Genomic DNA, 72089 nt, shown 5'->3' with positions numbered 1-72089 from the left:
CTACAAGTGCCATGACACGCATATTTTGTTTATTGTAGCAAAGCTAATAAACAACAAAAACGCCGTCTGAACTACTAATGGAAAGGGACAAATACTGTACTTACCAACACATGCTTGCGCAGATTTGAAGATTCATTTTTATAAGCAGAAAGTTCTGTCTGGCGGGGCAGGCACAGTTTACACAGCATTATATAGCTGTTGCCTCTTTTAGGTTGGAAGGCAAACTGCTTGCTGAGTTGTGGATGCGGGGTTTCTTCATCTTCTTTAATTTTAACTTGCGGAAAGTTCGGTGCTTCAGCTTGTTGGTCGTCCGCAGCTTGTTGGTAGTCCGCACTATCTCTCGTGACTCGACACCGGCGGCTTGCATCGACTCTAGCATCCTCTCTATGCAGCATCCACCAATGCAATGAGAATTGTCGTGCGCGATTCCCACCTTTTGGTTTCCTTTCTTGAACTATGTTTTTTTTTTACTCAGTAACGGATGTAATTTCCAATGTAGCGAAGTACTACTTCAGTCAAAATCTACTTAAGTAAAAGTAAAATTACCGATTTTAAAAACTACTTAAAAATTACAAAGTACACAAAAAAACTACTCAATTACAGTAACGTGAGTAAATGTAATTCGTTACTTTACACCTCTGGTACTAGGTGATGAGGAACAGGTGCAAACAATCAAGGCAGGGCAGACAATCACCAAAGGCAGGGCTCACACAAGGGCAGGGAGTGAGGTGTCTGAAACGAGAGGGGAGAGAGTGAACCAACAAAACACATCACTGAAATATACGATAGAATAAAGAAAACATAATTTAGGAGACAGGACGGGACTTAACAATATGTAAGACAACTATTCTGGTGAAGTGCTGCCTAACGGCCCTATTTAGTGATGGGTTTTGTAGCAAGCTACATGTCTTCCAGTCTGATGCCTATGCTGCTCTCTTGACCAATATTGACTTTCAAAAGCGCATAAACTCTTAAAATCCACTGTCAATCACATGGCTGATTCTGTTATCACAGAAAACTCTGCAGTGTCCAGCCAGAAGCAGATCAGGAGGGCCTGGTTAAGTGTACACTACATCTGGTGAGAATATTCCCATCATAATGGCAAGGTGATTTTAGTGAAATGCCTATGTGGATTTCGACAACACAACTAGTGACCTATGCTAGCTCCTTGGCCATGAAACAAGTACAAAATGTGTCAATAGATGCTGCCTCTCCAGGAACACCAAACGATATGTTCCTTGGATCACCTGTTCTGTGTGGGGGCTTCAACTGGATAAAACTAAGAAGATGGTTTTCCATATTACAAAGAGATTATGTGTATTGGTGAGGGCTCCCAAAAATGGGAGTACAAAAGAGGTCATATGTTTTTAAAGTAAAATGGGAGTACAACAGAGGTATGTTTTTAAAGTAAAAGATACTTGTGAGCTATGTTTATTTAGATGAAGGCACAAAGGTAAGACACTTTTGTTTATTACAGTTGTTTAAATTGTACTAAATGTGTACTGATAAAACATGTTAGACAAAAAATAACAAGATAATGAATAGGTTTAGGTTACAGTACACAATAATAATGAGCACAATAATGAAAATTTAAATAACTTAAGGTTGTACAGGAGTTCCAATTTTACACAGCCGACAAATCCACAAATGATAAAGAAGTGCCAGTTAGACCGTAACTGGATATAATGAGGTACTACCTCTGATTGGTTAAGAAATGTTCCCTTTCTGGATATAAAACTTACTCAGTCTTAGGGTCAGTAGCTAGGTTGTAAGCTGTGTTCATGAAAACTAAACCTATTCATTATCTTGTTATTTTTGTCTAACATGTTTTATCAGTACACATTTAGTACAATTTAAACAACTGTGATAAACAAAAGTGTCTTACCCTTCTGCCTTCATCTGAATAAACATAGCTCACGAGTATCTTTTACTTTAAAAACATCTGACCTCTGTTGTACTCCCATTTTACTTTAAAAACATATGACCTCTTTTGTACTAAAGAGCATATCACCATCACAACATATTTTTTGTTACCATGTGTTGATATGTCCCATCAGCACCGATTACTCAATTGGAAAATATCCAGTTTTCAGGTTTCTTGAGAATAGCCTCAAAACATGTTTACTCAACACACCTTAGGAGTGTATTTTCCAAAGAAGTTGCTGCACCCAGCATTTGCCTCTCTGATTGCCCGCAGATGTATCCTTCTACACTGGAAGTCACCCAAACCCCCAGCAGATAAGTCTTGGGAAACTGATCTAATGTCATTCCTTAAGCTGGAAAAAGATAAAATTCTCACTTAGAGGGTCGACTGGGAAATTCTACACTACATGGCAGCCTCTCCTCTCATATTTTGATAATGACTCCGACTACTTAGAGATAAAGTACCAGTACCAGTTGTACTGTTGCATACAGATACTTTGATTCATGTGATACATTGATAGAGAAAGGTGGACCAACTTGGGATGGGAGATTGAGTGGGTTTTTAAAGTTTGTATATGTTTTTTTTCTCTCTCTCTTTTGTTCTTTCTTCCTTTCTTTCTTGTCTATCTCTTTTTTTACATGTCTGTTTTAAACAAAAAAAGATGATCACACATTTAATTGTAAAATATCTATGCTATTTGATGTGATGTGTTTCAATAAACAAATGTATAAAAAAAATAAAAAAAGAAGTTGCTGCACCCTGGAGATCACAACGTTCCCACCAACCCTCTTCATACAAATACATCAATAAATAATAAAGCAAATGATTTACAATCACAAAAACAACAACAGTACTACTACTACCACTAGTACTACTACTACTACTGATAATAATACGAATATAAATCAAATGAAAATTACTCTGTGGTTTTTCACATGTGGCCTCCACCCCACTGATCAGGAAGCCGTGCCAGCGCATCAGCTTGATGAACAACCCTCGCCCCACCGTTGATGGTACATTCCTGCCTGGCACCTGTGTGTGATGTTCCTTGTCTTTACCTGACATTGGCACAGGTCTGACAGATATCATCATCGTCATGATTTGATTGCAACATCAAAGACATGTCAATACATATCTTTTTTTATTTTGATACATTAATGTCATTAATGAATTAGAGAAATATGCAGTGAACACTGACACATCAAAGGTATATCATAATCACATCTCTGTGTGTGTTTTTTGTATCATTGGCCTTTGTACATAATTAATCACATAGATTAAAGACAGAAAAAGCAGGTCTGTTGGGCTTCAACTGGAAGAGACTAATGAGATGGTTTTCCATATTACAGAGAGATTATGTGTATTGGCTGGTGTTTTTGTGAGACACTCTTAAAATATGTATATGAATTTCTGTTTGGGTAGTTCTATTGATGAGAGCTCCCAAAAATGGGAGTACAAAAGAGGTCATATGTTTTTAAAGTAAAATGGGAGTACAACAGAGGTATGTTTTTAAAGTAAAAGATACTTGTGAGCTATGTTTATTTAGATGAAGGCACAAAGGTAAGACACTTTTGTTTATTACAGTTGTTTAAATTGTACTAAATGTGTACTGATAAAACATGTTAGACAAAAAATAACAAGATAATGAATAGGTTTAGGTTACAGTACACAATAATAATGAGCACAATAATGAAAATTTAAATAACTTAAGGTTGTACAGGAGTTCCAATTTTACACAGCCGACAAATCCACAAATGATAAAGAAGTGCCAGTTTGACCGTAACTGGATATAATGAGGTACTACCTCTGATTGGTTAAGAAATGTTCCCTTTCTGGATATAAAACTTACTCAGTCTTAGGGTCAGTAGCTAGGTTGTAAGCTGTGTTCATGAAAACTAAACCTATTCATTATCTTGTTATTTTTTGTCTAACATGTTTTATCAGTACACATTTAGTACAATTTAAACAACTGTGATAAACAAAAGTGTCTTACCCTTCTGCCTTCATCTGAATAAACATAGCTCACGAGTATCTTTTACTTTAAAAACATCTGACCTCTGTTGTACTCCCATTTTACTTTAAAAACATATGACCTCTTTTGTACTAAAGAGCATATCGCCATCACAACATATTTTGTGTTACCATGTGTTGATATGTCCCATCAGCACCGATTACTCAATTGGAAAATATCCAGTTTTCAGGTTTCTTGAGAATAGCCTCAAAACATGTTTACTCAACACACCTTAGGAGTGTATTTTCCAAAGAAGTTACTGATAATAATACGAATATAAATCAAATGAAAATTACTCTGTGGTTTTTCACATGTGGCCTCCACCCCACTGATCAGGAAGCCGTGCCAGCGCATCAGCTTGATGAACAACCCTCGCCCCACCGTTGATGGTACATTCCTGCCTGGCACCTGTGTGTGATGTTCCTTGTCTTTACCTGACATTGGCACAGGTCTGACAGATATCATCAGCGTCATGATTTGATTGCAACATCAAAGACATGTCAACACATATCTTTTTTTATTTTGATACATTAATGTCATTAATGAATTAGAGAAATATGCAGTGAACACTGACACATCAAAGGTATATCATAATCACATCTCTGTGTGTGTTTTTTGTATCATTGGCCTTTGTACATAATTAATCACATAGATTAAAGACAGAAAAAGCAGGTCTGTTGGGCTTCAACTGGAAGAGACTAATGAGATGGTTTTCCAATTACAGAGAGATTATGTGTATTGGCTGGTGTTTTTGTGAGACACTCTTAAAATATGTATATGAATTTCTGTTTGGGTAGTTCTATTGATGAGAGCTCCCAAAAATGGGAGTACAAAAGAGGTCATATGTTTTTAAAGTAAAATGGGAGTACAACAGAGGTCAAATGTTTTTAAAGTAAAAGATACTCATGAGCTATGTTTATTATCGGTTTATTGCAAACAAGTTCAGATGAAGGCAGAAAGGTAAGACACTTTTGTTTAAAACAGTTGTTTAAATTGCGCTTAATGTGTACTGATAAAACATGTTAGACAAAACATATAATATATAAAAAGATAATGAATGGGTTTAGGTTACAGTACACTATAATAATGAACACAATAATGAAAATTAAAATAACTTTAGGTTTTAGGATTTTTTAAATCATTACAGATGTTGAAAATCAAAAAGATGCATCAAATGGTGACATTGTTTATTTGTTCATAATACACACACTGAGGACTTTAGCCCAAACCATAGAATTAGTCATTTACTAATTAGTAATAATAATTAGACATTTTAAAAGCAATTACAGCTATTTGAGAACATTGGAGTGGACAGTCAGATACAGTGCATTGCAAACATATTTAATCCCCTTGAAAATCATCACCGTTTTCTGGATTACAAAAGATACTTACACAATATTTGTATCCTGATCATGTATACTCTTACTATTTATATATACTATATAATATTGTATATACCATTTATATACCATTTCAAATGCATGTTTGTCTAGCACCATTACAAATAAATAAATAGAAAACCAAAATATACTGCTTGCATAAATATACAAATCCCTGTCTGTTTTGAGTTCCAATTTTACACAGACGACAAATCCAGAAATGATACAGAAGTGTCAGTTTGACCGTAACTAGACTTAATGAGGTACTACCTCTGATTGGTTAAGAAATGTTCCCTTTCTGGATATATGGACCAGATAGCGATGCGTAATAGGACAACCGCATAAAATGAGAGAATGAACAAGAATTGAGTAAAATAAAAAGATCCATTTCAAGAAAAGTGTGTCATTTTGAATGAATACATTTCTGGAAACAGTAAGGATACGTAGGGAGAGATGGACGGAGGCTAGCTAGCTAGCTAGCAGGAAAGCGGTAGAGCGTGAGTAGGGTGAGACAAAGGGTACATAAAACCTTTACCTCCCTTCCTTCCTTTCATTGAACGTCAACACACCCCACGCGTCCCCCCACCCCCCATTTGATAAACATGACAGAAACGAGGAAGGGATGCATAGAGGACGGAGAAGTCAAGGACACACATACAGTAAGAAATATGAGAAAAAAGATGTGCTTAAAGGCATGCGTTGTGTAATTTACTTACCTTAAAAACGTCATAATTTTTTGCTAAACGGTTTCCAATTAACACACCCACCTAGGGATACATACCTTATATTTCGTTTAAGCTATGTGGGGCTCGACACATAACAAGTTTCATGTGGATTGGTCAAGTCTAAGTATATGATATCACCGACCACAACCATAAAAAAATTTACCAAACACTATATGACCTCCAGCTCTAGCGCTGCAGCGGTCACAATAAGGCATCTGGGGGTCATAGCCAACATTTTTATGATCATTTCAACACTTTCAAAATCAAAAGAAACCAGCTATCTTGCCACCTTACTTTTATGTTAAATTGTTTCAACACCTGGTTACATAAAAGTCTACTTAGCCGTCATCAACCCACATGAAACTAAAGTGGGGTAGGCCTAAAGCACTTTTTGGGCAATAGCTCCATAGCTGTTTCGCTAAAATGTATTACATTTATATGGCAAGTTGGCCTCTAGGAGGCGCATGACCCTAGCTCATTACAACGGATTTGTGGAGTAGTGCCACCTAGTGAATAATGTTCAATATACAAATATAGCACTTCACTAGCCAGTATCTTGTGACGTAAAGGTTGACATTTTTGTATGCTTATACTTGGCTATATTTGCTCATATCTCTTGAAGTTCCATTTGGCTTAGTCAACAAAATGGTCGCCAACGGGCAGTCACAATTCAGCAGTCAATACATGCCTGGGATGTAAAGGTTCCAAGTTCTACTTGGACCCCGAAGATTGCTGCTTGCAGCTATATTTAAGATTATTATTATGATATCGAATATACCCTGTCCTGTTATAAATGTCAATACTCGACATATAATATTGTTTTCAAGCAGGTTCTTGCCTTCAACTAATAATTCTACATTTTATACATGTATTAATGTATACATGCATATTTCTCAAAACTTTGTAAGTAAATGGCAAGTCAATTCATGCAAAGAAGATCATATCATTCCTTATGTAAACATGAACTGTACATTTCATAAAATGCTCAAATTTCACCCAATATGTTATAAATTCACACTAATGCCTAATATTCACTAGACAGGTCACACAATCACAGAACATAACTCACAGCTACTGCTTTACACCCTCTCAAGGTACATCTGCCTTATCCACAAACTACAGTTCCTTAAATTAAACACTTTTCTTGGAATGGAAAAGATCTTCTGTTTTCACTTCATTCTTGCTCATTATATGGCCTGGGTTAGGGTATGACCCTATCGGTTCAGGGACCGAGTGCCAGGTTGCTGTACGATCTCAGTATAACCATTCGGTCCAGTGCAGAGGCTGGACGGCAATACACCGCTGTAAAATACATTATAACAGTTCTGCTGCAGTGTGTCCAACCCAGGTGATTAGCCAGGTACCTCAAGACTTCTATCACTGCTTTTTGGTTTGAAACTAATCTTAGTCATCTATTGCGGCAACAACTTTAACGAGTAATACTTGTCTTGTTAATACTATGATCACAATTTATTTGTCAGGTGCAGGTTACTAATTCAGTTACACATTGAAAGTAGTCTAAACTACTACTAGTCTACCTTTGTGTGGAAGAACACAGGGAAAGAACCAGAGACAGATGCTAGACGTAAGAACATCAGCAGTGTGGAATGTTGATAACCTACTGAAAACATATAATATGCAAGTACGATTTTTATCCAGAAAATGGTGATCGCTTTCAAGGGGGTTGAGCACTTTTACAAGTGACTGTACAAATGTACCCCAGACCTTAGGAGGGATCATATTTTTCAGACATGTATTTATGTGGGACACCTCAGAAGGGGTAAAACAGGCTAACAATTGGATCTAACCCCTAGTGGGGTTTATACTACCCTCCTTTCCATAAAACAATAAGGACATGAAATTGATATTATAGCTTTATACTGTATATATACTACTCACTACTGCAATGGCAGTTACAGATAAACAGTTGTATAAATTGTGACAGAACAGTATGCTTTTTTGTGTTTTGACTTTCATCAGTCAAACAATAGATCCCAAATCAGCATGCCTTACCACGGATGAGAAAGTAGAAGGAGTCATCTAGTTGTTTTTGAGGTTTTAACATTAAGCGGTTCTCAGTGGAGTGAATGAACCAATTCTCACAGTGTGCAGACTCAAAAATGCGCTCCTTGGACTGCTCTTCTTTCATGTAGAAGACAAAGGGAAAGCTCTCGTCGTCTTCCTTTGAGATGCATTTCAATTTGCTCTTTTCGTATGGCTAGGATGAAATATACAGATATGATTTCACAAGCAACAAGACTGCACAGTTGAAGATTGTGATTAGTCTCATTAAGGTATCATGACTGAATACATGGAGCTCGATCATTACTAACCACAAACATCCAAACAATCATTTGACATGAGGAAATACTGTGATTATGGCACCTACCATGACACTTACTGTCGCCTCCTGACAGTCTGGATGTCTGCAGCAGCGAAGGAACTTGTCAGTCCCGGAGAAGTTCAGGACAACAGGTACCCCTTTAAATCTACCATCCACATGGTCCGACTGGTAGTAGTAGATTGTAATTTTTGCTTACAAACAAAAAGCAAATTGTGCATATTTAAAATTATTTCGTTTTTCCATCTTCTTATACACTTTTTAATTAAATTAGTTTCATTCATGTTAAAGGTGCAGTTATAAAATGTTCAGAAAGTTTCTCAGTATTGTTAGTGCTTACCCAATTTTGGTTTTAATGTTGTCTGATTCCCTGAAGGATTGACAAACATGTGAGTCATCAGACTCTCCAAGGCCATGTTCTCTTGAACTTTATCATGTAGAAAATCAGGAATTTCCTTAGACACTGAAAAAAAGGGGAAAACATATGTTTTGCAATATCCCATATAAACAATGGACTTGAAGTCATGAAGAACGATGGCAACTGAGGGTTTTTCTCACCCTGCTGTAAACAGGATGGAAGAAGCTTAAGTGAAGAGGAAGTGGGACTAATTTCAAGTTTCCTCAAAGAGCGGAATATTTCCTTCAAGCGGAATATTTCCTTCAACTGTACAAGGGAGGTGTTTCTGAGGCTGAAGGTTATGAAGGACTTTAGTTTGAAATGTTCTGGTTTTATTCACATTTAAGTAATATTCCGGATTTAATTCTACCTCCTCTTATAATAATTACATTGTTCTCACTGACATTTCAATGGTCATATGCATGCAAAAATAAATCTGTTACAAGGAACATGAACAAAAAACAATAAGTAGCTCAAAGGATGAAACTGGGAAGTACTACGAGGTAAGAAACCTCTCAAATATATTTCGATTAAAATATAGGAAAGGCAGTAATCTTACCTAGGGAGACCTTTTTGGACATCATCACCACTTCATCTAAGTTGCAGTCGGTGCCACCACAGTCCTTGCAGGTCTTGCCATGCTCACAGCCACGCCCCCTCACTACAGACATGCTGGTGTCAAGCATCTCCACAAGCAGCAGGAAACCATCATCCTGGTCACCGTCATCATACACCTCGACCTCTTCACCTCCATGACACTCTTCATCTCTGGACATGTTTAAACAGAAGCTGAGGACAGTGTCCTCTTTTTTGAATGGAGAGAGGTCACCTGGTTTACACTGAATGTCCACAGGATGTTCAGGGCTGGATTGGTGTACTGTCTAGCAAGGGCAGCACAAACACCATCATCAATTTATGAATACAAGTCACCAACATACAGTAAAAATAGTATAGTCACTCTTCACGGCCTCTTTGGTTGCAAAAGAGAATTCAGTGCTGTTTGAACCCAATCAGACTATCTGGTCATCGAGCAATCTCAAATTAACCTTTATGAGTTTGGATGTCAGTAAAGCCAAGCGATGGGTTTCAGAACTAAACACATTCATGGATCCCAAACAAAGTGATGTGAAAGTGCATGGCAGTGTATTAAAGATGTGAACTTACCAGCATAGGACTGGCTTCTGACAACTTCTCTGCAAACATCTCTGGAGATAAATCTTGCAAATCCAAGCCATTAATCTTCAGAAGCGTATCTCCTCTTCTGTGGGTGCACAAATAGAGATGTTACTAACACTGCTGAAATAAATAATATAATAAATAAAACATGGCAACTTTTGACAAGTCTCGTCTGCTTTTGTTGTCAAAAGGTGACATACCACAGCACTGGCCTCTTTTCTCTTTGTGTTTAAGTTATATGTACTTAATGTATGTATATGTATATGTAAAGTGATACATACTGGATTTAACACAATGCATGTTGGTTAGAAATTGGGTGCGATTTTCGCCGGCACTGCAGATTGTCACCATGCCACACGACAACATGAGCCTCGTGGGAGACAGATGCTGCCGTTTTTTAAATTGTAGTTAATAGTGTTTCAACAGATGCACAGCGCACACTCAAGTTGGAGGATGCCCCCACCCAGATGAAAAAAGACCCTTCTTTACTATTTCAAGAAGAAAACTCAAAGTAAATCATTGAGCGTGGGTATGTATCTTCCATTGGTTATATGCCAATGTATCAAATTAGGTTGATATAAAAAAAAACGTTTACTGACGTGATTAAAGAGCAACCCAAGCTAGATAGCCCTTCCACCAATCTGACCATAAGAAAGAGTATCGCCAAAGCAACGGCTCAAAACACATACAAGGCCATAGAGATAAAAAAGAAAACAAAATTGTCACGCATGTAAACTCAATATGTCGGAAGAATATACGTCCCCAACCTACCAATGGCAAAGTGCCTTAAAAAATAAAGAAAAAACAAGTCCCATATTTAGCCCCTGATCTTTTCAATAGCTAGAAACGCGACATGTTCGTTCATAATATGACCATCTGCAGTGTAGGTATAGGGGACCATCCAAATAGTGTGACCAATTTCGTCAGTAATCATGTTCATTTTTCTTAATGAAAGCAAAGGGGTATTGAACGCATCTTCTGCAAACAACAAGGAACACAACCCGCGTGATCCCCTCTTAGTCAGTTGCAAACTACAACGGCAAGGAGAAACTGTCCGGGTTTGACCTTTGTCTTCTTCAAACTTTTCCCTGACTGAGATAGGCAGTTCACCAGGACCATCAAGTCAGCCAAAGTCGAACTCGAACGCAACCAATCAGTTATGGGTGCAATCAAGGGCGTAGGTTTGCTTATGGTCCATAGGGACGAGACACGACCAAAGTTTAGGAAAGACAATTTTCCCCACCAATATTTTGTTAATTTGAATGGCCTATTAGAAAAAATGATTTTGCACAAAATATTTGCAAACTCATTCGTATTATTATCTATACTATGTTCGTTGGCAGGTTGGCAGGTAACTTGGGCAGCGGGCCATTATTTTTCCTTGCCTCTAGGTGACGGGACAGATTCTGGGTTACTGCCTATTTAGATAGATAGGTGCCCTTTACGTGAACTCGCAACAACTAGCCCTACATGGAGAATGGATAGGTCTACTTGAGATAGACTCCAAGTAGTAGCCTAGGTCTAATTAGGAGGCTCAATGTTGAAAGAAGCCCATCATTGCTATTATTCACAATAGGCGAGGCTACATTGACGTGGGGGGGGGGGGGGCAAATATAGAGTTCATTCAAATAATGAAATTATTCACAGACCACCAATGGGCTCCTTCGCGTGGTTTTTTATCATTAGTTATTTTTAGCTACTTCTATTTCGAAATAGTTGGTTGACGCACCTCCTTACAATGTAATAATGTGTATTGCTTGGGGAAATAGCGTGCAGACAGAAGTTAGCAAAGAATTAGCTGGGAACGATGTCTTTGACAAGTCTTAGTCTGAAGAGGAAAGTTGACAAGCAAAACTGAGCCCATAAAGAGGAATGGAGAGAGACAGTTTTGCGTTCATCTTACCCGGTTTCACTAATGGAAAGCCCATGTGTTTCATATGCAACGAAGTTGTCACGGTTTGCAAAACATAAACCTATGTTTTTTTTATTACGCAAATATCTTGTTGCCACACTTCTGTCGGCCTGAAGTTCAGTTAAAGACGACTGATGAAATTAAGAATGCAAATCATGGTGCCCTGGTGTTCTCTCTCATTTCTGCTTAACATCAGCTTGCCTAATTCGGGGGGTTGCTGCCGGGCAGTGTCCCTACAAATGCTGAGACCAAACCTACGCCCTTGGGTGCAATTTAATGGAATCAATGGACATCAAAAGGAATACAAACTTTTTTTGTGTAGCTATAACAAACAAATCCAATAGTGAAGCAGGCATATACACATAGGGAAGTGAAAAAGCGATGGCAAGACAAAAAGGCAAACAAAATTGGAAAGTGGACTGAAACTCGCTTAATTTCACAGATTGTGACAAACGTAATGCGATGAAACTCACAGACAACATGAATGATGGCATCAGCATACAACGTTTAAACGTTCAGCGTGGGTCTCAGTCTCTGTCAAACGTTGTACACAGAAGTCGTTTTGTAAAGTAAATTTGTAACCTTTAGGTTTTGCGCAAGATTCTTGATCCATTTTGACAGTAAACAAGCAGTTATAATTTTCGATTTTAGAAGCTATTAGCCTATAACTTAATTATTAGCTCCATACAATGTATACTATTCCAATTATCTTATTAACTTTTATGAGGTCGGCAATTAACTTTTATGAGTTTTAGCAATGTTCAGTCTGTTCGTAGGCGACATACCTTCTATTGTTTTTAAGCGCACGCTGCGACGAAATGACGCCTAAATCGGGCACTGACGTGTTAGTAGGGTAGACTGAGTACAGTTGAGACACTTTTTGCTTTTTTCACTACTGCACAAAAACTAGACACTGAAAAGAAGTGACATTTTATATGCCGTTTCCTTTGATTGCATACTAAAATATTATCGATCAATAATATCCATAACTTATTTAATGTATTCATAATTTGCTCATAAACATGAAGTGCGATTTTGTCTCAACTGTACCCATGTCGTGTACAGTTGAGACAGTACCCTAGTACAGTTGAGACACCCATTTAAACCCATTGATTGGTGACTGACCAAGCTACTTTCTACTATGAGGTAGCATAGGCTATCACAATCAAGCTGTATCAACTGTACAGACAGTGTGTCTCAACCATACCCCGCTGACCACCACACGCTTTTCGCTAGATAATGTAATGACCTTGCGTGACATGATAGCATGGAATATTTAAATTTATAGTGCACAGAATAACGTTCGCAATGATGCAAGTTGCGTTTGTTGATGACGTATGGTTAATAACATATTCATTGTAGAAGGGACATGATAAAACCAAATCTTAGCTAGGTAAAAACAACTTTCGCCGATATCTCCGTACGGGAGATGGGTTAGGTGCTCAAATTTCCCGGGATCAAAGAGGACGTTAGTATGTATGTGCAAACTAAAAATCACGTCTCAGGATTGCTGCGCATTCAAGTTACATCTACCCCTCAGTCGTATGTATGACATGTATCCATTGCGAACAGATCTCCAACGCCAGCCCTGTGTTCTCTTACCTCATACAAAATCCGTTCTTGGCTTTTTGATCCTTTAGAAAAGTCTCGACTTCATAGTGATGTTTCCCATTCCCGATGGATGTGTGAAGGATGGTAACGCCACCGTTGACAGGTAAATCCTTCAAGAGAGTACAGAGAAACAAAAGAACACATAATTCTAATATAGGCCAAATATTCAGTAATTTAATAGAATGCAGGAATGTAAATCCTTGACTTTCACCTCCATGTTGCATCAGGGGCAGTGTGATGGAAAATGACTTCTGCTTCTAGACTCCTTCACTTTTACCAGACTAGACTCATTTTATCGGGAGGGGGTGGCCACATGCAAGAGGAAGCTGGGCTTGTGGAAGCAGAACCTAAAAAGAGGAAATGACTATACATCAGCATGGCAGATAATACAGTATTGTTTATAGAAGAGTGCTATATGAAGACTTAGAACCACACACAAAAACCTTTGGTTATAATGAGGATGATTAGGCACAGTTCTAGTTCCAGCAGTTGAAAACAAACATATTCAAAAGCAAAAACATCTTGCAGTAATCAAGTGTTTTTCCAATAACAGGTTGTGGCACTGCCACAAATTCCACAGGATTTAGATCACACACTCGCACATATACCCCAGTTTAGTAATAAAGTTTACGTTAAACTGTTGAGGTAGTTGTGAGGGGGTCTAGATAAAGTTCTTAAGGGAAACTTATTCTACTCATTTCTTAGACTTATCGGTAAATGGTGACATTGTCTGCTGTATTCACAGCGTGAATAAGGACATTTGGACAATAACTTGAACATGAGTGAATTGAAGTCAATGGACACCGTAAATGTAAGAAAGAAAAAAGTGAATGATAGCTTGTGTGTGTGAGTGTGTGTGTGAGTGTATGTGTGTGTGTGAGTGTAGGTGTGTGTGTGTGTGTGTGTGTGTGTGTGTGTGTGTGTGTGTGTGTGTGTGTGTGTGTGTGTGTGTGTGTGTGTGTGTGTGTGTGTGTGTGTGTGTGTGTGTGTGTGTGTGTGTGATTGTGGCTGTGGGTATGGGTGTGGGTGTGGGTGTGAGTGTGAGTGTGAGTGTGAGTGTGTTTGTGTGAGTGTGTGTGGGGTGGGTGTGGGTGTGGGTGTGGGTGTGAGTGTGTGTGTGTGTGTGTGTGTGTGTGTGTGTGTGTGTGTGTGAGTGTGTGTGGGTGTGGGTGTGGGTGTGGGTGTGTGAGTGGGTGTGGGTTTGTGTGTGTGTGTGTGTGTGAGAGAGTGTGTGCGTGTGTGTGTGGGTGTGGGTGTGGGTGTGAGTGTGTGGGTGTGGGTGTGTGTGTGGGTGTGAGTGTGTGTGTGTGTGGGTGTGGGTGTGAGTGTGTGGGTGTGGGTGTGGGTGTGGGTGTGGGTGTGAGTGTGGGTGTGTGTGTGAGTGTGTGTGTGTGTGTGTGAGTGATGAGCGTCTGACGCTACTTTGACTATTCAGGGGGTTCTGAATAGAGGAACTAGGTCATAGATGATGAGCACATACAATAAAACAAGACAGGGGAAACCCCTGAAATTTCCCTTAAAAATAAAAAAATAAACCTAAAAAGGCAGAAACACAATTTGAATACATCAGATAAGCGCAGGCCTTCACATAGAGAGATGATGTCACTGCCTTTTAAAACAAAGCTCCTCTGTTAAGAACAACAACAGAAGGCCAAAAGAGGAGCTCCTGGTCGTGAAGTTTTGAGAATTTCTCCAGTGTGTGCAGAGCATTGTTGGGCAAGTTACTTAATAAAAGTAATCAGGTAAAGTTACTGATTACGTTCTCTAAATTGTAATCAGATTACTTTACTGATTGCTTGCTCTATAAAGTAATCGGATTACTGATTACTTTCAGTTACTTTCCAAAAACAAAAAAAAGATCATCCCTTACCTGATTCATAGAAGTGCTGATCTAGGAACAGTTTTGCATCTTTGAATAGACACAAGACAATCTGATCCTATACCAGCACTCTAGGCACATCTTGACCCGATGACAAAAACAGGAAGGGTTAAAAAGCAGACTGTACATACTATAGCAATCTATTTTTACCATAATGTCCCAACCATTGCACCCAAGCCAAGTTAATAGAAATGTGAATATAACAAGCAATTTTGTAATGCACCAGTACACTATAGGATTAGTGACATATCAAACAGAGTCAATTATCTAGATTGTCATTTAATTTTCAAATATGAAATTACAAAAATGTAAAATACACACAAATTACCAAACAGGCTAAATCGTGGCTGACAATTGTGGCTGGGTCAAGCACGGCCCATGGTGGAGGAGTGTGACTGCTCTCCCAAAGAGAAAAGGCAGAGACTGATGGAAAGCCTTAGGCCCAGCGCTTGACATAGTAAAAGCAGCACAGCAAATAATTAACATTTGAATCAATTCACTTTTTAAACCTTAAATGCTATTTATTATATAATTAACTTATTTATTCTAACTTATATTTATATTTTAATGAATACAATTTAACAGGGTTACACAAACAATAACTTAAGTGCCAGCTCTGACTTCGTGGTGCAGTTACAACCTAATCTTAATGTTTAGCTTGTTTCGGAGGAGTTGGGGCAGTCTGTCCTTCAGTCGAGGCCGAGGCATGACCATCTCTCGCTACAAGTTTCACCTGTTCGTGTTAGCGAAACAGATGTTTGTAGAGGTTGCTTGTTGAGTCAAGTGCAGTTGAGAGGCGCTTGTCTCCAGGGCACAGCTTACATTTAACTGTAATGTTTTTTTCTTTCACGGATACAAAAAGAAAATAATGGGAGTATTTCCATCTTCCGAAACATCCATGGTCACTCTTTTCGCCTGCCATCATGTTTATTAGCCTTCTACTCGCGTGACCCCACATTCACCGCAGTTCCCACCAACGGTTTACAAAGTAACACCATGGAAACTGAGGTGAATATGGGGTCACGGCCGCGCGTGAGCATATCAATCGAATGAAAGGGAGCAGATAGGCACGTAAAAAGTAACTGAAGTAACTGCTTTTTTATTCGGTCAGTAACTGTAATCGGATTACCGAAAACTTAAAGGTAATCCTTTACATTACTGAGTTACTGGATAAAGTAATCTGATTACAGTAATCGGTTACTTTGTAATCAGTTACTCCCAACACTGGTGCAGAGTAAGTGGGCACATGCATTGGTGTGTGTATATGTACAGAGAGCACATAAGAATTATTTTGAAGCTGCAATAATCCAGTTCTCAAATGTGTTTTTTTAAAAGTTTTTTTTTTAGATAAAGAGCTTCATGACATACTGGGGGCTAGGACACTGACGGACTTTGTGCAGAATTTGGGCCTCGGTCAAATACTGGCATTTGGGCCTCGCTCAAATACTGGCATTTGGGCCTCGCTCACATACTGGCATTTACAACAGGGAGCAGCAAACTTCCAGCAGTCGGACTTCAGCCAAATCCTAAAATATCCTTTGTTCATGATGAGACCAAGCACTATGCTATTGCTCACACCTGTTCAAATGACACACAGGCCTGTTTCAGAGAATGAAAGTCTCAACTGCATTGCCTGCTTTTTGATCTATTTGACTTTATTTACCAGTGCTCCTCTAGTCAGGGTGAACATGCCAGAACATGGCAATCAAACTATGGTGAATATTCTTAGGAAGTATATCAGCAGCAATGGTCAGGACTGGAATGTAAAACTCCCCTAGTGCTAGTTGGGACTAGCCCTCAAGATGGGGTTCTTTTGACTCTCAAACTCTCGTTGGTGCCAGTGGTGCCCCCACCTGTACGGCAAATACGCCCACTGTGTACCCTAGCAGTGGCACATCCAAGTCTCATTCAAGTAATCAGCGAGTAGGCATAACAAATCATTATTACATTGCTGCCAATATTGAGTATACCTGATCAGTGTTAGTTTGACGGAATAAACTCTCGTCCTGTCTGTTTTTGCTGCAATATTCTCATCCTCTGCCAAGCAAAGTACTCCTATTGCCTTCATCAACTTGGCTGTTTCATGAGTACCATAGACTTAGTAGTGTAACTGTGATACATTAGTAGTACATTACCAGCTAAGGCTGTAGCGCAGGCTGGAGCACTGCTGAGTAGAGTAGAAGACAAAGATAGGTAGACATAGTCCTACCAGAGAGACTCAGGAAGGAGAAATTCATTTGACAATTTAATCCACAGAGGTGGACATAGATATAACAAAAGTTAAGCTCAGTAAAGAACAAAACAAGTCTTTGGCGTAGGCCCTTTCCTCAGTCAAGGATCAAATGTGTGGTCAGCCTTACAGATCCTGAGATTGAGATGACAGGGACAGAGTCTACTTTGGAAACTGGGGGACCAAACTAGTGTTAATAGAAAAGAGGAAAGGGAATATCAAACATAATGACACTCTGAAAGCAATATACGGTGTACGTTAATTAGGTCTTTTGAAAGATAGCTGTAAAAAGCTTATTGGTCAGAAGTTATGAATAAATGAATGATATAGCATTAGAGTCTTCATGATAGTACTATGCTAAAGCATAAATAAAAACCACAACGTTTGAGATCTACAGCTGTACAAACGAAGTGCATCTGAGACTGAATGAGCTGTTGAAAGAATAATATTAATACCAAAGGCTCCAAAATGTTCGCCCTGGACGTAAGGTCCATATACATTTATACACCAAGTGTGAACAAAAGTCCAGGTAGGGGTGGGAGGTAGCTGAAAGTATGTGTTCCTCATTCTGTTTCTCTATTCTGCCCCAGTCTCAAAGGCTGCATCTTGTGTGTTTGTGTGCGTGTGTGTGTGTGGGGGGGGGGGGGGGGGGGGTTGTGTGGGTTTGTTTGTGCATTTGCTCTTCCTCCCTCAATGCTTTCAGTTTTCAGTCCCATTGATAATTCACTTTTTTCTTGTGCTGAAGTTTTATCTGGCCCTTTCATTCACATGTGCTTCTGCTTTGCCTCTGAATTTGATTATTCACCAGGTTCCTCCCTACTTATCTTGTTCCTCTATTTTGATCTTCATGATGGTTGTAAATCTATTATCATTATAATGACAAACGACTTTGCCACTAAAGTGACAACTTTTTCACTATGTGTGTAAGATTTATTAGATCACATGCCATGTTATTTACAGCAACATGGCTGTCAGTTTAGGCCCAATGCAGACGGAGTCTAGTTTGCCTGAACCCGGAGAACCCCGCCCCCGGATAGCCCTATCGTGCAGACGAACGCACTGTATCCGCACACTGTATCCGCACTCCCTCGAATCGGGGGTCCAAAGTGAGTAAACTCGAAATCCGGTTGCGGTTGGTGTTTGTCTGCACACTATCCGCATACCTAATCGGATTGCCCCACGTGATCGCATCATTAGACCAGCCAGAACAACGGACACAACAGGCATTATTTAATAACTGAATGGGTTGCCATGGCGCAGTGAGTTTGGCAGCCAGTTATAACAGCTCTCCAGTTTAAAAAAAAAATAATTCTTCCTATTACCTTGCTCCTTTTCCAAGTGAATTTCCCTAACGGGATCAATACAAATGTATCTATCTATCTGTTGTTAGGAAAGGGATGACATTAACAAGCCACACTTTAATCTATCACTGTTTAATCTATTTGCATCAGACCATTTTTCAAAAACCAGTTTTTAAAAGTGTCAGCAATAGCCTATATGAGCAAATCTAACGTGAAAAGATTTTTTATTATAGACGGAAGTTTCAAAACAGATGAATGTTACGTTAGCTTTAGTCCTGTCAGACAACGATAGCGATAGCTACTAGCTAGCGTTAACGTTACTTCAGAGGTAGCCTACAGTACGTGAAGGACAAAGCCCTCAACAATAGCCTACATTTGTTGTTAGTAATAAAACCATGAAATTGGAAGCAATTGTAAACCATGAAACATCCAGGATCCACAGCACTTGCATAGCAGCGTTCAGTGAGCAACTATTCATGAGTACCACGTGACGTCACTGCGTTTAAGCGCCGCCATCTTTGTGTCCGAAAGTCTAGCTGAGCGTCGGTCACAACACAGACAATAGTCGGTCACAACCCGCAGAAAGTTAAAATGCCCTGCTTATGTTGTGCTGATGGATGCGACAATAGTCGCGAAAATTACCCAAAGAAACAATTCAATTGTATACCAAAAGATTTAGATCGGCGGAATAAATGGTTGGCTGCAAATTAGAAGAGACAACTGGCAGCCAACATCTAACTTCAGATTGTGCAGTCAACACTTTGTATCTTCCTGCACCACTATCCACGGACATGTTGATTTTGTGTTCAGAGCCTGGGAATGACTGACATGTTAAGTGAAATGCAGCACGTTGATACAATCGTGAATAATTGCTGTGTCTTATCAGAGCTAAACTCTCCTGAGCAAGCTAGAGTGCTAATAGTTAGCGAGCTGTTTAGCCCTTCACTAAAGGCTTTAGCTACACCTAGCTAGCCCACATTGGCACTCTTAACCACCACTAAAATAAATCGGTTGATAATCGCTGTTTGAATTACTAAGATGTCATGTGATGACATACATATTTTTTGTCTCCAGATGCCATATCTTGGTGTCGTTCACCCATCCTGCAACTGCATATTGATGTACTTTTGACAGCCTTCAGGCTATCTCCGGTGTATGGGGATGGATTGTGTACAAGATAAATATATATGTCGGGAAAGGACAGTTGGGGCAGACGTTTCGCAGACTTTAAGGGACAAAATAAAGTTGCCGATAATAAATGTGGATCGCAGCCAATAATCAATGTTTTTTCTAAATATCGTTGTCTTTCTGCTTTATTCAGATGTGCTGTGTTCGTAGTCATGACTCTGTTCGTTGGCTAACTATGAAAGCTAACTAACTAACCACTAGAATTAGACAATACTACTTTTAAAAAGTCTAAATTTTAAGAACCTATCAATAGAAAACAATACCATTATTATATTTATATTATTATTATTATTATATTATTACTATATATTAATATGTATGACTAACTAGCTACTATTGGGTACAAATACAATGGGAATAACGGTAGAGTTGGACACAAAGATGGCGGCAGGCTTCACGGAAGTGACGTCTTTGGTACTCATGAATAGGCAAATGAGCTCGAGCGACTTCCGGTTACGATTTTTTCAAAATAAAAGTCCCTTATTAGCCCCGTGTTTTCTTAAACTATCAGAGATATTAATTTCATAGTAACATCAAAATGGGTTAAAACCGATTCACTGATGTTACAAAAGTATGGTTTTCTTGTTTTAATATAATGAACAATGACTAAACAGACAATATTGTATTAACCCATTGAAGTCCACGCTCCCTGTGCAGGGATATGGTGGTTTTTATGGGGAATTGCTTTTAAAGCTCAGCCAGTTTTTGTCGGAGAGACACAGAAATTAAACCCCCAGAAACCTTGAACCCTTTTCTTTTCAAATTTACACAGTTTGAAACAAAAATCTAAATAAGCACTTTGTAAGGAGAATAGGACTAGTCTCTTGCACTTTTCAGTCTCTGAGTGAGGTTTCAGCTCCTAACGACCCGCCCATTAGCAAATGACAGCTATTCATATGATAAGGGTATGGTAATTCAGTGATCTCTATTGGGCCATGGTGTGTCAAGAAATCTTGTGGGGGGTACGGGCCACAAAGACATTCCAGGGCCATTAAGTAAGGGCCATTGTTCTTGTCTGAGGTGTCCCAGGTTTGTTTACACCTAACTCATCAATATGCATTTGTAGGGACACTAGTTTTGAAAAGGTACAGGTCACTCTAAAATTATAAATATATAGTAGTGAAACCACACACACTTTCTAAATGCTAAACTCACCTTTGTAAAACTAACACTTATGTTTACAAAATTCAGAGTTCAAAAGCCTTGCTCCAAAATCTTTACAATGTATTTTTGTACAAAGTCTGAGCACCTCTGAAAGTATGTTTTTGGAAGGGTTTGTTTAGATTTGATTTAAATTAAATATTTTTTTACTACATTCCTTTCATTCCCATGTTATTATTCCTGAGGTATTCTAGAATATAATCATACATGCCACTTTTGCCTCAATGTTTTTAGTTAGGTGAAATAAACACAAATATCAAGGCATGGCAGACTACCTAAGAGAGTGAAAAACAGGCTCGGACTCAGTAGTGTTAAGAAAAAGTAAAACACACCCCAATATGCTGATAAAAGGATTATGCCTTCATTAAAGTTGGTTGAACTTGTTCAGAATATTGGGGTAAAATATGTTTAGAAGTCATTATTCTGGTCATTCACTGTGAAAAAACACTTGACGTCCCTGAATCGTCCCTGAATGCTCCACAATACTTTAAACATAGGTGATCAGACAGGCGAAAATGCATTATGTTCAATGGCAGGGCCATGTGACACGTACGTTTAAAGTATTGTGGAGCATTCAGGGACGTAAATCTCAACTACTTCAAACATTTTATTTAATGTTTGGAGTGTCCTGAACATATTCCACCCCCCTTTCATTGAGACACAATCTTTTGTTTCATCAGCATAGAGTGATACGTGTCACATGGCCCTGCCATTGAATAAATGCATTTTCGCCTGTGTGTAGGCCTATGTTTAAAGTATTGTTGAGCATTCAGGGACGTAATTCTCCACTACTTCACACATTTTATTTAATGTTTGGAATGTCCTGAACATATTCCACCCCCCTTTCATTGAGACACAATATTTAGTTTCATCAGCAAACTGTCATAGGTATCACATGGCCCTACCATTGAAGACAATGCATTTTCGCCTGTGTTTAGGCCTATGTTTAAAGTATTGTGGAGCATTCAGGGACGTGAATCTCAACTACTTCACACATTTAATTTATTGTTTGGAGTGTCCTGAACATATTCCACCCCCCTTTCATTGAGACACAATCTTTAGTTTTTTCAGCAAAGAGTGATACATGTCACATGGCCCAGCCATTGAAGATAATGCATTTTCGCCTGTCTGATCACCTATGTTTAAAGTATTGTGGAGCATTCAGGGACGTAAATCTCAACTACTTCACACATTTTATTTAATGTTTGGAGTGTCCTGAATATATTCCACCCCCCTTTCATTGAGACACAATCATTAGTTTCATCAGCAAAGAGTGATACATGTCACATGGCCCAGCCATTGAAGATAATGCATTTTCGCCTGTCTGATCACCTATGTTTAAAGTATTGTGGAGCATTCAGGGACGTAAATCTCAACTACTTCACACATTTTATTTAATGTTTGGAGTGTCCTGAATATATTCCACCCCCCTTTCATTGAGACACAATCATTAGTTTCATCAGCAAAGAGTGATACATGTCACATGGCCCTACCATTGAAGATAATGCATTTTCGCCTGTCTGATCACCTATGTTTAAAGTATTGTGGAGCATTCAGGGACGTAAATCTCATCTACTTCACACATTTTATTTAATGTTTGGAATGTCCTAAACATATTCCACCCCCCTTTCATTGAGACACAATCTTTAGTTTTTTCAGCAAAGAGTGATACATGTCACATGGCCCTGCCATTGAAGATAATGCATTTTCGCCTGTCTGATCACCTATGTTTAAAGTATTGTGGAGCATTCAGGGACGTAAATCTCAACTACTTCACACATTTTATTTAATGTTTGGAATGTCCTAAACATATTCCACCCCCCTTTCATTGAGACACAATCTTTAGTTTCATCAGCAAAGTTTGATACGTGTCACATGGCAATACCCTGGCATTGGAGATAATCCCTTTTCACCTGTGCAATCTGTGTGTCAAGTGTTTTTTCACAGTGAATGGCCAGATTAATTACTGCTAAACATTTTTTACCCTTTCTTTACAGTGTTCTGAACATGTTCAACCAACTTTAATGAAGACATAATCCTTTTATCAGCAGATTGTTGTGTGTTTTACTGTTTCTTACTACAATATTTGCAATTGTAACAGTGAAGATTTGGTTTCTTCCACTTGCATCCTTTTTGTGCTATTTAATCACACTGAGCATGTGCATAAGTCATGTTGTTGGGGAAATAGTGGCCTCTAGGGGTTAGGCATGTTGTACAGAGTGGCTCTCCTCAGAGTTCGGGGATATAGAGTCACGGTGAGTTGTGCATAAAGAGAGCTCCTACATTATTATTTTAGAATACAATGACTGAATGTATTAAATCCATACTGATTATAGAGAGGTGTTCCACATTATATCCTCATGTAAATAGTGTGTTTGGTTTAGGAATTATGCACCTCTGAATGTATATTTTAATCGATGTTCAAAATCACACGTGTGAATAGCTAATGTTTAATCTCCCTCTTAGATTAGCACACTGTAAGGTGTCCCATGCTGCTGTGCTAAGGAGTCCCGTGATATTGTTTGTGCCAGGTACATGTTTTGTGTTTTATTGTATATATTTCAATTAGATATATTACTTTGTAATTAAACTTGAATTAACGATGTATGAGAGTTCGGGGATATAGAGTCACGATTAGCACACTGTAAGGTGTCCCATGCTGCTGTGCTAAGGAGTCCCGTGATATTGTTTGTGCCAGGTGAATAAACTGGAGAACTTCACCCACGTCTCCCGGCTTTCTCTATGAAAAAACTACACAATGCAGACAAATTCAGAGGGGTTACATTGGTGCCGTGACCCGACACTTCATCACGTCAGCGCTTGCTGATCTCCGTGGGACATCGCATTGATTTGGGTCGTCCGACATCGCTGGAGTCCAACGCTAGCTGGTTTGTGATCACTTAGCAGGCAGCGCAGTTAAACTAACGCGACATAGTAGGCTACTAGCAAGCTAGAAACTTTGATGCAGACGGTGCAGCTAGCACTTTCTCTATTTCGCTCACATTGTCTCGGATCTGATGGAAACGTAATGTTAAAGTTTATTTTGCATTGAACTTTCAACTGTCAATTTTAATTTGATGTTTCAAGTGGAGTTTGATTATATTTTTTTTTTGGCCACAGTATTTTTGTTTTATCTTTACTTGTATTTAGTGATGGATAATACCTAGGTGTTGGGAGGGCGAGGGGTTTAATGGGTGTTGGGAGAGCCACTGATTTTGTGGGTGCAGGGAGGGCAATTTTTACTCCTGGGATAAGTCGTGGGAGGGCTCAGCCACGTTATCCGGGGCAGTTACCTGTGCCACCTGGCCCCATAGATGTGCTTGGTGCAGATACTACGCACATGGGTGCATGTGGAGGTAGTGAATTATTCTCCAACAGTTACCCAGCTCCCCTAACATCCACCCCTATAAGTTCATCTTCTGAGACAGAGAACACACTGAAGCACTTAGGTGTTTTGATCACTGAGTTAGGCAAACACATTGGTGACACTGTCACAGCCCGTTAAATGTCTGACAGAGATTATGTAGGCACACAAGCATTCCCTCCTGACACTTATAATGGCGGCAGCCGCCAGCCCCAGAGCACTACGGTAGACATGTCTCAGCTTAATGTAGTGCTGAAGTCAGAAGTCAAAGACCCGCCCATGTTCCGTGGCGATGGCACAGACAAGTACACAGTGAGTGAATGGGTAGATCTCATGGACACTTTTCTTAAAAAGAAGAAAGTTGGAGTTACAGACAAAGCGGATAAAATTCTAAGTAAATTGATGGGCAGGGCCAAGGATGTGGTCAAGATAGCACTCAGAAGCGACCCCTCTCGTGATTCAAATCAACATCCTGAAGTTATCTATGCCATTCTCAAACAGCACTTCAGTGACATTTCATATTCTTGCATGCCGCTTGCAGATTTTTACAGCACACTACCTAAACATAGGGAGAGTGCTTTTGATTACTGGGTCCGCTTAAACAAAGCAGCAGATGTCGCTGACGAGTGCTTGAGGCGCCAGGGCAAGAGAATGGAGGATGTGAACAAAGAGGTAGCAATGATGTTTGTGCGCCACTGCCCTCATCAGTCCCTTGCCATGGTGTTCAAGAGTAAACTTGTTGAACAGTGGACGGCCAAAGAGGTCCAGGAAAGGATTGATGAGTATCAGTGTGAAATGAAGACCAGGCGCACTGAGGTCAGTTCCTTGCCCAGGCAGAATGCAGCGTTCATGCTTAACAGTGAAGAGAGTCACAGTGAATACAGTCTAGATTGTGCATTGCAGTCCTGTAAACAAACAATAGAACAGCCCCGCCGTCTTGATGAGTCTGTACCCACTTCACAGAGTAGTGTGGACAGGATGACTGACATGCTCAGTAAAGTTCTTGAAAGTGTCAATGCCCTGCGTGCTACTAATTCATTCAGTGCTCCACAACACACTAGGAGGGGCCGTGACAGATGCCGCATATGTAGTGAGGGCTCTCACTCCACCCTCGAACACTGCCGAACCCACCGTCTGTGCTTTGCCTGTCACCAGCCTGGTCACATGAGACAGTCCTGTCCCTCTGCTCCCCAGCCGCCCCCCTCCAATGTGCCGTCCCCCTAGTTAAACTAGATAGCCTGCATTCGGAGAGGGGAAGTGTAGGCATTTCTGATGCATCCCTCAAACACACTGTTGACTTGAAGGTCAAGTTTGAATCAATTAAGCAGTCTTTGCCTAGCACCGCCACAGTCATCATGCAGAATACATCGCGTCTACTTACAAGTGATAGTTTGTTTTATACCCCCGTTGTTATCAATGAATCAATTACTGTGAGAGCCATGCTTGATAGTGGATCTATGGCGTGCACCATTAGTGAAAACATTGAGAGAAAATTAACTGATGCCGGCTCATTGGATTGTGATGTGAAGCCTAACACTGACATTGTTTTGGTGGGCTGTGGAGGGAAACTTGTCTATCCAAAGAGAGTATGTGACCTCCGCCTTAAACCTGTATGGATGTGCCGTCATTGTGCCCACACTAGTAGTGCCCCGGACAGATTGATGATTTGATTATTGGCACGAATGTGATTAAATTCTTGACCCATAAGCTCAAGAAAGCGATGAGTACTGGAAAGTAGTCTCCACACAGGGCAGCTCTGGTGTCGGAGGTGACCGAGATGACTTTGTTGCCATGCTGGCTGGCGTCCGCCAGTGGCAGGGTGAAGTCCCCCCCGACAAGATAGGCACAGTAAAGCTCCACCAAGCCGTTACTCTTCTGCCAGGCCATGGGCATTTGGTCTGGGGCAAACTGCCAGCAAACTCACGTGGCCCACCCGGCTCTACAGTCATAGTTGAGCCGACCACATCACGGTCAGTCCCGAGAAACATCCTTGTGGGGCGTGTTGTGACTCCTTTATGGGGTGATGGCTGGGTGCCTCTGAAAATAATGAATCCAACAGAAAAGCCTGTTTTTCTTAGAAGAAATGCAAAGGTGGCAGACGTCCATTCCTGCTTAGCTTTGGAAGACATGCAAGACGGTGAGCTGTCCCACCTTGTGTCCAATGGCCAGCGCGTTGACAGCAACACACAGTTTCCAGGTGCCAGATTCTCTGACACGTTGAAACAGCATGGCCTCAATGATCTGGATATTGACTCTTGTGAAGTGTCTGACAGTTGGAAAGCTGAAATGTGCAAACTCGCAGTTACTTATTCTGAAATTTTTTCCAAGCACAGCTTAGACTGTGGTGAGGTGAAAGATTTTGTACACCGTATCCATTTGATGGACGACAAGCCATTTAGATTGCCATACAGACGAGTCGCTCCTGCAGATTACCAGAAGCTTCGTGTTGTCTTGAATGAGATGGAAGAAAGAGGATTATTAGGAAATCTACAAGTGAATATGCGTCCCCACTGGTTCTTGTGTGGAAGAAAAATGGCGATCTGAGGCTGTGTACAGATTTTCGGTGGCTGAACGCCCGCACAGTCAAAGACGCGCATCCACTGCCCCACCAAGAAGACTGTCTTGCTGCTTTAGGGGGCAATGTGTTTTTTAGCACAATGGACCTCACCTCTGGTTTTTATAATGTTCCTCTCCATGAAGACGATAAAAAGTACACTGCTTTTTCCTCTCCTGTCGGACTCCATGAGTACAATAGACTCCCTCAGGGTCTCTCAAACAGCCCTGCAAGTTTCATGAGAATGATGTTGAAAATCTTCGGTGACCAGAATTTCATGAGCTTGCTTTGCTATCTTGATGACCTCATGATATTTGCCCCAAGTGAAGAACTTGCTTTGGAACGGATTGAAATGATTTTCCAGAGGCTGCGTTTACACAATCTGAAGCTTGCCCCTAAAAAATGTTTCCTCCTCAGGCGCTCTGTGCGTTTTCTTGGGCATGTCATAAACAATCAAGGTATCTCTACTGACCCGTCCAAGGTGGAGGCAGTCACTAGTGTAACCAGAGCAAATCTTATGAGAGCAGATGGGCTGACTCCTGATGCCAAAAAGATACAGTCATTTTTAGGGCTAGTTATGTGGTATCAGCGTTTCATTTAGAATTGCTCCACCTTAGCTAAGCCACTTTTCAACCTCGTTGCTGGGAGCAAACAGTTTAGGGTAACCAGAGGAGGCAAGAGGAAAAAAGTCCCTGTGTTAAGTCAACTGACTGCTGCTGACTGGACACCCGACTGTGAACAGGCCTTGCAGAAACTTAAAGATGCCCTTCTCGGAAATGTCATACTGGCACACCCTGATTTTTCAAGACCTTTTATTCTATCCACTGATGCCTCCACTGATGGCTTAGGTGCCGTTTTGTCACAGGTTGTGCCAGGGGAAGATCGGGCCCGCCCCATAGCCTTTGCGAGCAAGACTTTGAATAGGGCTCAGCAACTATCCAGCCCACCGCCTTGAATTTTTTGCTTTGAAATGGGCAGTTTGTGAAAAATGTTGTCACTGGTTGAAGGGCCACAGATTCACGGCATGGACTGATAATAATCCACTTACTCATATTTTGACAAAGCCCAAATTGGACGCTTGCGAGCAACGTTGGGTGGCCAAGCTTGCAGCCTATGAGTTTGATGTCAAGTACGTCCCTGGACCCAAAAACGTAGTTGCTGATGCCCTGAGTCGGACCCCTTTTGTTGCCAGTAAAGTGAGTCACCGCCTTATTCACGAGCCTTACTCTGCCCTTCTGTCCGCCTCAGAACATCTGCCTGGCCCAGAACTGCAAGACCTATTCCGCCAGTCCACTACCTGTCAGGCCACTCAACATGCCAGTTTGTCCAAGGGGCCAAAAGATCAGCTGTCTGCCAGTATGTCAGCACATGAAGTTGCTGCAGCTATCAGTCGACACACTGAATGGGTAACGACCACTAGAGTGAGAGCTGTTCCCCTAGCCTGTCATCTCCAGAGTCTAGCTGACATAGGTCAGAGTGCTTTGCCTTCTTTTTCGGCCCGTGAGCTCCAGGACAGACAGCGTGATGATGCTGACCTTGGCCGTGTCATTTTCTACGTTGGGCGGAAACGACGGCCTTCCAGGCGTGAGCGGGCACAGGAGAACTGGAGCACACTGAAACTTTTAAAGCAGTGGGAGAAGTTGTCTTTAAAAGAAGAAATCTTATTCAGAGTGTCTAAAGATCTAGCCACTGGTAAGAAGAGATTTCAGTACGTTGTGCCTCAGTCTCTACGGTCAGATGTCTTGAGAGGCTGCCATGAGGATGCTGGTCACCAGGGTCAGCTTCGAACAATGCACCTGGTCATGCACGCATTCACTCTGACCAGGGTGTAAACTTTGAGAGTGATTTGATCGCCGCACTCCTCCAGATCTCGGGTGTGAGAAAATCCCACACGACTGCCTACCACCCTATGGGCAATGGCCTTGTCGAGCGGTTTAACCGTACCCTCGGTAACATGATCAGGGTGCTCCCGCCCAGAGAGAAACAGTCTTGGCCCCAGATGTTGCACACTTTGACCTTTATGTACAACAGCACTATTCACGAAACGACCGGCTTTGCCCCATTCTACCTCATGTTTGGCCGCATCCCACGGCTTCCTGTGGATGTGATGTTCAAGTCTGTGCTGAGGGAAGACGGTGATGCCCCTTACCCAAAGTTTGTTGACTCACTACAGAAGGATCTCCGTGAGGCGATGCTGCTCGTTGAAAAGAATACAAGCAGAGAGCAGAGACACCAAGCTCGAGTCTACAACCGGCGAGTGAAAGGTGGCCAGATTGTGTGCGGCGACAGAGTGCTGCTTGCTAACAAGGGCGAGAGAGGCCGGAAGAAGTTGGCAGACAAATGGGAGAACGTAATTTACACTGTAACGGACTTTGACCCAAAGACTCACATCTTCAAAATACTCAACCCAGTGACAGGACAGACTAAAGTAGTCCACCGTAACATGCTCCTGTGTGTCAATTTTCTCCCTGTCATGCCCGAAACTGAAGATGAGAGTGTCTCTTTGGTCTCTACCTGCAGTGTTGAATGCGATGATTACACCGATGAGTGTGTCGACAGGACTGTCCGCACTAGTGAATGGGTGTCCCAAATCTCTGTCGAGGAGCCAGATCACTCACTTGAAGGCCCTGACAACGATGCCCACTCGCAGGATGACGAAATGACTGAGTTGACAGCCGACCATGAGTCTGTGTCCTACAGTGAGGTAGTTGCCGGTCTTGTGCAGGATCGAGAGACCTGTGCTACTGATGCTGATACTGCCCATGATGTAGACAGTCTGAGCCCTACTGCACCAAACACCCACACTGAGCCCTTAGGTCCTCTTGATCCCACACAGGCCCAGCACCTTTCTGACACTCCTACACGTAGGTCCAGGGTAGGTCGTATCATTAGGCCTGTAAATAGGCTAATTTACAACATGTCAGCCCAGACCAGTTTAAAAGCACAAAGGCTCAGGAAATGGGCTGGTTCAGTTCTTAGTGTCAGAACGATTGGTTAGGGTAGACTCTTCCTACTTCCTATCCTTTGTTTTGTTTATTTTTTGATTTTGATACTGTGGCCTGTTATTTTTGTGGTTTTGATATGGTGCACTATGTGTGCATGTCAGTGAATTGGATGTGTGAAGTGTAAATGGCACTTTATAGGTCTTCATTGTAGAGTTTGTGAATAGCGCGACTCTAAGTGAGTTCTTAAATGAACAGCCTTTTGGTTGACAGAGGTATACAAGGGGATACCTATTTCAATTCATGAATGTATTGTAAATGTATTGTAAATAATGGCCTGAAGAGGTGGTGTTATGGAATGTTTTAGACATACTGTTGGTACCTGGGCATGTTTTTCATGTTTTTTTGTTACAAGCTTTGAATGTTATTAGGGATTGTCCTACGCAGGGGTGTGGATGGTTTGTTTTTATGTGCAAGTGGAATTAAGAGGGGGAGAATGTAACAGTGAAGATTTGGTTTCTTCCACTTGCATCCTTTTTGTGCTATTTAATCACACTGAGCATGTGCATAAGTCATGTTGTTGGGGAAATAGTGGCCTCTAGGGGTTAGGCATGTTGTACAGAGTGGCTCTCCTCAGAGTTCGGGGATATAGAGTCACGGTGAGTTGTGCATAAAGAGAGCTCCTACATTATTATTTTAGAATACAATGACTGAATGTATTAAATCCATACTGATTATAGAGAGGTGTTCCACATTATATCCTCATGTAAATAGTGTGTTTGGTTTAGGAATTATGCACCTCTGAATGTATATTTTAATCGATGTTCAAAATCACACGTGTGAATTAGGGCTGGGCGGTATGACGGTATATACCGTGCAACGGTAGAAATGTGTCTACCGGGAGAGATTTGGCCATACCGTTTCAACCGCGGTATACTCTTATTTTGAAATCCAATCGATTTATTTTTTAGATAATGACCTCCGAACTATACAGCATCCCTCTTATTATACAGTAACTCGCCAAAACGACAGACATTCCTCCAAAAATACCTCTTTAACGATTTTGTTGCCGTTTTGTGATTTCTGCTGAGAAAAAATTGTTCTTCAGGCAAATAGAACTTTCAGGTGTTGCATAGCAACCCATTACTTCCAGTTACGTTAAATGACCGGACTACTTGCGGAATGATATGAAAGATGGTCAGCGGTCATTACATTTTCGCAGCAGTGAAAATAAAGAAATTACAGACCTGCGAACGTTGGGGTGGCCCATTCAAATCAACGGAACTTTTTTGAACATTCTGAAGAGCCGTATAATACGAGACCCAGTACCATTTTTAAGCACATAACCTGCAAGGACTGTCATGCCTACTTGTTGAGTAATCCTCGACTGTTGGGAAAGATTCAATATACTGAAAAATATGGACTAAAAAGTGTGTAGTGTAGGCATTTATTTGCAGATTCTGTTCAGTATTTCAAAGTGAATGAGCTGTGAGAGCACAAGAACAGTGAGCGTCTAGCAGCGATTATCATAGACATACAGTATACATGTATGCATGTCAACGGCGATGACGGCCAAACCAACGAGCTTCTAAGTAACATGGAGACAAAACTTTTTTTGATACTCCACGTAGATCATAAACCCTTGAATATAAAAACGACTCAGTGAAATCGTTTGAGAAATATAAACGCTATATTGCTTTTTATCCAGAAAAACCGCAGCTCCATCATTTATTTGCGTCTGTTTACAGGCCAGTCATCACCTCGTCATCACGTTAGCACGTCGCAGCAACGGGCTGAGGCGGTCAATGGAGCGTCTATGTATATATGTATGTCTATGTGTAATGGCCAACTTCTTAATTTTCTTATTTTAATATGTGGCCATATAAAGAAAATATCTCATCATTATTGCGTTAACATATGGACACACATTGAAAAGAAAGTTTTAACACTTGAGTTATCTTTTGAAAGTACATTAAAGAACCACTGAAACATAAGCACTGGACTAAATGCCACAGAAAGATTTTTCCTTTTTCTTTACATACACTTTGCTTTAATTTTACTATTTAAAGATTCAATGGATACTGGCCACTATTGCTTAGGCCAATAGCCTATTGAGGCAGTATTGTTTCTGCACCTTAGTGTTCTTAAGGGTCAATAAATAAATGTCTGTGGACACATTTCGCCACCACTGAAGTGTCCTCTGTTTCAAAAACCCAAATCTGGTCACCCTACGTATAATAAACCGTGATATATACCGTAATCGTGATATCAAATTACAAATACCGTGATAGAAGATTTTGGTCATATCGCCCACCCCTAGTGTGAATAGCTAATGTTTAATCTCCCTCTTAGATTAGCACACTGTAAGGTGTCCCATGCTGCTGTGCTAAGGAGTCCCGTGATATTGTTTGTGCCAGGTACATGTTTTGTGTTTTATTGTATATATTTCAATTAGATATATTACTTTGTAATTAAACTTGAATTAACGATGTATGAGAGTTCGGGGATATAGAGTCACGATTAGCACACTGTAAGGTGTCCCATGCTGCTGTACTAAGGAGTCCCGTGATATTGTTTGTGCCAGGTGAATAAACTGGAGAACTTCACCCACGTCTCCCGGCTTTCTCTATGAAAAAACTACACAACGCAGACAAATTCAGAGGGGTTACACAATGATGCCTGTTTAGTCAGTGTTCCCTATATTTAAACAAGAAAATCATACTTTTGTAACATCAGTGAATCGTTTTTAATCCTGTACGCTTAAAATTAACTCACTATATCTTACCTTTTTTTAAAGCAAGTTAATATAATGCACAGTTAACAAAATACCATTATAAAGTCTGATCTAGCGAGTAGACAGATTAGGACTTTATAATGACAAATAGGCTACTATAACTTTCAAACACGCTTTTAACTATTTTCCCGATCATTTGGACAAATGGAACAATAAAACTCGTTGCATAAAAAAGGTTTTTATATTACCCAGTCGATTAACAGGGTTGTTTGTTGTAAAAAACCTTTCATTTGATACAACAAACTCATTTTACTTCCTCGTTTCGTTTTACTTCCTGGGGTTATTGTGGGTTATCGTTGCTAGCAGAACGGAACTCACTTGCATTGTGGTCTCTCGTGCTCAAGCTCAGCATCTCCATAAAGCACAGGCATTTAAACAACTCAGACATGTCATGTTGCACATTGCTTTGTTGCACTGTTCTAAACTCTTTATTATCAATAACAAATATAATTATTTTTCGCTTAACCTACAGTCTGCTCTTACCACTGATTTTATAAACCACCATAATGTGTTACTGTGCAGATTAAATGTAGTCTACGCGGCTAAGCTAAAAGTTGCTAGTTGGAACTCAACTACTGTCATATGTTACTTTGATAGCATGCTGTCGGTAGGAAAACTGTATGATCAGGGAAAGTGTATTAAAACCGGATGTCGTCACTTTAAGCCGGTCTCTGGTTGGATAAAGCTTTTCAGCAGAAATGGACAAGGACCTTTGATTTATTCTGTAGGAACCATGCCAATGCCTGACTTTTAATATTGTGTGACGTTGTTGAAGTTCAAGTTCAACATTAATAGCGATTGAATTACCCTTGTGTCGTGTAATCGCTAGCGGTAAATAAACGTTAATAACTTGAATGACTGATTAAGGATATATGTTACACATCACAAACACATGTAATCGATGGGTTTTGGGGGAAATGAGGTAATTGGTTAGCTTAAATTGCAGTATCTTAGGCGAGCTAATTGACCTGGCTAGCTATAGCGGAATTAACAGTGCTAGCTTTGTGTTTGGTCATATAGCTTCGTAAAAGTTTGGTTAACAAGTCACTTGTGTGTTTAGTTGTATGACTTCGTAAAAGTTCGGTTAACAAGTCAATTGAGCATTAAGCCACCTGACTATAATGGGTCTATTCATATCAGCATGCTAACGTTAGACTTATTAGCAGCGAGGCTAGCTAGCTACTATGTGTTCCAATGGATTGTTGGTCTAAGCGTTAGCTTCAGTTAAGACCTACGTGTACCACATGAACAACTAAACGAGTCAATGTAGACATAAAAAGTTGTGTAGATAGCTTTATTCACATAAGCCGTATAACTTCACAAAAATAATAATAATTTAAAGAAAACCGATCGTTTGCATGCCAGGCGATCAACACAACTTCTCAACTAAAAAGTAAAGGTCCTTGTCCATTTCTGCTGAAAAGCTTTATCCAACCAGAGACCGGCTTAAAGTGACGACATCCGGTTTTAATACACTTTCCCTGATCATACAGTTTTCCTACCGACACATGCTCCTGTCTTCTTCTCCGTTTTCTTCAGTTGTCTGTAGCACCAAAGCGCCACCAACAGGCGTGGGGGATGTACTACAGCTGAGTCAATCGGATTCGCTGGGTTCATGTGCACGCGATTTAAAAAGTTGATATGTGTGAAAAATGAACCCGGGTTCAGGCAAACTAGGCTTCGTCTGCATGGGGTCTTAGTGAGAGGATATTGGCAAGTGGAGTTAGATGAAAATGACAAGGCGCCAACTGCTTTCAATACCGGCAGTGCTTTGTATCATATAAACACAGGGGTAGACACAGAAAAAAAAACAATGCACAATGACAAGACAGACCTTGAAACATAAACGTAGTATTCCTCAGTGTTTTAAACAACAAACAAATAACTAGGGATTAAATAAGCACTTTCTAAGTATATAAAAAACACTTTATCAAAGTGGTCTGGCCCAGACTGTGTTTCTGTGTTACCGGTGGACACTTCTTGCGTCGGACTGACCAGCCACTAGATGTCACAAACTTTCCAACTTTTCCCAGTGACCCACAGTTGGTGCATCAACTGTGTCCACTTAAATAAATGGTTGTAAACTGTGTTGTAGTTCGGGTAATCAGTTGTACGTTTGTTTGTGTGTGTGTGTTTGTGTGTGTTAGCAGTCGCAAACATGGGGCAGGAGTGTGCGGCTCGTGTGCAGTCGCACCACAACCGCCACAGTCAGTAAAGTGCCAGATCTATCAAACAAAGATAATAATATTATAAATGCCATTCTCAAACCATCTACAGAAAACTGTAATACTGTAACTGTAATATCTGCATTGTTCCAAATTAGTGTTTTATGAGGTGAGAAGTTGTGAATGAAACACAGTTTGCATGCTAGAAGACACTGTTGGTGAAATTTAGACAACATGACCGGTCATTTGGTAGAGGCATAGTTACATTTTAAAACAAAAGAAAGACCACCAATCTGGTAAAATATATGATTGGGGATACTGCTCGGTACACTGGTATAGCATTTCCTCACATTCTACTTATTAGTTTATTACTTAATGATTATATACAATATTTACCAATACAAATTCTATTGCTAAACTTACGAAATGTAGTGGTAGACCGCAATTCCAACAATAGCTGGGAACCCAGGATTCTGTTCTGTTTGATGTGATGTGAGAGGTTACACACTGAAACAGATCACGAGAAGGTGGAAAAACTAGAAAAATGATAAGTTACAATTATATCATTACTAGTGTTTACACCCACAAAATATTCTAGTGTAAGCACTCTATCTGGTCCACACACACAAAAAGCCAAAACACAATCGCTGCAAATGTTCACACTGCAGTCACAAAGTATTTTAATGAAACACTGCCCCAACAGTGTCGAACCCACAATTACTTAAATTGATTCAACTATAATAATGTATATGCAACCCTACAATGCAAGTGCACTTACATATGCATTATAGTTTAAGTATCACACACAGAGAAAAACACTGGGGTTAATCTACACGTAGCAATCATGTTCACAGGCAACAAGCTTTACTGACTGCATTTAAAATCTGACTGCTTATTCACATCATGCCGGTGCAATTGCTTGGCAACTTAACAGAACCTTCACAACAGACCCACAATTCCATCACTTAAGGTAAGGGTTACAGAGCTTTTCATGAGTTAGCTTAGCCTTGGCTGGTTATTTCTGTTTCTGTCTGCTGTGTTTTCCTGTTTTATTTACGTCATGCACTGCAGGTGGAGCTATCTCTTCACCCTCCCTCCCTCCCGCCCACACACACACACACGCACACAAAATAGATAGAAGCTGAAGGTATTTGTTGTAAGGAGGACACTTTTGAACAGGCAGTGTTTGAGGTAACATGGAACAGAAGGTAAGGTATATCTGACTTCGTCTCTGTACACTTTTGAGTTATCTAGAAGCTCTCTGTACTGTTATACTACCATTGTGTGATGTTGTTTATACGGGTTCTCTGATCTGATTGTTGTTGTTTGTCTGTGTTTTTAAGAACACACCAGTGACCGGTGGCGTAGGCATACTTCATAGAGTCAAAGATGGGAAGCATCACTATGAAGTGGACACCGTTTTTAAGGACGGGAAAGACAAAACAAGATTTTTCATGAGGTTTACATTCCATTGTTCACAATACTCTTGCATACCTCATTCTGCAAACATTCTTACTGTATTTTTTCTAGATTATATTTACTGTATTTGCTGATGCTGTCATGCACATCACATGAAAACAGTGTGACAATATACGTATGTAAAATGTTTACGTGATTGAAATGTCTCAGTCGCAGTGCATTAATGGCATCTTGAATGCTGCTCACCTAGAACAGGAGATCAACTCTTGAAGATGAATGGATTCGACATGGAGGATTTATCCCCAGAGATGTTTGCAGACCTGTTGTCTAAAGGCAGTCCTATGCTGGTGAGTTCAGTTCTCAAACTATCTAACTAACACTCACCATCTCACAGGTCACCTTCACATGTTACAATCCAGACTATACCTGGTAACCTGACTTGCTAAAATAAGGTGTTATGTTCTGGGACTGTAATTAATACACTTTCTTTAAAACAAGACAGGTGGCTTTACTCTGGCTATATATTAAGTTCCTTCTATCATCACAGGCAGTCCACCACCCTGGGGTAAGGGGTGACCCTGAGGAGGCTCCAGAGAAAACAGGGGGCTTCTGTCCGTTCTACAAAGAGGAGACTGTCCTGACGATCTCCATGAACATGGTGACTGACCCAAACCTGCAGGTCTGTTGTCAGGAAGATGAAGATCTCCAGGGAGATGAAGATCTCCAGGGAGATGATGACTGTGAGCTGGAGACTGTTCTGCTAGTCAAGATGGTGGGCACTACGGTGGCTGTGGTGAGAGGCCGGGGCTGTCTAGACGGGGAGACCTGCAAGGACTGTGGCACCACAGACTGCACTCTTGACGACATTGTGTTCGTGTCAGAAAGGGTTGAAGGTGAGAATATTTGCATTGCTAGTTTAACAAGTCCTGGTTTAGATGAACTAACAAACATATTTTGTTGTCTTTTTTTAATATATTTACGACTACCTCTTGTTGCGTTTGGAGTCATGAAGGATTTGTGAATAAATTTTTTTCAGTGTCTAAAATTTCGATTTTGATTTCCAAATAGACAACAAGCAAAAAAACATTGCTATCCATGACTACAGAAGTCAAATGTTTCTAACTCACAAGGCAAACACGGCCTGTTTGAAGGAAACACGAGGTAGGTACCAACCATATTAACAATGTGTTTTCAGGATTTGTGGACATTTCTTGATATATTTTCATCTGATAAATGTAATTACATATCATATCCATAATTTGCTTTGCCTTCTCAGCAAAAATGTCAATTTACTATTACGAGTCAGATCAAGTGGATGGTATAGGTGAAAGTAAAGGAATGCCAGTTGTCTTGAAGTTTACGGATTCTGACAAGTTCCTAAAATGTTCCAGAACTGGCGATGATGTGACTTTGAGTGTCATGGTGAGTCATATAATCAAAAACATACATCTGCAAATGACAGAATAATGTTCTTTTTGTTATGTAATAGGCAGTTTTCTTACTTCAGGGAATTATTATACAATTATATTATGCCTGTATGAACCCCTTGTAACAGCTGACATTAGCTTACAAAAACATATATAAAGGATTCCAACCCTTCATAAACATTGATTTAAATAGTTTTATTTTTTACTGTGATGCTGAAACAACACCTGTAAAAGCCTGTGTTTACATGATGTTTACATTTTCACTTTAGCTCAGATCTGGCATATTATCACTATTATGTCATGGTCAGTGATCAGCTGTCACAGGAAAGGATCATGACAACCTTATATCGACAAAATGTGCTGTCAGCTGACAGATTTATGTCTTCTTTGCATCAAAGTTTACAAATTAAGCCTTAATTAATTATGACCTCTAATGCTAATAAAAATAAGCCTTTGTGAATGTTTTTTATACTGTATACGGTACACTGGTTTGAGGACTCATACCATATATCTATGACCCATAACGACTTGCAGCCTCAGTATTACTGTATGAAATTCTTTCCCCACAGTCATGCCAGAAAGACCTGAAGTTTATCCCTAAGAACGATAAGGAGAAATTGTCATTTGTCTTCTACATGAAGAAAGACCAGAGCAAAGGGCATCTTTTAGAGTCCGCAAGCTGTGAGGGCTGGTTTCTTCGTGCTCTCTCATCCAAAGTGGTTGTAAAAAAACGTGACCCAAAACAAGAGGATTCACTGTACTTTTTCATCCGTAGCATTTCTGAATCTAAGTAATTGAAAAAAGACGCACAACCATTTAATATAAAAACAAGGTTATAGGCCATTTGCATGTAACTGTCATTGTATACATTTATACTATCATCTCACTTTAAACAATACATTTTCTTTTAGGAATTAAGTCACCTGTCGGAAACAGGAATAAACTTCATACCGTGTTGAAAGCATGGTCTTTTATTTATATCTGACATTAATAATGTTACATAGTGTTACATAATCATTTCAAATAGCACATCTTCTGAGATAGCACACCTTCAAGCATATAAACATATTACTTAATTTCTCCATGACTCCATTGTTTCAATTATATCAGTAATGTTAGACTGTGCATCTGATCAAATAAAAACAAATAAACGAGTATATTACTGTCTTTTCATCTTCTCTTGTCCTTGTCTGTCTTTGTCTTAAGTTTCTCCCATTAATTGTGTTTCGATTCAGTCTAGAATGACCACTACACAAACTGGTCATCAATTAAGTCACATTACTGTTTGTTGATCATGGCTGTCTCTCTCAAATCCTTTATTTGAGATTCCATCGGCATGTTCATCTGTATTGTCATAGGGGTTAGTAACTGGGTTTTCCTCTTCTGCCCGCTTAGATTTCCTAGATGAAACAGATAACACATACATGCCATTTCAATTTTGTAATTTGTACATTTGATGCTTTATTTGCATATTTGAAAGATGCTAGACTGACTGCTTAGAGTTAATCTGCAGTATATCATTACTCTTGATGTTATGTGATGTGCTGTAACAGTGTGTATGTATATGAGAAGTCTTTATCATCTTTGGTCCACTGAATTGAACTAAACCTGAACGCTTACAACAGCATAAGTCTTTGGGTGTGAGATGTTATACTCAGTTACCAACCACTGACGCTCAGAATGTATGCAAATGACCATCCATGCTTTGTTAGAAAGATACGTTCTCAGTAGATCTGAGTTTCGATATTATGTAAGTAACAATGCACAAGAGACTGGTCTATTGAACAGGAACCACTGCAACATGTGAACAGTTTCTCCAGAATAACAGCAGTATGACTATTATATCTGACCAAAACCTGCTCAATTTCGTTGTGTTAATATAGCCCCATGTTTCACTGTGGTAAATTGTGAAAAGCACAAAAAGTACAACACTTACCTTCGCCTGTCCACAATGCCCATGGTGATGAGGTAAATGCCCAGTAGGACCGACACACCCATGACCACCCCAAACACCACCAGCCAGACCGTAAAAGGCTGCTCTGCTGGAGGGGCCAGTGTGGCCAGGAGACCCTCAAACTCAAGGGTGTCATCGCTAAGCTGGAAGGCGCTGTTGAAGCGACCTCTGGACAGGCTGGAAGAGAAGACCAGGGGGACATCACATGACATGAATAAGTATCAGGGAAGATCACACCATTATATAAACCCAGGCTCGATGGACATTTGGAGATTTGCAAATCCTTTTACTAATGCAACATAGTGTGTCGTTTTGAAAAACCTTTTTAAGGGTTGTATAACATCTTCAAATTCATTGATGGTTTAGGGATAGGGATGGCCTGTGGTCATGTGAAGGGGAGATGTACACACCCGTCCTTCCCTCCAGTGGCCCAGGCTATTCACTTACAAGTTTGGTGCTCTGAGTCAGAAACCCCATACAAATGTAAGAACAGCTTTCGCAGCGTATGCCAAAATATATACCAAATATACTGTCAGCCCTGCTAAAAACATCACAGACATTTGAGTGTTTATAATAGGACATCACTGCCTGGTTCATCTCCTCCCAAGCTACAGGCAGAAACTTAAATCTGCAAAGCCTGTGGTGAAAACGGTGAGGAAATGGACCAACGAGTCAAAGCTGGAGCTACAGGCCTGCTTTGACTGCACTGACTGGAGTGTTTTTGAGGCTGCATCTACATCACTAGACGAACTCACTGACACTGTGACGTCATACATTAGTTTCTGTGAAGACATGTGTGTACCCACCAAAACGTACTGCATCTTTAAAAATAATAAACCGTGGTTCACAGCAAAGCTCAAGCAGCTTCGTGAAGCCAAAGAGGAGGCCTTCATGAGTGGGGACAGGATCCTGTACAACCAGGCCAGATCAGAGTAGCAAAGAGAAGCTACTCTGAAAAGCTGAAAAACAAGTTTTCAGCTAACAACCCTGCGTCACTGTGGAGAGGCCTGCAGGACATCACCAACTACAGGAAATCCTCCCCCAACCCCATGGAGAACCCTCAACTGGCTGACGACCTGAATGTGTTTTACTGCAGGTTTGATCACCCCACATTCACACCCCTCACCCGCTCCAACTCAGACTTCACACAATCATCTGCACCCCCTGTTATCACCTCCCCTGACTCCCCACCGGCATTGACGGTCTGTGAAGAGGATGTGTACCAGCTCTTTCAGAGACAGAAGACAAGGAAGGCAGCAGGCCCAGACGGTGTGTCACCCTCCTGCCTGAAAGCCTGCGCTGATCAGCTGGCCCCCATCTTCACACGGATCTTCAACAGATCTCTGGAGCTGTGTGAAGTCCCCTCCTGCTTCAAACGCTCCACCATCATCCCGGTTCCCAAGAAATCCTCCATCACTGGGCTGAATGACTACAGGCCCGTCGCAACACCTCGACTCCCCAGGGACCTATGCAAGGATGCTGTTCGTGGACTTCAGCTCGGCGTTCAACACCACCATTCCAGAAGTCCTCCTCACCAAACTCACCCAGCTCACTGTGCCTGCCTCCACCTGTCAGTGGATCACAAACTTCCTGATAGACAGGAAGCAGCAGGTGAGGCTGGGTGAAACAACATCCAGCACCCGGTCAGTCAGCACTGGTGCACCTCAGGGATGCGTGCTCTCCCCACTGCTCTTCTCCCTCTACACAAACGACTGCACCTCAGGAGACCCATCTGTTAAATCTGTTAAATTTGCAGACGACACATCAGTCATCGGCCTCATCCGTGAGGATGATAAGTCTGCATATAGGCGGGAAGTTGAACAGCTGGTCCTGTGGTGCGGTCGCAACAACCTAGAGCTGAACACGCTTAAAACCGTGGAGATGACAGTGGACTTCAGGAGGAGCCCCCCAGCACTGCCCCCCCTCATCATACACAACAGTACTGTGTTGGCTGTGGAATCCTTCAGGTTTCTGGGATCCACAATCTCCCGGAATCTGAAGTGGGAACCCAACATCAACACCATCATCAAGAAGACCCAGCAGAGGATGTACTTCCTGCGCCAGCTTAGGAAGTAAAACCTGCCTCAGGATCTGCTGATCATGTTCTACACCGCAGTCATAGAGTCTGTTCTGTGCACTTCAATCACTGTCTGGTTTGGATCGGCCACCAACTGGACAAGAACAGACTCCAACGGACAGTCAGGTCTGCAGAAAAGATCATCGGTGCCAACCTGCCCACTATGCAAGACCTGTACACCTCCAGAGTCAGGAAACGGGCAGGAAAAATCACTGCAGACCCCTCACACCCCGGACATAAATTATTCAAACTCCTCCCCTCTGGTAGACGCTACAGATCACTGTTCGCCAAAACCTCCAGACACAAAAACAGTTTCTTCCCCCTCGCCGTCTCACTACTGAACAACTAACCCACTGTAGCATATATATTTATATTTATATATTTATCCCTGCACTTCCTGCACTCTCCACTTCTTCTTTGCACTACTGTTGTGCAACATTTCACAGCTACTGTATATAGCTATTCCGTCTTGTACATACTTTCTTAAACTCCTTAGTCCTATGCACTGTTGCACTGTTTGTTGTATTGTATTGTATTGTATTGTGTTGTATATTTTGTGTAAGCACACTGAGAGTCACTTTACCAAGTCAAATTCCTTGTTTGTGCAAACTTACTTGGCCAATAAAACCTGATTCTGATTCTGATTCTGATTCTGACACCTAAATACTTTTCTGTACTGATAGTATTTCTTCATCTGCAATACTTTTGTGTTTGTTTATTTTGAATGAACATGTCCTCGTATTTCTGTTTTTAAAGACCTAGGCATCATTCCTATAGTTATTGTATAGTCTCAGACAGCTCCTTTGAGTGACCGTTCTCGAGAAACAAAATCCAATTCAAGTGTTATGGTTGATTTACCTACAAAGCCCCTAACACTGATCTCCACTGGCCTTGTGTGTGCTTGCCAACTTTGTTCACTCGCTTCAACAACAAGTTTTGCAAACTTTAGCTTCTTCCTTTCTTGCCCCATTTCCCAGTACTGTTTGTACATGTCTGGTGTCCTTTTCTCCCCCTCTCGCACAAAATAAATTCTACTGTCCCTGTCATTAATCAGCAAACCTCTATCCATTTATTCTCAAATAAACACGCAAATTCATTTTATGTGATTAGCATCCATAGCCAGCTGATCTCTTCAGCTGACCAACCTTGTCTCGACAATTGACATCATGCCAGTTCATCCATTGCCCTGGCTTTGCTTTAGAAGCCGCTGCCGATTGCTTAGTTTCCTCTTCTTGCTTGCGAACAAAGCAAGTTACCGTCTGCCTCCTCTACTGCAATGTAGCCTTACCCCATGCTTTCCAACTGTCAAGTAGCCCAAACCCTGCTCTTCCACTCTGTACCTGCCCAATGATATCCCCATGCTGTCATGCTTCTTGTGCATGTTGACCCCTTTCTCTAGGATTCTAGGAAAGCCCAAAAGCTGCTGGGAGATATATAAGTGGGGTGGGGCTTGATATATATGCACTGGGGCACAGCATAACTAGCCAGTGGAGTCAAATCAATTGAACCATTTTGTATGGTTAAGGAGAAGACTGCAGCAACTCACACACCCACCAAGCGCGATCATAAAAGGTTTTGGCGCTGTGTTGACATCACCGTTGGTGTGTACAATGTGTCAAAACGGTGGCCCTTCAACTTGAACTTCATCTTGGTGATGAGAAAGAAGTCACAGGAAGCCAAACCCAGTGAGTAAGGGTGGGGAGCGACAATCGCGTTGACAAGCGCTGGAGCATATAAGGCATAACTAGGTAGCCATAATAGCCCATTAGGTAGCCATAATAGCCCATGGTAGTTAACAAGGCCACCCTTTATTAACTGAATTTGCACACAGGAAAATCTAGACATCACAAAGACCCAGAAAGTGGTGATTCTAATCAGAATTGACATGTGCTTAGACTTAATCACTTACAAATGTGAAGTTGTCTGTTGTCTTTCTACCCAATGGGCATGCTAAACTAAATATGCTGAGTGCAGCAAAGACATAACAAGAGATTTTCAAGATATTAAAGCAAGCCAGTAGGCCTATGTCTGAGCCGCGTGATAAAATGAGTTCGTAGAGGTTGTATCATTTCATGGCTCACAGCTATCATTTCATCAACACAGCTATAGATTCCAATGTACTTAATATTATACAATTATTAACAGTGACATTTTGACATACATTTATCTGGTGCAAAAAAGCTCCTTGTCCTTTACATCATAAGCAAAAGCCAGTTTTCTGTTATTCTCTCTGTATGTATCTCTGTAAGTCAAGTGCAAGATCTCAAAGTAATACCCTACAATGCAAAGGTTTGGAATTACTGAGAAATGTTCTTGTTTTTGAAAGAAACAAATAATCATGCAAATAACCTCAAATCATTCAGAAATATAGTGCAGACATTGTTAGTGCTCTAAGTTATTATTACAGCTGGAAACAGCTGATTTTGAATGGACTGTCTACATGGGCATTCAAGACCCATCTTGTCTCCATCACTACAATGTTTCAATGGCACATTATTTTAGCTAACCCTAAATTATCATGTTTAAAAAGCAAACTCAGATAGACTCACAGATAGTACAGATAGTACTTTAGTCTCTAGTCTTGTTGGGAAATGAATGCTGTGAGTTTTGTCTCTTCCTTCCAGCTTTAGATATGAACGAACGAACACACAGACACACACACATACACACACGTACTGTATACATTCAAACAAATGTTCCATTCCTAGAAACTCTTGTAGGAGTAGGGTCATGTAGGGTCAGGTGCTCAGCAACACACACACACTTGCGCGCACACACAGACACAACTCACAAGTCTTTTTTGGCCCATTTTTTTTAAACCTTTCTTGTCTTCTTTCCCGTCCTTTATTCTCTCATCTACCTCGTCTGTTTTTCATTTTTAAACCACCACCCCTTCGGCCTTCTCTCTCTCCATCCTATCGTGTCCTATTCCCCACCTTTCTTCATATATTGTCGGGTTAAGCACTTTGTGCTTCTTAGCTTGATAAGTACCATATAAGTTAAACTATTATTTATTTATTTGTAATTCCACAGAAGTGGCTGAGCCCAATGTTTGGGCCCGAGCTGTTTGCGCCCCAGCCCTCTGACAGTATTTCCCCAGTGGAGGTGGCACCATTAGCATCCAGACCCCTTTGAGCTCCCCCAAGTCTGAAGATACCACCCCTGTACTGACATGCAATTGCGACTCCTCACCACCAGAGGGCAGCCTGGCCAGATCAGCCTCCATGATCATCGAGCCCTGTGGAAGTGGGTATCTGACAGTAAAATAAATGCAAAATACCTACAGCAACAAGTCAATTTAGGACAAGAAAAACAATATTACAGATGCTAGATCATTAGCTTTAGCTAGTTAGCGCCAAGGGAGCTATCCCTGGAGTAATTGATGTATGTCTTAGGTATGACACCTGAAGATCTACCCCTTTGACTTTTACACATTATTATTGTCTCTTTATAACATGGTACAGTTTGTCAAAATAGAACAGAAGCAGGTTATCACACACGCATTGAAAACATATAGAAAAGGTTGATAGCTGTCTTCAAGAACATTTGTGCACATATATTTAGGATAAATTATACAGTTTGAACATACTCTACTTAAAGCTTATATTTTAATATTTTCAGTCAAAAAAGCAGAAGTGGACATCAAGCAACAACAACTGCTCCATATAAAATACATAGGCTTTACATAGCCGACATGTCGGAGCTGCAGCTAAAGGAAGTCAGGGAGGTTGTCCGCAAAGCAAGGGCAAGCTCTGCACCAGGACCGAGTGGCACTTCATACAAAGTGTATAAGAACTGTCCCAAACTCCTGCTGCGTCTGTGGAAATTCCTGCGAGTCTTCTGGAGAAGAGGGAGGATCCCTGAACAATGGAGAGTGGCTGAAGGGGTATGGATCCCGTAGGAGGAAAACTCCACTCAGCTAGACCAGTTCCGCATCATCTCCCTGCTGTATGTGGAGGCAAAGGTTTTCTTCAGTGCTGTTTCCAAACGGCTGTGTACCTACCTGGCAAAGAACACCTACATCGATACATCTGTCCAGAAAGGTGGCATTCCAGGAATGTCAGGATGTCTGGAGCATACTGGTGTGGTGACACAGCTCATTCGGGAGGCCAGAGAGAACAAGGGCAACCTGTCAGTGTTGTGGCTTGACCTGGCAAATGCATTCGGTTCCATTCCACACAAGCTGGTTCAGCTCACCTTGAGAAAACATCATGTACCCAGCAGGTGTAGAGACCTCATCGCTGATTATTACAGAAATTTCAGGATGAGGGTCTCTTCAGGAGCAATAACATCCAGTTGTAACAAGGTGGAGATCGGTATCATCACAGGGTGTACTATCTCTGTGACATTGTTCTCCCTAGCCATGAACATGCTCACTAAGTCTGCTGAGCCAGAGTGCAGAGGGCCCCGCACGAATTCCGGACAACGGCAACCACCCATCAGGGCATTCATGGATGACCTCACAGTCATGACAGAATCAGTCCCAGGCTGCCGGTGGATTCTGAAGGGACTTGAAAAGCTGGTGGAGTGGGCCCGGATACGTTTCAAACCCACCAAATCCAGATCAATGGTGCTGAGGAAAGGGAAGGTGGAGGACAAGTTCCGGTTTAACATCACAGGCACAGCCATTCCAACTATCACAGAGAAGCCAGTCAAGAGCCTGGGCAAGGTTTTTGACTGCTCTCTGAGAGACACAACATCTATCCAGTCGACCTGCACTGAGTTGGATGGCTGGCTGAAATGCGTGGACAAGTCAGGCCTACCTGGGAAGTTTAAAGCCTGGGTCTACCAACATGGCATTCTTCCCAGGATCCTGTGGCCCCTCCTTGTCTACGCGGTCCCTATCTCAACAGTTGAGATCTTGGAGAGGAAAGTCAGCAAACACCTCCGGAGATGGCTTGGATTACCAAGGAGCTTGAGCAGCATTGCACTCTACGGGAACACCAACAAACTGCGACTGCCTTTCAAATCCTTGGAGGAGGAATTTAAGGTAACTAGAGCCAGATAAGTGGTTCAGTACAGGGACTCAAGTGATCCGAAGGTGGCTAACGCAGGGATCGAAGTGAGGACTGGCAGGAAATGGAGGGCAGAGGAAGCGGTTCAAGAGGCAGATGCAAGGCTGCGTCACAGGAGCCTGGTGGGAGTGGTCACACGAGGTCGAGCAGGGCTAGGATCCTTTCCAACTCCCCAAATGAACACCAGGGGGAAGGAAGGGCGACGACTTGTTCAGGAGGAGGTGAGAGCAGCAGTGGAGGAGACGAGAACCGTAGGCAGTGGGAATGAAGCAACAGGGAGCTTGGACGAGGTGGGAGAATGCGGTTGAAAGGAAAGTGACCTGGGCTGAGCTTTGGAAAGCCGAGCCTCACCGCATCAAATTCCTCATCCAGGCAGTGTATGACGTGCTTCCAAGCCCGTCAAATATGCACATATGGGGCATAGCAGAGACACCAGCATGCCCACTATGTTCCAAGCGAGGAACCCTGGAACACATCCTCAGTTGCTGTACTAGGGCACTTGGAGATGGTCGGTACAGGTGGAGGCATGACCAAGTCCTCAAGACCATTGTTGAAGCCATCAGCGCAGGACTGGCGTGGGCAAAGCAGTTCCGACCCTCCAAGAAAACCATCACATTTGTCAGAGCTGGGGACAAGCCAACTCCTGCCAGAAGAACATCATCTGCAGGCATCCTGACGTCTGCAAGAGACTGGCAGTTGTTGGTGGACCTTGAACATCAGCTGAAGTTCCCCACCCATATTGTAGTCACCACCCTGCGACCAGACATTGTCCTTGTGTCTGAGTCCACCAAGCAAGCAGTGCTGCTGGAGCTGACAGTCCCGTGGGAAGATCGCTTGGAAGAAGCCTTTGAGAGGAAGCTCGCCAAGTACGCAGGACTGGTCAGTGACTGCCAGTAGGCTGGCTGGAGAGCAAGGTGTTTCCCTGTGGAGGTTGGATGCAGAGGATTTGCAGCCCGTTCCTTGGCCAGAGCCTTCAGCAGTTTAGGCATCGAGGGTGAGAGAAAGAGGAGAGCCATCCGCAGTACCACCGATGCGGCAGAGAGAGCCTCAAGATGGCTGTGGCTCAAAAGAGGGGAGCCATGGAGTCATGGTAGCTAGCTAGCCATCTGGACACAAGCTGGGGTCTGATCAGCCCCGGCTGGGTCACCTGGAGGAGGGCGTATGATGTTGAAAGACCCGAAACGTCCAATGATCCCAGGAACATCACTGAAGATGTGTCCAGATTAGGCATCAGTAGATGTATGTACACAGTAAAAGGCATTATTTAACCCAAATTGCAAAAAAGAATACAGTGTTTGAAAAGTCTTTTATTAGTTCTGCACATTTGGTTGTTGTACATGAAGTAACAATGCAGCAAATAATGATAATAGTTGCTGTTTATATTGTTGCTATTTTGCTGTTTTTATTATTTTCATTGTGCATATTTGAATATGATTCATATGATTGTAATGTCATGTAATTATGCCACAGAGACTACAGTTTAACTTTGACCAGCTGCCTATTGGTAAGCACTGCTCAATGACGCTCAAAGCTTTGAATCCACTGTCAAAAGAGTGATGTAAGATGCCATATAGCAGATGCCCCATCCTGTCATAAGATGCATAATATACATATAGAGTATAGAGTAATGTAACTGTTATGCTTTTTTCGCCATCTAGACAGGCTCCAGTCAGTTTTGAGCTCTGTTTTTGATTGGTTCTCTTGTTTGAATTTTCACCACCCTTCTGCCAATCAAAAAGTAATCAAATGTAGTCATTTACATTTCCCAACCCTTTAATGTTATTAATGTTTTTATTTTCAGTACTGTACTTGAAATGCACACTGACAAATTAACTTACCCAAGACATTATCTGCATGATCTACCAATGTTCCCTACAAAAAACATCTGCCTTTCTTCTGTAATTTCTGTAAAACACGAAAATTTGTATTATACACCTGCACTGTCACTGAGTTTATACATGCTTTCAGTTAGATTAATGTTATTGTCAAATTTACTGTTATAAGTATACTTTACATCTAAGAATAGATGTCCAAAATGCTGATCTACTCATGTTGTGTTATTTGTGAGTCTACATATACTGTCTATTTAGCCCTACTCCTACATACACAAGCAACTTTGCTATTCTGTCTGATTATGAATCTTAAGTGTACGTGTACAGCTGTAAGTGTAAGTGTACAACGGCTTCTAAAGCAAAGCAAGGGCAATGGATGAACTGGCATGATGTTGAGACAAGGACAATCAGTTGAAGAGATCAGCTGGCTATGGATGCCAATCACATCAAATTAACTGTTTGAGCCACTTATGATGTCCTCCCAACTCAGCAGAAACGGTGTGTGAAGATGGAAGCTGCAAGTTGTGTTTGGATGTTGGCTCATTAAAACATATTCTGCCTGAGTGTGAAATTAGCCTGACCCAGGGTTGCTACACGTGGAGAGTCAATCTGGGTTTCAAATCATTTGTGTGTTTATTTGAGAATAACTGAGTAGAGGTTAGCTCTTTCCCGGTTAATGACAGGGACAGTAGAATTTATTTTGTGCGAGAGGGGGAGAAAAGGACACCAGACATGTACAAACAGTACTGGGATATGGGGCAAGAAAGGAAGAAGCTAAAGTTTGCAAAACTTGTTGTTGAAGCGAGGGAACAAAGTTGGCAAGCACACACAAGGCCAGTGGAGATCAGTGTTAGGGGCTTTGTAGGTAAATCAACCATAACACTTGAATTGGATTTAGTTTCTCGAGAACGGTCACTCAAAGGAGCTGTCTGAGGCTGCTAATAATGCTAGTGTTTGTGTCTGAGGCACTTGCAGACTATTTGGAGCCGTGAATTAACCTGAACTAACACTGGCATATGTAAAATCTTGTCAAGGTGTATCTTGAGGGGGTCTTGGATGCCAGTCGCTACTGTTGAGCTTTCTGAAGGGGTTGTGGGCCTTATTCAATGAAAGGTGCCTGTATGAAAACCCCAGTAAAATGCTCACAAAGGCATCTTTGTTGTTGTATCCTGCTGCTCAGGTTCTATGGTATGGTTATGGGTTTTCTTAGAAGTTGTGGACTACAGACAGTGCATGTTGTACTGTGAAGGAGTGCCTTTATGGAACCTGGGTAGAACTTGCAGTGCGTGTTGTGGCTGTCACCAGGCAGGTGTGCATTGCTGTATCCTGCTGCACATGATCTATGGTAGGGCGGTTGTTATATTGGTTAGGTTAGGCTGTTAGGTATGAGTACCTGCATGTGACTGAGAGGATTGGCCGCTGTGGGAAGTCTGCAACCAGTAGCACAGGGAATTTAACATCTTTTCCTGTCTACTCAAAAGAACTATTTCTGTGGGCAGAGAATGAAGAAACCATATAGAAATGAGCAGAAGGAAACACAATTTGGAGTCTTCAAACTTAATTGGTCGGTAGTGGAACTGTTGTATTGAAGCAATATGACACTAGGCCTCCAGCCTCGTGCCTTCCGCCGAATCACAACCGTGGGGATAACCTTTACCAACCCCACTCTCACTCTTCTTCTTCTTCTTCTTTCACTTTAATGGCAGGTTACACGTAGTGGTGCTTGCTGCCACCTACAGATCACTGTAAACATTGCAGTTTTGGGCATCCCAGTAACACAAAACAAAGAAAAGAAAAAACAATAATAATACCAAAAGGGATATTCATATTCTCTTGTATAGCCCTGCTATTTTGAGGAACTTGACCAGTTCCCCTGGCCTTATTCCCTCCCCCAGAACCTCAGCCAGACCGAATCCCGAGCATCCAGCTCCCTGCAGTTGTTCCCTCCAATGCTCCCTGTGGCCCTGGTAGGTGGGACAGACGAGTAATACATGCTCCACAGTTTCCTCTTGGCCTGGACACCACATGCAATTTCCTGTGTCTGTCCCACCTACCCTGTATTGGGTGCTATTCAGCCGGGTATGGCCAATCCTCAGCCTGGCGACCACTATTTCATCCTTCCTGCAACCTCCAACTCTGGCTTCTCTCTCAACCTCTCTGTGTATTGCATACATATGCCTGCCTTTAGGACTTGTATTCCACTGGATCTGCCACTGCTTTGTCAGAGCCCTCCTTATAAAAACTTTTACCTCCCCCCTCCCAAGCTTAGTGTTGACCTGTGGCTCTGGATTTTCTAGCGCCTTCTTGGCTAGGCCATCCACCTTCTCATTGCCCCATATCCCCACATGGGCTGGGATCCACAGGAAAGACACAGAGGCCCCTCTCTGCTCCAGCCTATATAGGCATAGGTACACTTCATTCAGTAAATCCATTCTACTGGATCTAAATGACTGTATACTGCCCAACACTGCTGCAGAGTCAGAGCAAATAAGCCCCTCCTCTTGCCCAGTCTCCTCAACCCACTCTAGTGCTTTAATGATGGCAATTAGCTCCGTGGTGTACACAGACACCTCATCTGTCAGCCTCCAGGAGGCACAGACACCCATCCCCTTCACAACCATGGCAGCTGCAGTTTTCCCAGATTGTGGGTCCTTTGATCCATCAGTATATATCTGGACAGGTCTTGCATATGTACACCCAATGTGGTCTAGTGCGTACCCAGCCACGTACTGCTTCTCCTGTTCTTCCTGGGCACTTCAATATGCTCATGTCCACTATAGGCATGGGGAACAACCATGGTGGCACTGGTGACATGGCTACTGTCCGGCTAACCATTCCCTCTTTCAACCCCGCTTCCTGTACCCATTCCCTCACCCTCCACCCAAACCCCTTGCCTTTTTTGGCCTCGTACTCCCAGCATGGCTCTATCACTCTTTTTGCAGGATTCCCTTGATTGTGGCCTTCCAGGTTTGACCAGTAGGCTAGGGACAGCTTTTCCCTTCTGATTGCTAAAGGCATTTCCCCCAGCTCAACATGTAAACTCACTATTGGGGAGGATTGAAGTGCTCCACAACAAAGCCTCAGCGCTCGTGACTCCCACTCTCACTCATGGCACAACCGTGGGGATAACCTTTACCTTTTTTAAGGTATCTTAAAAAAACGTTGTTTTTGAACAGCCTTTTTAAGATAACGTGTGACATTGGTAAGCTTTTTTTAAGCTTTTTGTCCATGACTGATGCACTCATGCAGAATGTGGATGCAGTCCATATCTGCAACTGGGATGATTATGTCAGCTCTCTGCGTGCCATGCTACCATGGATGGTAGCGTATGACAACAATAGGTATGGGAGGTGGTTGCCTGACTTCTGGGCGATGCTGACACCTCTCCCTGACGATCAGGTCGCCTTCCTTCGTACTGACTTCACTCAGTTTATCACAGGCAACCCTTACTCCAACATAGCCTGGGACATGTGGATTGAGTGTACCATGAACAAGGGAAGCAAAATCCTTCAATCCTTCAGAATGAGAAGCAGCTTTTGGTGCACTCTAGAAATGTGAACAATGTGGCACAGATCCGGGCAGCTTTCAATACTCTGGCCAACCGAACAAAAGCCAAGAGGAAGCACACAGAATGCAGCCCTAAACGAATGCAACAAGATGAGCAGTGCATACAGAACCTGGTTGCGTGTATGAATGAGTTTGAATCCTTCCCGTTCAACCCAGCCTCACCTACACTCCGCACCCTGCAGTCAGCCACGCCTGCTTCTGATGCGCTTGTTGCAGACTTCAACACAGCCCATGCTGCAGGAGAAGAGAAGTTGACATGTTTTATGCAGAGCGGGTGTTCAGTAAGAATAAATCCCTCTATGCACCTGTCCCTCTGAGCAAACGACTGACATTTGGCAAGGAGAAACCTGGAGAGGACCTCAAAGTTAGAGCTGCTGAGATGGAGCGAAGCACTTTAAATGCAGTTATCAACCTGGTTGAGGTCAGTCAACTTGTGGACCTCCCTGAGTTGTTTGAACATCGTGTTGTCAAGGAGTGTGTGGCCTTATTTAACTACAACAGCACATACAGGAAGACACAGAAGAGCCAACTACTCCAGAAGCTCTGTCTGCAATCTGTAAATCTACAGGAACCATACACTGCTCTCATTGACATGGGAATGGTCTGAAGAATGGCTACACCATCAACAGAAGACCGACAGAAGCCAGATAGCACACCATACACATGGTCAGACTATGTCCACAAGCTAATATCTATCATGCCCGCCATGGTCGTGCTGATCATATCATCTGTGTCAATGACCCATACGATGCAGCAAACTCCACTAAAGATGATGAGAGACACCTCAGGGCACAGGGTAAGGCACATATCCCCAACACCTACATGAAATTGGATGATCCATTTCCATCTGCCAGAGCATTTACCACGTTGCTTTGTAGTGTTAGTAACAAGAGGCGTCTACAAAAATTGATATGCAGCTACCTGAACGACATTGCACAAACTGTTGATGCAGAGATTGTTTACTCTGTTGGCTCCCACTGTACTAACTTGTCAACCTCTGCTTTTACCAGTCTGAGGCAGACACTATCCTCTTCTCCACCTACGCAGTGCTGCGAGAGTCAGGCTATAGTGGACCAGTTGTCATTGATTCTGCTGATACTGATGCCTATGTCGCAGCAGCGTTTATCTCAAAGCAACTGCCTGGTATGCTCTACATCAAGAGAAAGCAGGAGACGGTAGTCTGCAGTGATCTGGTAACTGACGAGATGGCAGACTGCATTGTGCAGCTGCACTGTATGACAGGATGTGATGCTAACTCTGGATTCTATGGCAAGGTTAAGAAGTCAGTGTATGACCAGGTGGCGAAGAGCCCAGTGGCACGACAGCAGCTCTCACAGTGCGGAGATAGCCTTGACCTTGAGGAGGAGGTGTTACAGGAGCTATTCAAGTTCACAAGACATGTCATCTATGGTGACCACAAGAGTAGCACCATGGCTGAGGCCCGTGCGGTGAAGTGCAAGAGCATGGAAAATAAATCATTCATCCGTCTACCCCCAGATGAAGATGGCTTACGCCAACACTGCCTCCGTGCCAACTACTTGGCATATCTAGTACGCCATCCCTCCCTGAAGCACCACCCCTTGCCAATCGGACATGGATGGCAGTTTGTGGATTGTCATTGTCGCCCTGTCCGCTACACACAACCTGCTCTTCCAACTCATCTACCTGCATCAAGGCCAGTTGAAGACAGCGAGAATGCTCTGATTTGGACTAATCTTATATATCAATGTCCTTATTATTCACCAGTTACATTGTTAAAATAATGTGTAGCATATCACAACATGAAAGCATCCTGTAATTTACAATGTTATGTCTTTTTTAATGACCAAAAGGTCAAATGATTGGGGTACAATCTTATTCAAAACTTATTTCTGATATTCTTTTTTTTGTCCTTCCATTATAAGTAATGTATAAATGCCATACATTACCCATCTCCTGGAGACCCGGGGGCTGATTTGCGTATAAAACTTTACATTTATGGTCTCCTGGATGGTGGCCATCTTGGATTTTGAGGTCAACATGATGTCTTAATGTCAAAATGATGTCAGAATCACAATCTTTATGGTCAATTTACCACAAAAAATGTCTTCATACATTATTCTAGGTGATCAGGTTAAAAAGTTTATTTGTGTATCAAAAATTACGTTTTCGCTCTAACAGATGGTGGCCATCTTGGATTTCCGGGTCAAGATGATGTCTTAATGTCAAAATGATGTCAGAATCACAATCCGTATGGTCAATTTACCACAAAAAGTGTATTCATAAATTATTCTAGGTGCTCTGGTAAAAAAGTTACTTTTACAAAATAGGCCCTGATGCCATTTTTGATCCGGCCCTCTAGCAAAACATGCCGACATTTTTGCGAGGGACATGGGGGCTACATTTTTTATAAAAGGTTTATAGAAGTCAAATCAGTCGTCAAAACATCTTAGCCAGAGGATGGTCACTGTCACAAACTGGAGACTTGAAACAAAGAAATAGGATGCAAACGCTCAAGGCGTGTTTTACTGAGATAAATCAAAGTGCCACAATGGGCAAACAAGGCAGAGTTCACAGGACTGGAGAACAGTACATCTTGCTGATCACAAACAATTACACACAAAGACAAAGGAAAAGTCCAAGGCTTACATAAGAGCTCAGTGAATACATTGGTTACAGGTGAGAACTAAACTTAATTAATACAAAGGCTACAGGTGAGAACTAAATTAAATTAACACATTGGCTACAGGTGAGAACTAAATTCAATTAACACATTGGCTACAGGTGAGAACCAAACATGGAGGGAAAACTAAGGTGTGAGGGAAATACTAAACACAGGAGAGGGTGAACGGACTGGAGCAAGAGCAGAAACAGGAACAGAGGAGCGTGCAGCAGAGGCTGTGACAGTCACGGAACTGAGGTTTCTGACCCTACTATTGGTTCATCATACTGATTTTTGATTCATACTGATCAAGTGTTGTCTTGAAAAGTACAAATAACTTTGTGTACAATGAATTGTGTTATTAATACTTGGAAAATCAAGGAAACAGTTTGCATTGATCTTTTTGTATTTGTCCTTACTAAAGAAATACTGTTGAACTTACCAAATACATTTTTTAAGCTATAGCAACATAATACAGTTACCTCACACAACAACAACTGTTCCTTCCACAATTATTTACACCCCTGATGAAGATGAGTAAAGGTGATAAAGGGTCATCTTTGGTGAATTAGCTTAATCTCACACAAAAAAAGAGAAACTACCTTTAAAAAAAGTCCCTCGTCAAGTAGTTATTATTTTTGACCAAAATCACATGATTTACATGTAATCAATTACTGGTACCTCTAGAAAATCTTATAAACATAATGTAAATGAAGCTATTTCTCCATTTATGTTTTCTACTTAAAGTTGCTCAGAGTGTTTACGAACTTTCAAGCAGTAATCCGTGACTTTCTGTTTCCTCACGTCTAAAAATATTTTTAGCTGGATTTGTGTATTCATGATAACACCAGGAAATGATGGAAAATAAAATACATGAGCTTTTTTTTTTGTTGCAAAGAGAGCAGGCAATAAGACAAGACAAGATTAATACAAGATATAAAATACAAACTTTACAAAATAAATGTAAAAAACTGATGCAAACCAAACACAGCCAAACAGTAAAAGAAGGTACACCTATCGCATAGCAGTGCGTAGTATGACTGTCACACAAAGTGCAACATGGTGTCTTTGTGAGTTATGAGCATTTCCTTGCATTTCTTATTGAAGACTATTTTGAAGTACTTGTTGTCATTTTCATGTCTGGCTATTACTATTTTTTCCCCATCTGCACAAATGTAATAGCCACTGTGTGAAGCCGACTGAAAGTGCCATGTATCGGGATTCTTACGGATAGCGTGAAACAAATAGGGTTTGTTTGCCTCGACTGCTTTGATGTCCGTGGACTTTCCCTGAAAAATAAAAAAACAAATCAGGACATGCCTACAGTAATCATTACATTGCATGACAAGCTCAATCCTAGAATGAAACAGGTTTTAATCATGCTTTTGATTATGTCCAGTGCCTCTGACAACTAGTCTTACTTTGTCACTGTATGTAGTAATCAAAATGGATACAATATTTTTCAGACTCAAATTCATATGTATTTTCATTCTCTTTAGTAAGGTAAGGTAAAAGAAATGTTTTTTTTTTTGTCTCAGTCACCGTTTGGATGCCCAGCAGCGTTGGATTTGCCTAAAAAAGAAATCAATCAAATCATGCCATTTTAAGAATGCCAACACTATTCATGACAGTGTATAATAAGCTCATCCGTGGAATGAAGCATGAACTACTTCAAATGTAGGTTGTAGTGCTTTTGATTATGTGGTCATCATACCTCAGCTTTCAAAATCACTCCATCTGTTGCTTCCCCTTCACATTTTAGGAAGAGTTTATTGCTAAATTGCAGGGCAGCAAGTTGAGTAGATTTGTCTTGGTTAAATCCCCTCATTTGCAGCATTGCCATTCCATCTGAAACACATGCAATATAAATTCAGTCCATAAAATGTAAGAAAGTGTATTTAAAGATAAAGGACTACTGACAGGCAAGATATAGCGGATGTTTCGGTGACCACTTAGGGTTGTGGAGCTTTTTGTACGCTGTCATCATACATTACTAATCATTCATTTAACACTGTGATGGTCTTTGTCATATCCTGCTGATGGAGAAGTATAAGGAAAAATTGATCATACTCAATTTTATGATTATAATCGTTCTCTTATTTGCACTTTTTCTCTGCGCTCCCTTCTTTAAAAAAAAACATTATTAATTAGTATTAGTTAATGATAACGATTTGCTGTCTTTATTATTAACCTTTGCTATTGTTAAGACTCAAATTGAAACGATTGTTTTTTTCATGAGTCTCAGACATTACATGTTTACTAGTCGTTCATTATAGCTTATTCTGGTATCTTATTCTGGTAGTTTATTCTGGAATCTTATTCTGGTATCTTATTCTGGTATCTTATTCTGGTAGCTTATTCTGGTAGCTTATTCTGGAATCTTATTGTGGTATCTTATTTCGGTAGATTATTCTGGTAGATTATTCTGGTATCTTATTCTGGTATCTTATTCTGGTAGCTTGTTCTGGTAGCGTATCCATTGCACGTATGGAGCAGAAGCCACTGAGATTGCACGGTGCACAGCTGACCTCTTTGGACTAAAAGCGATGAGGAAAAATCAGCTTTCACAATTGTTTTTGGACACCGTAGGCTACAAAATGACTCCTACGCTTATTTATCTAGTCCATTAATAGACATTCAATATCCATATGAAATACAACTTGAATAGAATTTCAGTCCCTGAATAGGTTACATAGGGCTACAACTCCAAAAAAAGAACCTTTAACTTATCTATTTCTACACATAAATAGTCCAAAGTCTATTTGAACTTAATTGAACTGAGAGAGGGAGACAGAGATAGAGAGACCTTCACTTGACAGACTTTGCGATATAAATACTTTAATTTGAGACTTTTTCCATTCTCAGGTGAAAGTGTACTGACCTATAAAACCAAACTTTCATTGTCTGTTTACAGGACAAATAATTTAGTGCAGTGTTTTTCTCCTTCTGCAGGCAGCCAGTGTGTTGTGTTTTAGAGGGGACTATCGATTAAAATCTTTCATTAAAAACACCAGAAATTGTCGTTAACACGTTTGTTGACACATCTTTCAAAGTGATTGTACTAGCTAACACTGATGACTCCAGAATCTATTTTTGCTTGGCCTTGGTGCCCATTGAAGCCCCACTAGAGCTGGTCAGTCAGGTGGTGGCATTCACGTCTCAGGTGATTGGATTTTTCATATTTTTGGTGTCAGAAGTGAACACCCTGAAACTAAATGTGCTAACGAAAAGATTACCAGAGTCAGTCACAGCTGTTTAATATCTATGTAGCAATAACAATTACTCCTGATGCAGCAATCAAGAAATTCAAACTAAGAGAAATGAAAATAGGAAGACACTGAGCTCAAACCTCCTGTCTCTTTAAGACGTGGTCCCTCATTTGTCCATGCAAGGTACTCAGCGGATTGGATAAACTCAATTTTTGCGCATTCCCAATATAATGAGTCTGGAAAAAAAATGCACCCAAACGAATTTAATGAAATAAGATAAGAAATAAGATATTCTGTATTCAGAGAAGTCAGTATCCACACATCAATAAAAGGCAGTCATTGAGATGGTCCATTCCTATCTAAGAGGTACTCAGACAGAGGAACAGGGAGAGAAGGAAGGCAGCCACTTACTTGTAAATTTTGTGTCCATAATGCTAGAGGTGCATGAGTCGTCATTGTCTGAACACAACATATTAATCTTGGCATCTTGCAGCATGACGATCAGTGTGGTTTCTTCACATGTGTTGCCAGAGCCATCCTCAACTTTAAACTTAATTCATAATCAGACAGAATGTTAGCAAGGTTGCCTGTGTATGTAAGAGCAGGCCTAAATATAGAGTATATGTAGACTCTGTATGTAGACAAATATGTAGACAAATAACACAACATGGGTAGATCAGCATATTAGATATCTATTCTTAGATGTAAACAGGGGCGTATCTAGACCTATTTTGGTGGGGCTGGAGCCCCCCCAAAAGTTTCCTTAGCCCCCCCCAAAATTATATTTATTTTTTTATTTTGAGATCGTCAAATTCACAACAACCGATTTAGTGAACTTATTTTGTTGAATTTTTAGAGTTAGGAATAATATAGGCTCGAGTGGCACAGGATTCCCGCCTGTTTGAGACTGTGGTGGCAAGCGCACGGCTCTGTTTGGTCGTGAGTGAGCCTCGCGAGCGTGCAGACAGACGGTGATAGCGTCTAGTTAACAGACTTGGAGCGACTGTCCGACCCAAGCTGGTGAAAGCTGCCATAATCAGCTGCTGGATATAAAGGTATAGCACATGAAGTTTAAAATAGTAAAAGAAACGAAATGGTTAAATCATCACGAGTTAATTACAGATGTCGTGGCTCTCTTTTATCTTGCCGGTTCATTGATCCTGTGTGTATGCTACCCTACTCAGTAGCTCCACCAGCTATAACTAGCTAGTGAACTCTAGCCTACAATATTAACCTACTCACTTGAGCTGCAAATCCCTACCATGCTACAGTATAATTAGCACCTATCTCAGCAGATATCAATATGTTTATTGTTGTGCCATATTCTAAATTTGAATTTGTTCATTTCTCTTCCTAAAACCCACTAGAGGACACTATTTAAAAAGGATATTTTCAAAAAATTCTTAAGGGGGAGCATGCCCCCAGACCCCCTTAGTTTTGCTGGGTCACAGGAAAAATAGCTTTTATCGAGGGGCTTAGCCCCCCCCCCAAAAGTGGGAACATAGATTCGCCCCTGGATGTAAAGTATACTTATAACAGTTAATTTGACAATAGCACTAATTTAACTGAAAGCATGTATAAATTACAGAAGAAAGGCAGACTACTAATGAAGTAAATTCTAAAATCAGGTACATGCTGGGATCAGATGTTTTTTGTAGCGAACGTTTGTAGATCATGCAGATAATGTCTTGGGTAATTCATTTGTCAGTGTGCATTTCAAAATACAGTACTGAAAATAAGAGAACCAATCTAAAACTGTGCTCAAACTGACTGGAGCCTGTCTAGATGGCGAAAAGATGCAAAGCAACAGAATGAATGTTATTGTCACGCCAGCGCTGAGCCCTGCTCCTGCCACGCCCCCTCCTGATTCAACTCACCTGCCTCAGTCACCTTCCCAATCTCCTGATTGCCTGATCACCTGCACGTGTCACTCCCCCCACTACTATATAAACTCCTCACTCCCTTCACTCTCTTGTCTGGCCTCGATGTAAAAGGTCTATTCTCCATGAAGCAACCAGTTCCTGACTCATCTCCCGCGATCGTCCCAGCTCTTTGCTCTGACTTCCAGGTCTATCGTTATTTCCTGTTCTGTTCCGAGCTCCTACGCTCGAATTCTCAGGTGTGGAGTTATTTCCTGTTTTCTCCCTAGTGTAACTTCTGAGCTTTGTGTTTACTGGACTTTATAACATCTGAGCATAATCCCCTGTTGTGTGTGCTTTATAACTTCTGAGCATAATCCCCTGTTTTGCGTTTGTTCTCCCATTTATTCCCATGTTCTTCTTGTTACTGGCTGTTTCCAATCAACTGTCATATTCCACCTCTGAGTCCTGATGTCCATGACAGTTATATTCAACATATAAGCTTCAAAGCTTTTTTTACTTTAAAGAATATATTTGGATGTAACCCCTATGTAATCACATTTTAATTTTTTCTCAGTAACTGTAACGGATTATTCACATTTGTTATGTAATTTAATTACATAACTCTGTTACATGAAACTAGTTACTCCCCAGCCCTGATTATTATTATGGAAAAAGGCAACTCACCACATCAGACACTGCTCCTTGCTGTAATCCATCTCTGTCATGATGGTGAGCTATTGTCTTAAACATCAAAACGATAGTAGAGGGATTTAACAGGAACATAAAATGGGACAATGATCTTTATGGATACTCTGTTCCAGATTTCACATTTCAGAGCTATATCCATTCTTAACCATTTAAAGGAACACAACTTCTCCTATGCTGAAGTCCAGTGCTTTAAGAACTTTAAGTAGATTGTGATAATGGCATTGGTTGCATTTGGGACAGGTACGTTTTCTTTTTCCCTAGCAGTAGATGTTGCATTGATCCCTGCTTTGATGGTTAACCAAGGCTCATATCTTACACAGACTTTCAAAAGAGGCACGTTGTATTTTGGACCAAGGGCAAGTATTGGGACAGGCCCAATATTTCAGTTCGCCTTTTAATTGGACGACAATGAATGCTGTAGAAGTGAGCTGGACGTGCCAGGATTGAAAGAAAATTATGCCTTACCAAAGAGAGGGAGCCTTGATGTAAAGACAGTGAATTGAAAAATTCTTCTGGAGGCAAAGACGAAAGATTTCTCCCATTCAGCTCCAGGAGTGTATCTCCTTTTCTGTGTAGGCAGCAATAATGGCAATCATGTCATCATTTGGTTTTATTATTTATCATTTCATATATTCCTGCTATGCATACACTATACACTATGTTACAACAGTGTTTTTCATCCAACATGCTTCATCAGCATTCATACACAGTAAGTCTTTAGCCCTAAATATCTTACAAGAGGAAAGAAGTTCCTAGTAGTGGAGGGCGGACATTTCTTACCTTAGGCATACTTCACCTCCAGGCATGGTTTCCCCCACAGCCTTATCCACTGTATATTGGTGGGTTTCTCCATTTTGATGTCTGTGATGGATATAAATGCTGAAACACTTGGGTCCAACCTTGAAGACAAAGACATGTACTGTTAGTCAGAAACTGTGCAACTCTATGGACACATAATAATAATAATAATACATTTTATTTCACAGCGCCTTTCATGTCACTCAAGGACGCTTTACAATTTAAAACAGGAGCAAACAAATAACAAAACAATTAAAATTAAAAGTGCAAGTAAAAACAGCATGGCAACTACAGTGAGAATGCAATCCTGAAAAGGTGGGTTTTGAGAGAGGATTTGAACTGAGGGAAGGAGTCAATGTTTCGGATGTCAGGTGGGAGTGAGTTCCAGAGTTTGGGAGCAGAGCGGCTGAAAGCTCTGCTCCCCATGGTGGTAAGCCGGGCAGAGGGGACAGTTAGGTGGATGGAAGAGGAGGATCTGAGGGAGCGGGTGGAGGTGGCAGTGTGAAGGAGGTCAGACAGGTAAGGAGGGGCAAGGTTGTGGATGGCTTTAAAAGTATGAAGAAGAATTTTAAAGTTGATACGGAAGTGAATTGGAAGCCAGTGGAGTTGCTGTAGGATGGGGGTGATGTGGTGGAAAGAGGGGGTGAGGGAGATGATACGGGCAGCTGAGTTCTGGACCAGTTGGAGCTTATGGAGGGATTTCTGGGGGAGACCAAAGAGGAGAGAATTACAGTAGTCGATACGGGAGGTGACAAGGCTATGTACAAGAATAGAGGTGGTGTGGGGGGTGAGGGAGGGACGGAGGCGATTTATGTTACGGAGATGGAAGTAGGCGGTGCGGGTGGTGATGTTGATATGAGATTTGAAGGAGAGTGAGCCGTCGACGATGACACCCAGACTCTTTACCTGGGGGGAGGGGGAAACTATGGAGCTGTCAATTGAGAGGGAAAAACTGTCAACTTTGAGTAGAGTGGATTTAGTACCGACTAAAAGGATTTCGGTTTTATCACTGTTAAGTTTGAGGAAGTTTGAGGTGAACCAGGTATGAAGTGCAGAAAGGCAATCTGTCAAGGATGAGGGAGGAAGAATGGAGTTGGGCTTGGTGGAGAGGTAGAGCTGGGTGTCATCCGCGTAGCAATGAAAAAGAATATTGAATTTACGGAAAATAAGGCCAAGGGGAAGGAGGTAAGTAATGAAAAGGAGGGGACCCAGGACAGAGCCCTGGGGGACACCAGAGGAGACAGGGGACGGTTGGGAACGGAAGGATTTGAGTTGGATGAACTGAGTGCGGTCTGAGAGATAGGAGTGGAACCAGTCAAGGGGGATGCCAGTGATGCCGATGGAGGATAATCTGTTGAGGAGGATGGTGTGGGAGATTGTGTCGAAGGCCGCACTCAGGTCAAGGAGGATGAGGATGGATAGTAAACCGGAATCAGCTGCAATAAGGAGGTCGTTGGTGATTTTCAGAAGGGCCGTTTCAGTGCTATGGCGGGGACGGAAACCAGATTGGAACTGTTCATATAACTGTTCACATGCATTTCATGAAGTGGTTGTGCTATCCACAAACCCATCCTATAAGGGCAAACAGCAGCTTTTTCAATTACATACTTTCTGCATTTGTGCAGTAGTAGTGCTATATAAATAACATCTGGTGTGGGCGTCCTACTTATTACTGAGGAAATGAACTTAGTATGCTACAAATATCAAAATGTACTATGTTGTCATAGGTGTTAAACAACAAACTGAACTCAATACTAAATATGTAAAGCTCTTTTTATGTGCCACTGTATTGATTGGAATGACAGGATGTCCTTTTTGGGACCAAATGCAGAATTTCACCGAGATATTTTACTAGTGAATCACACATCATTTGCGACAACACAGAAGAAAGTATGAACCATTGAAAATAAAAATAAACCCCCACTTTTCTTACCCGTAGTTGAACACTCTCTCACAGTCAACAGTTTTTGCAAACAAATACCTTGCATAATTTTACACTTTTTGCCCAATCCCCTTTGCGATACAGCGTGAGCCTGCTGGGCGGAAAGGTGAACTAGTTCAGTTTGTTGCCCTGAAGGCACGTGGCCATGAGGGCCGTGTGGTTGTGGTTTGATGTGTGAAAATACGGTATGTCTCGCCAGCGCTGAACTCTGCTCCTGCCACGCACCCTTCGACTTCAACTCACGCACCTCTGTCTCATTCACAATCACCGGAGTATTAATCAAGCACACCTGTCACCTCTCTACTTACACCCTTCACATTAATTATCAGTCCAGTTTGAAGTATTATTTAACTTTGGGAACTGCACTATGTAAGTGGAACAACAAAAACATATTATTTTATGATGTAATTTCTTCATGGTCACATTTAATTTAATTAGTGTAATGTACTGTGTGTATTGCTGTGTAATTTGATGTTTGTCACTGCAGCTTTAAAACCTTTTCAGTACAGAACTTGTGCCTGCCATTACAATCATCTGTTCAGTCTCAATCAACAGGCCCAAGTATCAAGTATCTCTGTTAAAAGTTACAACACTAAACTGACAGCCATGTTGCTGTGAATAACATGGCATGTGATTTAATACATATTACACCCATAGTGAAAAAGTTGTCACTTTAGTGGCAAAGTCGTTTGTCATTATAATGATAATAGATTTACAACCATCATGAAGATCAAAATAGAGGAACAAGATAAGTAGGGAGGAACCTGGTGAATAATCAAATTCAGAGGCAAAGCAGAAGCACATGTGAATGAAAGGGCCAGATAAAACTTCAGCACAAGAAAAAAGTGAATTATCAATTGAACTGAAAACTGAAAGCATTGAGAGAGGAAGAGAGCAAATACACAAACAAACAAACACCCTCTTGCCTGAAGAAAACATTTCTTGGGTGACCTCAGCAGGGTATCTGCACACATAAGGCTAATAGACCCAGTGTCGTAACAGATCTTGGATGTGCATGCTACCCTCAACAAGCACAGGATTGTAGATGTGCTTAGCATTACGATTCCGCACAAGGTCACCTAAGTACTGCAAAAGTGGTGTACTGTGGGTGCAAGGTCTCACCACCAGGGGAGGCTCAGCCCCTGGGTTGGTGTTCAGCACCTTGTCTGGATCTTTTCCCCAGCCAACGAAGTAGACCCTTGGTATAAAATATATTTGCTATTACACCTGAATTTCCCTACAGGGATTAATACAAGTGTATCTTATCTTATTGTATTACAGCTCATCCTCGCTGCCTTAGTCTGGCACAGAACTACACCTGACAAGCTAGTGATGTGGTCACTGATGCTTAGTTCAACATTCTACTTTAAGGCAATGCGGGTAGCCGCAAAAAGATCAACAGAAACTCTATGCTCAAACAGAGAAAATGAGAATGCACAGGTGAGGGCCTCTGACCTGTATCTTACACCAACGGATAGCAACACCTGTGATCACTGACAGAAAGACAGTTAGAGAAACTGATCACTGAAACTAAGCTGAGAGCACCTGTGATTTTCATTTAGCCGAACTATATGAACATGGTTATAAAATTACCTCTGAACACAAGAACCTTCTCAATTTTGGACCTATGGGCTGCTGTGTCCATCTGCGTGTCTGCATCATGGCTCCACAAGGAAAAGAATTGCCAGAGGGACTGAAAGTTCTGATTGTGAGTCTTCACAAAGATGGAAAAGGATACAGAAAGATCTGTTATTTAACTAAAAATCAGTTGAAACACGGTATCAATCACAGCTATAATCAGGAGGTATAGAGCGACCCAAAGTACCACTATTCAGAGCCACAGTGGCCATCCTCTTGAAATGATGCCCCAGACAGTGCACACTACTTGCACACTCTAGTTCTGAGAAACAGACATGGGGAAGTGCTTCAAACACAGGGGTTATCAATGTGTTTCTGTGACCGCTTATGTGACTGACAGTGCAAACACTGCATAATATCAACCTCTATGGATGGTGTCCAAGAAAAAAATGAATAATGGGAGCACCACTTTGTGGTCAGATGAGACCGAGATATAGATCTAGCATGTTTGCCATGAACCTGGCCAGTGAAACATGGAGGTGGGAGTGATGATAGGGGGCTGCATGAGTGCAACATTTGTTGGAGTGATGACATTTATAGATGGCACCATTGACGCCTGTGGATATAGGCTACCAAAATACTAGAGCCGGGGGAAAATGAATCAGGGTGCTAATGTGAAAGATTCAGAATCAATGCACGATGTGATGCCATATCAGTGAATGAAAGGTTAACTTACAGATACTGGGCATTAATACTCCATTTACACAATCCTTGGGTCTTGTGATGCCAGCCGGGCACAGTTACATGTTAGTTTGATCACATTTTAAACATATTTTAACATGATTGTGCAGTCATCAAATCAATGAATGAACACATAACTTTAAATTAACTTCAAACTAGTTACTAAGCTTAGCTTAATGCTAGTAGCCTTCTTGCTACTACTTACTGCGGTGTCATATTAGCCAAGCACAATCCACGGTTCTTTCAAAAGGTTTTACACATATTTACCATAGATAGGCCTGCATATGAATTTCTGTTTATTATCTTGTGATATAGATAAGCATGATTTAATTTGATCTCATAAGAGCCAGCTATTTTAATGTATAGTATGGTGACGGAATAATCCTTTAGGCCTAATTTGTTTAAATGTGAAAACAATTAATTTTGTTTATAGAAGTTGCATTTAACAATACTGTAGACCACTAAATATTTAGTATTTAGACATAGGCCTACTCCTGGGTAATCTTCTTTTCTTTTTTTTTTTTTAATGCAAGTCTCTCAGTTTTTAAAACAGCTGTTTAATAAAAAGTTTAAAGAGTTAAAATCTGAGTGCTTGTATTAAAATACATGAAAGCCAAGATGCATTGTGATGCATTGATGATCATTTAATAATTTAATCATAATCCTTTGAATTGTAATTGAACTGAATTAAGAGGCCAGTGAAGATTTTCAACTCTACAAAATACTGGCAGACAAGATGACACCCAGCCTCCAGAAGAGGAATATTACAGCATGATAATGATCCAAACCACAATGCCAAAATCACGCAAGAGTTTTTAAAGAAGACAGAGTTAAAAAATATGCCCTGTCCAAGTATATTGCCTGACTTAAATCCAATAGAACACCTTCGAATTTACATGAATACGGGTGATACAGTTAAGCTGTTATTTCACTGTAACTCGCCGCATACCTTCCAGCAGTTTAGATGGTATTTTCCCCGGCAGCAACACCCATCATTAAGGAGGAGACTGCAGCGAGTCAAACATGCCTCAAACATGAGCATACAAAGTTATGGTGCTGTGTTGCATACTGGCGCCTTTAGAAACTGGGCAAATTATAGAACGCCACTAGCCTTATGAATAATTGGAATTAATTACAGGGAGGAATACGGATGATCTATCAGAAATGCAAAAAAACATAAACATCGGACCACCTCTCCCCCTTTTTCATAGATGTTACCAGTACGGTAAAGTCTTGAATTGCCAAGTAATGTATCACCTTGAGAGTCTAATAGTACCATTAACTTCTGTTTAGCGGCTGAAGGATATGATTAAAAAATTCCAGGAATTGCGAACATCTTCAACTATGAGAATCACAGTGTACGCATCAAAATCACGAATAAATTCAAATACCAAAACTTTTCTCACGTTAGCTAAATATGCCATCACAACTAAATGATGCCAGCCTTACTTGAGCTTGCTCTTCCATGTCGACAAAAGCTGCGCCTTTTGTTGTCTGATGAACAGTTATTTTTCCTCCGCAACTCTTTCAGCTGTCGTTCGATGATCTTGGACGAGCCCAACTTACAGGTCGTCGACGTTTTAAATATGACAAGGGATCTCACTCTCTTTCATAGTAGGTGGCACGCCTTCAGTATCCGGTTTAAAAAATGCGAGGTAAAGCCTTTAGATCTGACGCGATTGGAAACACACACAACGGCATAGGCAAACAGCAGCAACGTCAGGGTTTAACAGGGGGAGCCTCTAAAGAGGTTCACTATCAAATCAGTCCGCTAGAATGAGATATACTGTCATCCACTGTTGTATGACTGAACAGAAAAAAGGGAAATGAGCTTTGTTCAAATAATTCCTACATTGCATTCCCTTGTTATCTTTGTCCTCACTGGACTTTACGTCGTGTTCTGTCATTTTGCCACAGCTTTGGCTATTCATTTCATAGGCTACACTAGAGCAGCTAGACAGCTAGAGCAGCAGCTTAATCCTCGGCTCTCGTCCTGCTTGACTTATCAGCTGCGTTTGATACAGTCAACCACCGCATCCTTCTGTCCATACTGTCAAGTATGGGTATTTCTGGCAATGCGCACTCCTGGTTTGAATCCTACCTCACTGGGCGCTCGTTCAACGTGTCTTGGCAAGGTCAGCTGTCTGTACCTCACCTCCTCACCACTGGGGTGCCCCAAGGCTCGGTGATGGGACCACTTCTCTTTGCCATTTACACCACCTCGTTGGGCCCTATCATCCGCTCGCACGGGTTTTCCTATCACTGTTATGCCGATGATACTCAACTGTTTCTGTCTTTCCCTCCTGAAGACACCACGGTCTCGGCGCGGATCTCGGACTGTCTGGCTGATATATCCCAGGGACGTGCGGTCCTATGAGGCAGGTGAGGCAATGCCTCACCTGTCATCTTGAAAAGTAAAAAAAAAAATATATATATATATATATATATAAAATAAAATAAATATTGATATGTCTCTACTACTCTGTGGTATAGGTGTAATTTCTGCATGATTCCAATCATTTCGAGCATTTTTATAATCAAAATCGCTGAATTCGCTGAATTTGCGCATTTCCTATTAGGCCAGGCAAATTAACCCTTTTTGGAGCCAATAATAGAATTAATTGTAAAATAATTTTTTTCAGCATAGATCATTTCTATGAGGTGTCCAGAACAACATACTAAGAAATCCTAGTTGAGGAAATATGTTTAATTCTCATCAATCTGAGATGTGTGCTAATAATGCATGGCAAAAATACACCTCAAAAATGTAATTTTTTTCCTTTACTCCTATCAAAATGAAACTTTAGACAATGAAAGTACCCATGAAAAGTAACATTTTTGTATTACAAGTTTCTTTGAAAATGAATTTTAATATGCAAATGAGCTATACACTAATCGAATATGCCCAAAATACATCCAAATAGGCTTATTTTTTTCCTTTACTCCTACCACAATAAAACTTTACATGGTAAAAGTATACATGAAAAGTAACTTTTTTTGTATGCATTATTAGCACACATCTCAGATTGATGAGAATTACACATATTTCCTCAACTATGATTTCTTAGGACTTTTAGTATGTTGTTCTGGACACCTCATAGAAATGATCTATGCTGAAAAAAATTATTTTGCAACTAGTCTGTCGTAAAACGCTATTTTGCCTGGACTATATTCAAATAGACGGGAGAAAACAAGGGAGGTGCGGTCAGGTTAGGCACCATGTATTGTCTATGGGAGCTAGTGAGGCAGTGCCTCACCTAGGATTGCGCAATCGCTCCAAACTGGGTTTTGCGCATGCGTGCGCATGCGTAGAACCTTTCAGCTGAGCTCAAAACGCATTGAAAAATCATGTAGGTGAGGCACACAGTACCTCTGCCTCAATGAAGGGGGCGTGCGAGAGCGCACCTGTCGGGGTTATGCTGGGAAACGTTGCTCTTCTTCTACTTGACGGCGAAAATGGAAGATTTTATTGCTAAGCTGAAGCAGTTCTCAAAACTGGACTTTCAGTTCAAACGTGAAATGATTAATAATGGGAGACCAATGCCGGAGTTAAAAGCTATGCTTCAAGCGACAGGACGGAAGATAACTCGATCGACTTCTCACATTCAAAGCCAAATTCGCCTTATTCACATGCGCCGCCATTTTGAAACGAAAACGAGGCTTGGTTGGGTAAACCCGACCGGAAGTCATTCTCTACCATACGAAGATAGTTAGATAGATGGATACTTTATTAATCCCGAGGGAAATTTAGGGAGAGTAATGATGGACGGAGAATGGACCACACATCTTCTGCCCTTGCGGCATTAATAGATTGTTTTTTTACAACTCACCGTCAGCATCATGTTTATTTACTTGGCTAGCTAGCAAATGGCAGCTAAGTTATACTGTCAGAATTGATAGCACGAATGAGTCAAATTTGTAAAATGACAGGTGATTCATGGCATCTTTACCAGGATGATCTTGTGAATAGCAATGCTTTTGCAGTCAGAAAGAGAGAGAGTGGCAGGGCAAGTGTGAGAGCGAGGGCAGTTCCCTCCACGAGAAAGAATGAGATCCCCTACATGGTCAGGGTAGCTAAGTTAGATGTTACAGCAACAGAAGGGAGGAATTGCTAATCGCTAACGAGATGCTAGCGGCGAAACCTGTTGAAATGTGCTTACTTTGACACTATGACAAACTAGTGAGTCAACGACTTTCCTAACACAGTCAAACATCAAGCAAGTGCAACACAAGACGGCAAATAAGCTACTTACTAGTTTGGTAGACAGTAGTAACCTGGCGGCTTAAGGCAAACTTACATAACGCAGTAGGCTAATATGCCTACGGACCCTGGTATGACAATAGCACAGAGGCTATTCTCCATATTAAACGTCATTGCAGCGCCCCAATTTTTTTAAGCTGTTTTTTAGATTGCTAATCCTTACCCTTACCCTAAAGTACAATTGCTAAATACAGTTACTTTAAGGCAAAAGAGTTCCTCACGTTCAGAGGCTGTTCAAAGGTTGCTCATGTTGAGCTTTCTGGCACACACATTTCATGGTATGTTTGGTGCATTTCATAATAGCCAAGTAAATAAACATGATGCTGACGGTGAGCTGCATAAAAATAATCTATTAATGCCACGGTTATAGGGGGCAAGAGCAGAATATTTGTGGTCCATTCTCTGTCCATCATTACTCTTCGTATCGTAAAGAATGACTTCCGGTCGGGTTTACCCAACCAAGCCTCGTTTTCGTTTTCAATATGGCCGCGACGTGAATAAGGCGAATTGCTTTGAACATGTTTGGAACCTCAAGAATAAATTTGGTTTTGAACTTACAGCGGCAGCTCCGTTGATTTCCCATTATTTCTATTGGGATTGTTTTATGTCTATGTGAAGCCATTTAACATCACTCAAGTGGTTGTGATTACTTGGAACCCAAGACTGCTTTTTATTGGTGAGCTGATTTTGAGAAATTAAACTTAAATTGTAGGTAAGTTATGTTTCCTGGTTGCAATGGTTATCCTGTTGCTACGTTAGCTAATTAGCTAGCTAAGGACACTTAATAACCTTACGAGTTAATCGGAAGAGTTCAATTTGCATGAAATGATAGCTGGTTATCTAGCTGATGTTATAGTCTCCTCGATTTAACTCTTAAAATGATAATGGGAAAAGGTAGAAACCCTCAGGGTGCTTGTGCAACTTCGTAAGAAAGAGTTCATATTCAGGAGTTCATATTCATGAGTGCATAATATTTACACATGAGTTCATCACAAGCTAGCAGCTGCCTACTGTATGCACCTTACCTATGTGTGTGTAAAGAATGCTTATATGAAAAACAACCAGTAGTCAATGTGAAAGCTGCCAATTGAATGGTGATCTTAGATACTCTATCGTAAAGGCGCCTATTAACGCCCCAGCTATTAAAAACATTTATAGATCGAAAAATCTTTAATCAATCAATCTTACATATTTCAGTAGCGGTGGGTGTCTAGATTAGGACTGGTAACTTGTTTGGATTTCAACTGGAACGTTTTTTCAGTTATTTTTTCCGTTGTGTAGACCGACACGCAAAATTAGCTGATACAGGAGGTGGAACCCATTAACAGTCTTTCTGTATATATGTCTATGGAAAGCTCTATGACCCTCACAAATTCTCGTTGCGAAATCGAATTCGTTCAGTTCGTTCCATGAGGGTTTGTACACACAGAAATACATCGCTGTCTAGTACACTAAATAATGCTGTACTGCACTTTTTTGCACACATACAAGTTAAATACCCCCTTTGGGAGCGTATGGTGTTTAAAATCCGTTATCCTGGTTGATATAGAAATCAATATTAAGTAACATGTACCTGCGTGAGGCTGTTAATAGGTTTTGGGCGTTAATAGGCGGCGTTACTAAATTGGGTTTATGTTTGACTCTGAAAAAGTCAGTGCCTCACCAGCCACGAACCTCACCGCACGTCACTGATATATCCACATGGATGAAAAATCACCACCTTCAGCTGAACCTGGCCAAAACGGAGCTGATGGTCTTCCCAGCCAAACAGGTCATCCACCATAACATCAATATCAATATTGACTCTTTATCTCTTGTTCCATCCAAAACAGCAAGAAACCTGGGGGTCATTATTGATGACCAACTGACCTTCACGGCCCACATCGCTTCTGTCTCCAGGTCGTGCCGCTTTGCGCTATACAACATCCGCAAAATCAGGCCGTACCTAACCCAGTATGCCACCCAGCTGCTGGTGCAAACCTTGGTGAGTTCCCGCCTGGACTA

The 72089-nt window shown here is 41.3% G+C and overlaps 4 protein-coding genes and 1 pseudogene across 4 annotated transcripts; 2 read left to right on the top strand and 3 right to left on the bottom strand.

Annotated features, from left to right (window-relative positions):
* Window positions 1-4846: 4846 nt before the first annotated feature.
* cltrn (collectrin, amino acid transport regulator) lies at window positions 4847-13780 on the bottom strand. Its single transcript, XM_031558880.2, has 7 exons — window positions 13688-13780; window positions 13468-13586; window positions 9942-10038; window positions 9337-9658; window positions 8721-8843; window positions 8429-8574; window positions 4847-8257 (listed from the first exon to the last, which is right to left on the bottom strand). The coding sequence occupies exons 1-7, from the start codon at window positions 13691-13693 to the stop codon at window positions 8039-8041; spliced, it is 1032 nt and encodes a 343-aa protein (XP_031414740.1). The 5' UTR covers window positions 13694-13780; the 3' UTR covers window positions 4847-8038.
* A 22337-nt stretch (window positions 13781-36117) lies between these two features.
* Window positions 36118-39067, top strand: LOC116218179. Its single transcript, XM_031558676.2, has 7 exons — window positions 36118-36262; window positions 36398-36513; window positions 36724-36820; window positions 37021-37366; window positions 37542-37634; window positions 37750-37895; window positions 38470-39067. Exons 1-7 carry the CDS (start codon window positions 36251-36253, stop codon window positions 38692-38694), a joined length of 1035 nt encoding a protein of 344 aa, XP_031414536.1. The 5' UTR covers window positions 36118-36250; the 3' UTR covers window positions 38695-39067.
* Window positions 38856-40081, bottom strand: LOC116218180 (angiotensin-converting enzyme 2-like). The gene is made up of 2 exons (XM_031558678.1): window positions 39837-40081; window positions 38856-39300 (listed from the first exon to the last, which is right to left on the bottom strand). The coding sequence occupies exons 1-2, from the start codon at window positions 40064-40066 to the stop codon at window positions 39174-39176; spliced, it is 357 nt and encodes a 118-aa protein (XP_031414538.1). The 5' UTR covers window positions 40067-40081; the 3' UTR covers window positions 38856-39173.
* Window positions 40082-45625: 5544 nt separating this feature from the next.
* Window positions 45626-48170, top strand: LOC105893270 (annotated as a pseudogene).
* Window positions 48171-55038: 6868 nt separating this feature from the next.
* Window positions 55039-67621, bottom strand: LOC105893317. Its single transcript, XM_012819711.3, has 9 exons — window positions 67274-67621; window positions 61546-61664; window positions 61231-61333; window positions 60742-60798; window positions 58607-58745; window positions 58336-58431; window positions 56701-56834; window positions 56529-56558; window positions 55039-56275 (listed from the first exon to the last, which is right to left on the bottom strand). Exons 1-9 carry the CDS (start codon window positions 67289-67291, stop codon window positions 56030-56032), a joined length of 942 nt encoding a protein of 313 aa, XP_012675165.2. The 5' UTR covers window positions 67292-67621; the 3' UTR covers window positions 55039-56029.
* Window positions 67622-72089: the final 4468 nt, after the last annotated feature.

Source organism: Clupea harengus, chromosome 21 (genome assembly GCF_900700415.2).
Source record: "Clupea harengus chromosome 21, Ch_v2.0.2, whole genome shotgun sequence".
Lineage (NCBI taxonomy): Eukaryota > Metazoa > Chordata > Actinopteri > Clupeiformes > Clupeidae > Clupea > Clupea harengus.
The sequence above is the reverse complement of the archived record's forward strand: the minus strand, read 5'-3'. Positions and strand labels throughout refer to the sequence as shown.

Coding starts and splice junctions, on each gene's coding strand:
- cltrn (XM_031558880.2), bottom strand. Junction 9,659..9,941: donor CAGAAGCCAGTCCTATGCTG/GTAAGTTCACAT, acceptor TGCCCTTGCTAG/ACAGTACACCAATCCAGCCC. Junction 8,575..8,720: donor AACATTAAAACCAAAATTGG/GTAAGCACTAAC, acceptor TTTGTTTGTAAG/CAAAAATTACAATCTACTAC.
- LOC116218179 (XM_031558676.2), top strand. Junction 37,367..37,541: donor CGTGTCAGAAAGGGTTGAAG/GTGAGAATATTT, acceptor ATTTCCAAATAG/ACAACAAGCAAAAAAACATT. Junction 37,635..37,749: donor CTGTTTGAAGGAAACACGAG/GTAGGTACCAAC, acceptor TTGCCTTCTCAG/CAAAAATGTCAATTTACTAT.
- LOC116218180 (XM_031558678.1), bottom strand. CDS start 40,066: ATGTCATGTGATGTCCCCCTGGTCTTCTCTTCCAGCCTGTCCAGAGGT. Junction 39,301..39,836: donor GGCATTGTGGACAGGCGAAG/GTAAGTGTTGTA, acceptor TGTTTCATCTAG/GAAATCTAAGCGGGCAGAAG.
- LOC105893317 (XM_012819711.3), bottom strand. Junction 61,334..61,545: donor GGAGGTGAAGTATGCCTAAG/GTAAGAAATGTC, acceptor CTGCCTACACAG/AAAAGGAGATACACTCCTGG. Junction 58,432..58,606: donor TATGGACACAAAATTTACAA/GTAAGTGGCTGC, acceptor TTTTTTTTCCAG/ACTCATTATATTGGGAATGC.